At 52.3% G+C, this 70,086-nt stretch overlaps 2 protein-coding genes across 4 annotated transcripts; both read right to left on the reverse strand.

The window, feature by feature from the left end:
- Positions 1-8,419: 8,419 nt before the first annotated feature.
- On the reverse strand, positions 8,420-35,143 carry EIF4B (eukaryotic translation initiation factor 4B). 3 transcript variants are annotated; one of them, XM_065419576.1, is made up of 16 exons: positions 35,079-35,143; positions 33,543-33,624; positions 25,259-25,402; positions 24,236-24,444; positions 19,740-19,856; positions 19,480-19,534; positions 18,816-18,956; positions 17,160-17,282; positions 16,508-16,687; positions 16,089-16,326; positions 15,252-15,361; positions 14,480-14,696; positions 14,051-14,115; positions 12,210-12,309; positions 11,079-11,151; positions 8,420-10,634 (listed from the first exon to the last, which is right to left on the reverse strand). In XM_065419576.1, the coding sequence occupies exons 2-16, from the start codon at positions 33,592-33,594 to the stop codon at positions 10,554-10,556; spliced, it is 1,905 nt and encodes a 634-aa protein (XP_065275648.1). In that variant the 5' UTR covers positions 33,595-33,624; positions 35,079-35,143; the 3' UTR covers positions 8,420-10,553. The 3 variants fall into 3 exon arrangements, with proteins under 3 accessions (XP_065275648.1, XP_065275647.1, XP_065275649.1); XM_065419575.1 differs by having other exon boundaries at positions 14,051-14,118; XM_065419577.1 differs by lacking the exon at positions 33,543-33,624 and having other exon boundaries at positions 14,051-14,118.
- A 13,910-nt stretch (positions 35,144-49,053) lies between these two features.
- Positions 49,054-55,406, reverse strand: KRT18 (keratin 18). The gene is made up of 7 exons (XM_065419773.1): positions 55,002-55,406; positions 52,156-52,238; positions 51,441-51,597; positions 51,102-51,266; positions 50,636-50,761; positions 49,860-50,083; positions 49,054-49,183 (listed from the first exon to the last, which is right to left on the reverse strand). The coding sequence occupies exons 1-7, from the start codon at positions 55,404-55,406 to the stop codon at positions 49,054-49,056; spliced, it is 1,290 nt and encodes a 429-aa protein (XP_065275845.1).
- Positions 55,407-70,086: the final 14,680 nt, after the last annotated feature.

The following is a 70,086-nucleotide window of genomic DNA, read 5'->3' on the forward strand; positions in this document are numbered from 1 at the left end:
ATCTAAATAGGGACAGGCTAAGAGGGTAAACTGAGGCACAGAGTGACAAAGCACCTTGCCCACAGCTGACGCTGTGTTAACCAGCTCATTAGTTATTATTCAGATTACCATTGTGCCAGGGGCTGTACGAACAAGGCAGCCCGGAGGCGCTTACAAACTGGGGATAGGACAAGAGACAACACGCAGGAGGATCTAAGGTAACAATGAGATGAACATGGCCAGCAGGAGGATGCTCCCTTTGCTGGTGCTTTTTAGCCCATAGGCGCCTTTAGAGGCAGGGCCTGGCCCTTGCTCTGTGTCTGTGTCACGCCCGGCCCAAGAGGGTCCTGGTCTCACTTGGATGCTAATAGAACTGGGAGAAGGCAGGTGCATGTTTGCAAAGCAGGGGTCTGACGGAGGCAGCACTGCTCCCCATTCCCTCAGCAGCACCCTGTCTTCCCTCCCCGCTGCCCAGCGCCAGTCCAGGACCCCCAGCTGTTGCACAGAGACCAGCAGGAGCTTGGAGCCTACAGTGTGGGCAATGCTCTGTCTGCAAATCTCACCCCCCCCCAGCCTGGGTAAAGCACCATTATCACTCAGGTTCTGAAGTGCCAATAGAGATCGGGGCCCTGCACGGCACCGGATGAGAGACAGTCCCAGCCCTGGAGCTTGCAGGCTGACGGTGGGGAAGCCCAGGGTCACCAAGCAGGTCAGCAGCAAAGCCAGGAACAGAAGCCGGCTCATCCGGCTCTCCGTGCAATACCCTCTCCATGGCCACACACACACTACAGCTATCCAGACGGATTAGACATCCAGAGGCCATCCTGCCAATTCTGCTAGCGCCAGAGAGGCTGGGTTCCTACTGGACGGCGGCTCCTAATATAGGAAGACAAAGCCCACGGCTGACAAGAGGCTGGAGCTCTCAGGGGGACAGAGCCCTGCTGCGGCCCCTTGGGAGGTGTTAGACTAATGCCACCGGGGAAAGAACCCTGGGTCACCTTAACGTGCTTCCTGCACGGCCCTGAAAACTCCAGTTGGGCTCATGTTAGTTGTGGGAGGCTCAGCACCAAACTGAAACGGGCCCAGTTTGTCTAGTGGTTACAGCAGGGAGCAGAGTGGGCCATGCGACAGTCTTAGTGCCTCAGTTTCCCCATGGCGAAAGGGGAATTATACAGGATTTCCCCATACGGTAGTTGAGAAATGAATCGAATCAATGAGGGGGGAGGGGAAAAAATGGGTGTGGGGGTGGGGGAGAGTTTGCACCAATTCTACCCTTCAAGGATTTTTTTCCTGCAGATAGTTCAAACTTCCTTTCCGGCCTTCGATAGGAACCACCAGCAAAGGAATATTGGAAAGAATGTTTGCAACTCCACAGCACAGTGGTCCCACTCCTATTCACGAGCTCCTTCCGTTCACTTCCTGTTGCGAGAGAAGGTGATGCTTGCAGGAAAGGCGAGTATCCCAAGCACTCGTGCAAAGATGGATTTGCACGGCTGCCTCATGGCTTTGGAGGTGAGGGGCAGAACAATAAGATACCAGATGGTTCCGGGTGGTCTATGTAGCAAGTGACAAACAGCCAGTACTTGTAGCAAGGGGTGGTTCTACTCCCAGCTCAGTGCCTCAGTTTCCCCTCCCACCCTTGGTCCTGTCTCGTTTACTGACTTGTCTCTAAGGGGTCGTCCGGCTGAACAATCAACCACAGCAAGCTGGGGAGTGACTGTACCCCGCGCTAAGCTGCCGTTCTGTTTGCATACGCCCCCAGTTAGCCCGCAGCAGGCTAGTTGTGGTCTACTTGTTCCTGTAGACAAGCCCTCAGTGGATGGCTGTACAGCTCCAAGCACACTCAGGGACCTCTTGGTGCTACCGTAATACACATAATAGCAAAGCACCCTTACTGCTCCAAATACCTCCCACAAGTGCAGGACAGAGGTACCTGCTTTCCTCTCCTCCCACCCACTCCAGAGACCCCCTCATTCCTTGCAGACCCTCTGTGGATTTGCCATCACCTGTCTCTCTCCAGTCAACCCCCTGCTCCTGTAGCACCAGCCCCTGCCCGTTACTTCACACTTCTTCAGAGGTAGAAGGAGCGGTCATAGCAGCATTCCTTCATCTCAGCCTCGTTTTCAGATGGACAGTAACCCACCTGCCATTCTGGCTCAGTTGGTCCATTTCTCTGACCTCCTAGATCCTGGGAGAATTTTAATCTTTTACTTCCCCATGCACCTCACTGGCCAGCTGGCTGATGAAGCGCTAGAGAATTGTTTATTGGTCCCTGCTATTTCCTCACCAGATAAGTGCCCTGCCAGCTCTCAGAGCCAAGTGGGGCCCATCCTATATTCAAGGCCCCTTGTGCTCCATAGCAGCTGGATCACTCAATTTACTGGTATCCTGGGGTTGTTAATGGCAAAATTTGTAGTGGCTTCATTTAAAATCCCACAAGGGAGGTTTTTAATGAATTAAATATGGCAATGAGCAATGGGCAGAACAGCCCGTTTGAATCATTTTGCTATTCTATGTTCAGTTTCTAATGTGCCATAGATTTCAGATAGGAGTTGCCAGGGGATGGATGGGTGGGGAGTTAGAGGATTTGGCTACTGGGTAAGGGCCAACTGGGGCTATAAACACATTGGGGAGCAATCTCGGACAATAACATTTCCTGAGTATTTCTGCGAAAAGGAATAGCATTGGCAATTGGCCACCATTAGGTTTCAGAGTTAACAGCTCAATTACCTGAATCGGGCTGTCCAGCGCTATTGTTTCAGGCTGTGTGCAAACTCAAGCAGACATCACTGCGTCAGCATACACCCTGTTCACGTTTTCAAGGTTATGTTTACAACCGCAACAACTAGAATCTGTTAAGTCCCAAGCAGACTGCAAAGAGCTACAAAAGGATCTCACAAAGCTGGGTTACTGGGCAACAAAATGGCAGATCAAATTCAATGTTAATAAATGCAAAGTAATGCACACTGGAAAACAATACCAACTATACATATCAAATGATGGGGTCTAAATTAACTGTTACCACTCACGAAAGAGATCTTGGAGTCACTGTGGATAGTTCTCTGAAAACATCCACTCAATGTGCAGCGGCAGTCAAAAATCAAACAGAATGTTGGGAATCATTAAGAAAGGGATAGATAATGAAACAGAAAATATCATATTGCCTCTATATAAACCCATGATACGTCCACATCTTGAATACTACGTGCAGATGTGGTCGCCCCATCTCAAAAAAAGATATTGGAATTGGAAAAGGTTCAGAAAAGGGCAACAAAAATTATTAGGGGTATGGAACAGTTTCCATATGAGAAGCGATTAATAAGACTGGGACTTTTCAGCTTGGAAAAGAGATGACTAAGGGGGGGGGAATATGACAGAGGCCTATAAAATCATGACTGGTGTGGAGAATGTGAATAAGGAAGTGTTATTTACTCCTCCTCCTAACACAACAGCTAGGGGTCACCAAATGAAATTAATAGGCAGCAGGTTTAAAACAAACAAAAGGAAGTATTTTTTCACACAACACACAGCCAATCTGTGGAACTCCTTGCCAGAGGATGTTGTGAAGGCCAAGACTATAACAGCGTTCAAAAAAGAACTAGATAAGTTCATGGAGGATAGGTCCATCAATGGCTATTAGCCAGGATGGACAGGGATGGTGTCCCTAGCCTCTCTTTGCCAGAAGCTGGGAATGAGCGACAGGGGATGGATCACTTGATGATTACCTGTTCTGTTCATTCCCTTTGGGGCACCTAGCATTGGCCACTGTCAGGAGACAGGATACTGGGCTAGATGGACCTTTGGTCTGACCCAGTCTGGCCGTTCTTATGTTCTAATCAAACAACAAAAACTTAACTTTTGCAGCATAATTCTTCAGCGAAGGGGTGTATTTCTCAGCTATGCAACCCACATAGGACCCTGCTTAACCAAACAGTGCACCAGACTCCTCTTAAAAAGTACTATTTGGCTGCAAACAGGCTCAGTTATTTGCCATGCCCCTTCAGAGAGTTTTCAATCAGTTCCACACTGGGCCAGACCCTCAGCTGGTGCGTAAAACAGTCAATGGAGCTTTGCAAATTTAAACCAGTTGAATGTCTGGCCCTATTAGCTGAAGTGTCCCTAAGCCATGTTCTCTAACAACCAGAAACCCCAGAGACACAAGCTCTGAAGAGGAACTAGATAAACCCACATCTTGAGGACACCCAGATTTGGGCCATTCTCACGCTGATTTCCCCTCCCCCATTCCCAGCCAGCTCTGCTAGGTTTCCACAACTTCAGATCCCTTCCCCCGGGGAAGGGTGGGGTGCCGGGATGGCACAGGTTTGCCAGCTGCTGCACCAATACCTTTCCCGGGGAGCAGATCCACAATGCCAAGAGCGCTGCTCCTGCCCCGAGCCTGATTGTTATCTGGGGGCGGGCGATGGTGTGGAATTAAACTCGGCCAGAGTAACACAAAAGCCGTCCAAACCCAGGGATTGGACACAGAGCTCTGACTGTGCGAGATTGTGCTGGTTTCTCCAGCAAGATATGGAATGAAATCAGGCCCCAAGGTGATTAAAAATAATAATAATAAAAAAAAAGTAGACAAAGCCAAGCATGTTCTCAGCTCGGTGCAGTTAGGAAGCCACAAAGTCCCAGCGTTGCCAGTTCCAGCTTCCTGCGCAAATGTACGGGAGACAGCGCAGGGAGCAAACAGCCTGTTCCCGGCCTCAGGACCTCCGATGGCCTGCAAGGAGCTTGGGGTTTTGCAAGCGCCGAGCTTCACTGCCTATTGGCAGCCCCTGGTGCTCAAAGGCAAGGGAAGGCTGAGCCCCGTGGGTACGTCTACACACCCTTGCAGAGACTTCAGAAGGAAATGAACGGGAAGAGGTAAACTGTTCCTGTAGGAGGATAGACCCTACTTTCAGGTGAAGATCAAAGGTCTAACCTGCTATGCGTGGTGGTGCAGAGAGACACCCTAGGATCCTTCAGTCTGTGAAGCCAAGCTGACAATACGTTCAATCTTATCAAAGGGGAATTCTCCGTCATCCTGGTTGAAAACACTGGGGCAAAGGACTTGAGGTAAGCTAGCCTGTAGGAGATGGGGGAATGGCTGGTAAGTCAAGTTTAGGCTTCAGCAGGTGTGTTATGATTTTCTTTGCCATGTAACTATTTGTTTCCAATATTCGTACTTACTGTCTTTTGAATCTCTGGTTCTGCGATGATGAACTTCATTCTGCCTTTCACCACGTATACTTCCAAGTGCCGTGTGCTAAGCAGAGCGTGGGGATCCGGAGTTGAAGCTTGTCTTCCCGGGGAGTAGCGGATCTCAGAGCTCTGCATGCGCTCGGTGGCACAGGGCCTGGGCACTCCAGAGGGATGCTGGGAGGACTCCCGGGTGGGTGCGTGCCTGTGGCTAACCTGTAGAGAGAGCAAGGCCTGGAAGGCAGAGCTTGCATTGTCAGAGGCTGGGAGAGGGAGGGCGCTAATCTTCAGTAGGCACAGACAAGAAATCTTCGCACTAAGGGCAGGTGGTAGTGAGGGGGCTCACAAGTCCAGCTACCCCAGGAAACACCCTGGGAACCAGATTTTAAGAGAGATTTAGGCACCTAACAGATTGCCCAAAGCCCCTTACTCTCAGTGAGTTCCAGTGGGGCTTTTGAACAGCCCAGCAGGTACCCAAATGCCATTGAAAGACTGGCCGATCCTCCCATTATCAATGGACGTTAGGAGCCTAAACACCTTTGGAGATCGGGCCCTACGTGACTTGCCCAAGGTCACGCCAGCAGCGTGGGGGAGAGCGACAAACTGAACTTGAGGCTGAGTCCCAGATTAGCGGTCTAACCCCTGGCTAACCCTTTTCCCTGCTAACACAAGCATCACTCACCTTGGTTCCAGCACCTGCACATAGCGCGCCTGTAACACCGCTGGGATGGAGTGTCTGCCCGGACTAGATCATGGGGGAACAGCAAATGTCGAGCCTGGAGGACTGCGTTCATTTGCTCAGATGCTGTAATTAAACCACTTTATCTAAACAGATGCAAAACCCAACTGGAGATTGCTTTTCAGTCCATTAAAACCTGATGTTCAGCAGTTCAGCTGAAGCCAGTTCCTCACTGAATTGCACGGCACTGTTACAAACCTGGGTAAATGGTTTGGGCTTGTCTACACTAGAAATGCCGCAGTAGTGCAGCGTAGGGGGTTCTTCCGTCGGCAATGCATTTCCCCAAGAGGCGGTAGCTAGGTCGAGGGACCTAGCGCTGTCTACACGGAAACTTAGGTCACTAACTACGTTGCTCAGGGTTGTGGATTTTTCATGCCCCTGACGAACGTAGTTGAGTCCACCTAATTTTCTAGTATAGACCAGCCCTGAAGTCTAATTCAGTAAGGAATTGACTAACTATTTCAATCTGGTTGGTAAGAGTTTGGTGCAATTCAGGGATGGATTGATTTCAACTGAACGGCTCTAAGTCAGCTGCAGATCAATTGTTAACCATTGAATGATGGCTGCAGTATTTAAGTTGATTTAGAGACCTTCCTTGGTTGTCGGACAGGATGCTGGCCACATGGCTCCTTTGTGTACCCTTGGCTATGAAACGGATGCGTCTTAACTGTGTCAGCCCACTGAGCTGTTGGCTCGGGGGAACTTGGACTTTAGACAAATCCAGGCAACTGTGTGGGGAAAGCGTCAGTTGGGGCTGGTAAGGTGCCACCGTAACGCAAGGTTTATTGAAGCACCTAAATAAAAGTCGGCCGATGGCTAAAAGGTGCTGAGCTCCCCGCAGCTCCAACGAGCGGCAATGGGATTGGTGGATGCTCAGCACCTCTGAAATGAGCAGCAGGCTGCTTCGAGCTAGAGACTTTACAGTCCCAGGATGAAGTTTGCTGTAGCCAGCGGATACGAGAAGTGAAAGCCGTTGCTTTGGGGTCGGGAATGGCCTTTGACACATCTGTGAATGGTGCAGAACAGACATGGGAAGGCCAAGGGGATTGAGACCAGTCACTCGGCCTTCCTTTGGAAGCACATATGCAGGTAAACCAGGAGGCAGCATCTGGATAGACCTTTACCCTACAGTGCCTACCCCCAATTCAGCTGGCTGGGGGAGGAGCTGACACATACGAGGCTGGAGATTTGGCCCAAGGGGTTTGCATCTGCTGATCTCCCAAACAGTAGCCTAAGGAAGGGGGCGGGGGGGGGGGGGGGACAAAAAAAGGACCAAAGGCCAATGAGATCTTAAGAGATGGGAGCCAAACGCTGTCTACCAGGGTAGAGAGCCGTGTGTGAAGCCCTATCCCTAGCGAAGTGGGCCCTGGACCATTCTTGGGGTTTGAGAGCACATTTGCTGCAATAGTCCCTTGCATGCACTACACCAGCAACATGCCCAGAGGAACACCCACACAAACGCTGGGCCCTCGAGCAATTGAACTGTCTGCTGTAGCTCCAGCCCACTGGGGATAAAAGGGATCAAGAACTGTCTCCATTAGCACTGGGCAGTGGTGCCAGGACACAGAGGCCAGGCCTGAGTGAGAGAAAGGAGTGAAGTTCCATGCTCTTCCTCAAAAGCAGGTTTGGTTCCGGCACAGGAGGGTCTGCGCTGGAGAATGACTATGTAAAAGCAACAGAGAGTCCTGTGGCACCTTTAAGACTAACAGATGTATTGGAGCATAAGCTTTCGTGGGTGAATGCCCACTTCGTCGGATGCATCCAACGAAGTGGGCATTCACCCACGAAAGCTTATGCTCCAATACATCTGTTAGTCTTAAAGGTGCCACAGGACTCTCTGTTGCTTTTTACAGATCCAGACTAACACGGCTACCCCTCTGATACTATGTAAAAGTGGCATCTGCTCCGTGTGTATCCAGACTGAACTACTGGCTGGCTTAGATTACAATGGCCACTGGGTTTTGCCACTTGTGTTTGCCTTGCAGAACCAACACAGAAAGAACACGAACTGGATTCTGCGCCTTCATGAGCGTAATCCAAATTAGTTACGGAGTCCAGATTAGACTATGCCGACACACCCACTACAGGCAATGAAGCGGTATAGACCAAACCTGGCCTGCAAGGGCTGGAACCATCAGCAGCAAAGGCTTCACTCAGATGCACGCAGGACAATCTCTCGGAACAAGCCAAGAGCTCCTTAAGGAAACTGAGCAAAGACTGGCAAACGCCTCCCTCTTGTGGCTATGATTCAGAACAACAATTAGATAAGAGCGAGGTTGTAATGCAGAAAAAACACCCTTCTTATACCAAGCCAGGGAAGATTTCTGCTCTCCTTGCGCTGAGGAAGTTTTCCTTAGTTTGCAACAGAAGCTGGTGTGGATGTTTCCACAGGGAATATTCCAGGACTGTCCAGTCGGCTTTGGAAAGCTGGTGTGGTACCAATTAAAGAGTTCAGGACCACAGCCTCCAACTGCCAATGGTGGGAGTGAGAGACTTGCAAATGATTTGGGCCTTAGCGGGTATTTTAAAGATTAGCTTTATTTGGAGGAAACAAAAAAAAAAACAAAACAAAAAAACAAAAACCAAAAAGGGGATTTTACATAATAAAAGACATCTCCCAGGAAGTCCACTACAGATTACAAATCATTTTCATAGAAGATATTTTTGTACAAATTTTACATGTCTTCAGAATGTGTAAAACGCAACTCAATCAGTGTGACCCTGTCCCGACAGCAGAGGAGGGGGTGGGGAAGAGAATGCTTTTTTCAGATGCAATTTAGTGATAGTCACACCTCAAATACAGCCCCTGCGTTATCTAGACCTACGCAATACCGTGTTTGAAATTCAGCTCTGCTGTCCCGGCGGTGGTCCCCCTGTGGTACGTGTTGACCCCTCAGGTTTAAGGTTTTTTGAAACTAGCTAAAAAGTGACTGAAAACCAACCAACTGCAGCTTTACAATGCATCAAATCCAGCACCTGATAGAGAGAGCAGTGCTTTGTGAGTTTGCCCAGAAGAGAGAGATGGTCCTAAGTCACGAGCATTTGTGCAATTCTCCTCCCCCCAACTAAGGTAAAAAGGTGACAATTGCTGAATGGGTGCACACCTTGTCAATCAAAGAAGTATTGTCTGTTGTCTCGCAATCCAAATATGCTACACCATGAACGGGTTCTTTCTGAGAACCATATTATTTAGAAGGCGGTGAAACCCTCATACTGGCTTGACAATGCCATGAGATTACCACCACTCTGCCGTCAGCTCAGGAAACCTAGTGAGGGTGAATTAAAACGGCTAAAAAATTTAGAATCTGACTTTTAAGACCTTGCCAGTTTTAGGCCAGTGAATATTTAGGGACTGGAGAATCTCTCCTCAGTGGAAGTTTGGGTCAGGTATTCCCTGTACAAGGGCCTATGCCACCAATGCCGTCTGCCTGCTTGTCCAAGTGGAGTGAGTGAGTTGGACAAGCAGATGCAGAGGGGGCAGGAACACATTCTAGATGCACAGAGGTGCAGCCTGCTCCCTGCACCCAGAAACAGGCTTGAGGCCCATCTAGCCTGCCTTCCCGTGCATCTCGATAGCTCTACATGCCCAACCAGAAGAGGGAGCTCTCACTCAAGGAGAGGGGTGCTATTTAAAACGTGTGTGAAAGGGGTGACACCAGGTGATTAAAGAAGTGGGTAGAAGGTGGCTAAGGGGGGGAGAAGAGATTCCAAGAGAGACAGATACCAACCCATGGGAAGATGTCAGATCCTGAAAGTTTGTCAGTCCCAGCAGGGCTTGGAGGAGGGGAGCTGAGCGTTTGTGCCTCCAAAGGGAGGACTTTCACTACCTTGTTAGCATGCTTTGCTCTTTCCCAACTGACTGCTGTCTGAGGCTCTCCACTCCCCCAGGAGGCTGCCGCTGGTGTTCATCGGAAAGCCTGCCTGTTCTTTCCTGGATCAATTGGCCTGACATGGTACATCACTTTCAGAGACGAGTGTCAGGATTCGAAGCTCATTTCAGAGACGGGCACGGTTCAACACCCCCTCTCTACCTCAACGTCTCATCCCATCCTCCGCTGTTGGGACAGCAAGACAGTCTTCTCCTTCCCTAGTGCACTGGGTAATGCTTTGTATTGCACTGGGTTTTGGAAAGGAAGAGCTGGCCGCTTAAGGAAGGAAGCTAGAATAACCTCATGGACTAGATATCCTACCTTCAAAGTGATCATTTATTAAGGTAACATTGCAGAATTCATCCATTTAGGCTAGCAAGATGAGGGAGAAAAGCCAGTTCTTCCTTAATTAGCTGTCCTACTGCCCAATCTGCTCAGGCTTCTCCAAGACACCTGGCTGGCTAACATGTTAAGCGTCCACTCTAAGTGACAGGGCCTATGCTCAAGTCACACTGGAAACCACGCTGAGTCGCCCTTTTCTTTTTAAAACTTGCACTTCTCTCTCGCTACACTTTGCAGAGATTCTCCAGTTAGTTCAATACTTTAAAGGCTGCAGCAGCATGCAAGAGAAATGGTTTCCTTTTGTTTTTTAAAAAAAGTTTAAGAAAGGTCTCCAGGAGATGTTGAGTTTTACATTTTATTTCTGTCTCGTCTGGTTTGGTTTGCTTTTCCTATGTTCCTGGGTGGCGATCGGCTAGGAGACAGCGCAGGGTCTGGAGATTTTAATCAGTGTAATTGTCTTCCTCCACTTCATCTTCACCATCCACTGACAGAGCAGCGTACTTGCTAACGTAGCTGAACTTCTGCAAGAAATACAGCAGGTTAAACGGGGAATGAAACACCAGGTCAGCAACTCGGCAGCCTCTTTGTGACAGAGAGTTCAATAGCCTGACACTTCAGTTTGGATACATCATTTCATAGGAGAATCACACCCAGCTCCCACTACGTACCAAAGGGTTTTCGCTGTGGTTTTTAAATCAAGGTATTTATACCCCACGCCCCTTACCACAGTATGCGAGTACTTCCCAAACAATGAATTTACCTTCCCACATAAGAGGTAGAGGCAGAATAGCCTCATCTGACAGATGGGGAATAGAGAACAGGAGCAGTAGATGGCACTCGGGAAGTCCGTGATCGAACTGAGGTTTCTGAAGTCTCAGTCCAGCATCTTTAACTGCAAGGCCAGCCCTCCTCTCCCCACACGCTGCCCTGTGCTTCAAACAGCAGCTAGTAGATTAAATGCTTACAGAGGCTGTACTCTCGTCGGGCTTCTTTGGCTCAGATGCAGATTGCGAGTCATGATCGTTCTTGCTTTCTTTCCTGCAAGAGTCAGTTTCAGTTGAACAAGCGTTCATTTAGCTGGAGGAGTTGCCAATGGAGCCAGTGCGCCACTACCAGGCTACTGCTGTGCTCACAATAGGTGCACACTGGATTTGAAAGGGGTGCCAATCAAGGAGAAGAGAAAATGGCCAATTTCACGTCGAACGTACAGGCTAGCCATTGGAGTTTCACACAGCCTGGTTCTCAGCCCAGCGCTGACTGCTGACCAGACACAGCATGCATCAGTCCAGTCAAGGAGGGACACTAGCTTTATAGATCCTCTGCAGGGGAATTAAGTCTGCACGTGCCTACTTCTGGTGGCGAGGGAGGCTGTGTAGCTATTTTACTGACTACTGCTAGATGATTAGGAGCTTGGTAAGTGGACGAAGGAGGGAGTCCTGGCCCGTCCCTAAGGGCATGGCTAGTAACATGCTCAGCTCTCTGACGTCAGCCCTTTCACATAAAAGCCACCTGTATGAATGCTCTAGCAAAAACCCAGGGACTTAAATGAGAAGAGACGCATCATTGGGGCAGGGCAATGGGGGAGACGCTGACAAGGTGTCTAGGGAATGCAGGGGAAGACCTGAAGGGCTGGATTTTACCCTTCTGGTAAAGGCCCAAAATGAGCATTCTGAAGTTAGTGAGAACTAAAACCGAGGTCAGCTCAGGTGGTGCAGTGTTTTTAAAATACCTGGCACAGTCTATTGTAACAGACCACCCCGCCTCATGCCCAACTGGAGAACGAGGAGTCATGAGACCATTACACCAGCCAGTGCTTTGTGCTTCAGTTGGCAGTGGGTGCTGAACCAGGCAAAGCCGGCTCCCAGCATGGAAGCATCAGCATTAGCATTACCAACGAGGCAGTAACAGCTCAGTACACAGATTTAAGGCCTGACCCCAGCGCTGCAGACGGTCAGACACGCCACACCTGCCACTGGTTAGGTCAGAGGGGGCTGGTGCGGGACACTGGAATGCTGCTCAAATCTGAAGCAGTCGTTGAAATAGGCCTGGCGGGAGGAGAAGGGGAAGATGAGGCACCCCAAGACAGACAGACGTACCTATCTGAATCTTGCCAATGATCTCTACTGCCTCCGTCTCCTGGGCCACTTCGACCTTTTGGAACGCTCTCCTGCCCCTCCTCTGGTTTGTTCTCATCTCCTGAAGAAAAAAGGGGCCGATGAAACCTTCCCTCTCACTAACATCGCAAAATCTCAACCAACCACTTAAGGCCTGTGTATCTCAACAGTTCCAGTGCAGCGAGCTGGGGCGTACTAGCCTGCCGCGCACTAGATGTCGGGTGGACCCTACTGCTGCACACTCCAAGTTCTGTCGTGCGTTTTTAGCAAGCCCTTAGGCAGCCTGCGATACACATGGCACAACACTACCCCAAACAGCTTACAGACAAGGCCCAAAATCCATCTGAGCCTTCCTACTGCCTGTTACCTGCTCCTCCCTATTGGCTCCACAAGGGCTGGCTGTCCATGTTCGGAGGGATACCTATTCAGCTCAACTGGCCCCTTTGGCATTTCACTCTCCTAGTTTCTTTGCCTTCCTGCTTCCTCTTTTGTTTAGCGTGTCTTCTGTGACCCTCGGTTACTTAAGCAGCCTCCATGTCAAGTTAAGAATTTTAGGGTTCATCCATGACTTGCTTCTCCCTTTTACGAAAGCCTCTTTCTAGAACTCAGGGATCCCAAAGGCAGTTTTGAGTATCCCTTCCCCCATAAGTGGGGCCCTACCAAATTCATGGTCCATTTTAGTTAATTTCACAGTCATAGGATTTTAAAAATCGTAAATTTCATGCTGCTGCTGGCTGGGAGCCCAGCTCTGAAAGCAGAGCTGTGGCCGGCAGCAGTGTGGCACGGTACGGTATTGCCACCCTTACTTCTGCGCTGCTGCTGGCGGGGCGCTGCCTTCAGAGCTGAGCGCCTGCCCAACAGCAGCTGCTCTTTGGCCACCCAGCTCTGAAGGCAGCGCAGAAGTAAGGGTGGCCATACCACAACCCCCATAGAACAACCCTGTGATCCCCCCGAAACTCCCTTTTAGGGTCTGGACCCCCAATTTGAGAAACACTGGTCTCACCCATGAAATCTGTAGAGTATAGGGTAAAAGCACAAAAGACCAGATTTCACGGTCCATGACGTGTTTTTCATGGGTGTGAATTTGGTAGGGCCCTATCCAAGAGGATCTGAGGTCAATTACATTACTTGGAAGATGCTTCCTGAACCATCTCGCACATGCTACTTCAGACTAAGGCCTCTTTGTGCTTGCTCCAAAATGTGCTGTTTTCCAACAGCCTCCTACACAGGCCGTAGCCCGTGGCATTGTTACTGTCTCTACAGCAGGTAGAGGATCTGAATCTCTGTTCTCCTGGGCTGTTAATTCAGCACTTTTCAGGTTAATCCACCCCCAAACCAGTGAAGCCAGCATTGAGGCAGGAGGCTTTGGAGTCACAACAGCACGGGAAGTGAGGTTTCCCCAACCACAGAAACGCCAACAGAAATGCAGACTAGGGAGGGGTTACACTTTCAGACCCATGGCAGTTTTCCCTTTGCGGCTGGTCAAACATCTATGCGGACAAAGATGAGTGTTTGAATTCAGTCTGAAGGAACTGTCCATTTCTGCTCCCATCAATGCAGGGAGGAGACTGCTGCCCCCTACTGTCCAGCAGAGGAACAGCTTAAGGTCACTAGAACTTGAATCGAGTTTTTTACCCTTTGATCCTGCCGAGATCAATAAGCCATACGAACAATAGCAATTCCCAAACCTGGAACCACCCCTTAACTCCACAGTGCTAATGCCATAGAACTAAGGGCATCAAACCAGGGAGCAGCAGGGTTAGTCCACCTCAGTAATTCTCAACCCTTCTTGCCCTACAAGTGGAAACAAACCCTGACCGTACCTTTCCTGGGAGCACTCTTAGGTGGTGCTCTCTCCTCCGACAGCAGGGCTGGTGCTGCCTGGCTGCTGCTAGGAAAAAAAGAACAAAACGTGACCATCAGGGACGCTGCATCCTCTGACAGGTGCTTGGGATACTGCTGACTTTGAGAGCTATTTGCTTCTTGACGAACCTCAGCCTTGGGTTTTCAGCAGCCACATGTGGGTCATACAAGAACCAACCAGAAGCCCCAAAACCAGACTCAAACCTGAGGCCACTGCCTGAAGCTAAGCTCTACAAGGTGCATGCTGCATTCACCATTGTTTCAGTGGAGAACAGAACAGCAGCTTATCTCCACGGGAGTTTTAAGCTCCCTTCTGTAACTGGAGCTCCTTGCATGCATCTAGGGATGACAGATCAGACCCCGAGCAGGCACTCGGTACAAACACTCACCTTGTGGGAGAGTGCTGCTCCGTGTCAGAGCTCAGGGAGCGGGCAGGGGGGTTGCTGCTGCGTTTAACCCAGGCGTTCTCCTTCGGCGGTGGTGCTGGCATCACTTTCAGAGGGAGCTTCTCTTCCTTGGGGGTCTTGGAGGTGGGAGACGGGGCATCGTCCTCTTTGCTGAAGGTTTCATTTTCCAAGGACTTCTCGCTCTCCCTCCTTCGGGTGGCTGTAAAGACAGGAGATGGCAGTGAGCACAATGGACGTGGACAGGCAAGACTTCCCCCAAATGTATCTAGCCCAAGGGAGGTGGTCTGGACAGGTCCCCAATTATTCCAATCTGGGAAGCCCGGGTCATCGACCTTGACAGCCCCTTAACTATCACCTTAGGACTCTTGCCTGTCTGAGGCCAGCAGGTTTGACCTAAGATTGCCCACGAGTAACCTGACGAGAGGCTCTTGTGTAGCACATGACCAATAAAACCTGATTGCTAGAGCAGCCAGGACGCTAGGCCTCACATAGCACCTGCTCTGTTGCGGGACAGGATGAGGGTATGTTGATGATGGAGGCTGCACCAGAGGAGTCTGGTGAACAAGCGTTTGAGCATCACAGATGTTCTTGGTCCCGTGCAACCATCCACCGAATCTTGCTAGCGATCCTTCCCCACACGCAGCCTACACACGTGACGGGGCTTTCAACAGAAGTGGGGCTAAGCAGCCGACTTGGGAAACGAGTTGACAAAGACAGGCTTGCTCCAGGCTGACTCATCCCGTCCCTGACTTACTTCTTCCCGTTGGGCCAGTTCCCACGGACGGGCCTGTGCTCCCAGTCTGTGAGGACTCGCTCCCTGTCCGTGAGCGCTCCTGGTTCTCTTCACTACGCCAGCTGGGGTGTCTACAATAGAGAGGGGGAAGAAAGTCTGATCAAACCGTAATGTCCAGTAAGAACTGGGTGTGGGGCTGGAGGAGAGAGTGGGCAAAGGGCCCCTCTGCACCCCAAAGCTGGGGAAGGCAGTACAATTGCTTGGCGCTTCCCATCTGCTGATCTCAAGAGAGACAGCAAAGGAGGGCTATCACCACTACCTTTCTTTGACAGATGGGCAACGTGAAGCACAGAGAGTAAGATTTGCCCAAGGCGAAACTAGAACTCGTGTCTCAACTCCCAGGCCCATGCCCTACCCACTGGACAAGGCTGCCTCTCTTCAAAAGTCAGCCAAGAGAGAATCAAGCCCATCTTCTGACAATACAAGTCAAGAAGGTACAGCTGCCTCGGTGACTAGGACATAGCAGGAGCCCACTGCTAGGGCCGACCACTCCTTTTAGGTGTATGGAGCCGCCTGGAATTCTAACGAACGTATGGACTTTGACAACATTATTCCAAAGGATGAAAACCACCAGACATTGCAATATTACACAGGGGAACAGTCACATCTCCAGCACCCTTTATCAGAGGGGTACACAGCTTTGCAGGCGTGTTGAGGCTCAGCAACCTGGTATGTACAATTTAGAAGAAGGATGTGGTGAGAGGGGCAGTGTGCACACCACACAACCACCAGGTGCAGTCAGGCAGCTCACGTAGAGAGCTGCTCCCGATGGTGTTCCAGCCCCCTCCTGCCACCCACCTCTCTCGGGGCCGCCTTTCTAGCCTTGGTTTATCATCCTCCAGTTGACGCTGCAGCTTCTCCTGCTCCTTCTGTAGCCGCTCTTCCACTTCCCGCTCCCTTGCGGCCGTATCCACAGGCTTGGCACCCCCGAAGATAGAGGCTGCACGGCTGGACTGAGTGGCAGGGGCCACCGAGGAGTCTTCCTCCTTGGGGGCGCTGCGCGGTTTCAGGTTCAGTTTTGGCCTCTGAGTGGGACCTACATTGGATGAAGTGGACAGCGACTGAGGGCAAACGCCATGGGATCTGCTCAGAACAGGACCCCAGGAAGACCCAGCTGGGAAGAGAGAGGAGCACTGGGTGCACTGGCTACCAACCCTCCAAGCTCAGCTTCCTTCCAGCTGTTGAGCCCACCCCCTGAGAACAAGCAGAGCCTTTACCTCTATCATCGCGACGAACTTCATCCCGGGCGTAGTCATCCCGGGAGCTCCACCTGTCCACCCTGTCGTCCCTCCTTTCATAGCGATCTTCGTAACGGTCACCTCCCCCTCTGAAGTCATCGTCCCGACGGTACCCAGTGCCAAAGGCTCTCCGGCCACTGCCCACCCTGGAATCGTAGCCTACAGGAGGAGGAGAGGGAAAGCAGCGCTGGTCACGCCTGAGCAATGGAGCATTACACCAGAGGATGGTTGATGAAGTGCAGGAGAGGGAGGCCCCTCTAAGTTTACGCAACATTCCCCAAACAGGAAGACAAGAACAGGGCAATGGTGACCTGTACATGCGGCAGCCAACCCAACCTCTCTGGATCTGCTCAGCCAGTGGGCACTATGAAATGTAAGTATCAGGGCAGGTCGGTGCACATCATCTAGCACCAAGAGGATTAAGTGGACTGCAGCTCAGAGGCATACAATGAATGGCCTACCTTCCACCCCCCACTTCTAGAATGGGGAATAACAATAGACCTGGGAGCTGCACAACTGAAGTGGTTTGTCAATGGTTAGTGCAAGCTCTGGACAGAAACAGACTCCAATTGACGTGCAGTTTGATACCCTGATCCATCAGATCATAGGAAAGCCTCTGAAGCCATACTACCTCCTCTATCGTAGTCTCTACTACGGTCATCGTAACGATCTCTGCCCCCAAAGCGATCCATATCCCTGCGAGGGGCATCGCGATACCGGTCCGAATCGTTGTAACGATCGCGGTCCCGATACCCTATAGAGAGAAAGGAAGGTTACAGTACAAGGCAGGCAGTATTGAAGGACTATGCACTATTCCCAAAACACTGTGGCTTAGTCTACACTACAAAGTTAGGCTGATGTAAGGCAGTTTACATTGACCTAATGTTGCCCCTGCCAATGCAAGTCACCCACCACACCGATTTAATTCAACGTCCGCGAAAGGTGTTAACGCTTAAGCCAATGTAGTTAGGTCAACGCAGTGTCCATGTAGATAAATGTGTTGCTTACATCACCTGTTGCCTCCCGGGGCTAACAGCCGGAGCCCAAGCCCGGGGCTGATAGCTGCTGAGGGATTGAGGGGGTTGGGGAGAGGAGAGCCTGAGCTGTGGTCACCTCCTGGTAAGGGGATGTGGGGAGGGTGCAGCAGGGCTCCAGCTGTCAGCCTCAGGGGGGCAGGATTCCAGCTGTCAGAGCCCCACAATGTCAGTTAAATTGGTGCAAGTGCACCTGGTGAGAACGTGCACTGCCGACAGAAGGAGCACAGTGTGGACATTAAAAACGAATTAAACTACTGCGGTGGCTGTATGTCGTCTTAATTTTGTAGTGTAGACACGCCCTAAATTGACACACCGTCCCAAGGAGCTCAGTTGGCAAAGACTATACACAGTTCAATTCATTCCTCCCACCTTTGATCACTTGTTGAATCACATATTTCAGCAGACTGTCTACGGCACTTGGCCAATGGTACTGAAATGTCACCTACATTACCCTCAACGCCCCGGTACAGCAGGGAAGCATTATTACTCATTCTGCAGATGGGAAACAGAGGCACCGAGACGAACTTGCCCAGGGTCATATAACAAACATGTTGCAGAGCTGAGAGCAGGCCTCAGATCTCCTGGTCCCAGTCAAACACCTGAGCCTACCTACATAGAATGTGTCTGGCCTCCACCCAGTAACTGAATTGGTCACCATGTGCAGAGCTGAAAAGAAGCACGCTAGGATACCACGGTGATGCAGTTTTCCAGCAGACACCATCCGAAAAGGAAGGGTATCACTAGAGTATGAGGGGGACACAGGATCTGACTCCTCAAATCTGGGGATCTGCAGATCCACCTTAGGAAACCAATAAATTGCCACCCTCAGCAAATCCCAGAAGAAACCCAAGAGGAGGCGTGGAACTAACATTTCACAGGTAGTGTTTAGATCAGGGGTAGGCAACCTATGGCACGTGTGCCGAAGTCGGCACGCGAGCTGATTTTCAGTGGCACTCACGCTGCCCGGGTCCTGGCCACCGGTCCGGGGGGCTCTGCATTTTAATTTAATTTTAAATGAAGCTTCTTAAACATTTTAAAATCCTTATTTACTTTACATACAACAATAGTTTAGTTCTATATTATAGACTTATAGAAAGAGACCTTCTAAAAACGTTAAAACGTATTACTGGCACGCAAAACCTTAAATTAGAGTGAATAAATTAAGACTCGGCACACCACTTCTGAAAGGTTGCCGACCCCTGGTTTAAATACTATGATGGGCATAGAGGGAGGGTTCTCAGCCAACTCACGGTCTCCAAAGCTATCCTCGCTCCTGCGTGGAGGGTAATCATCAAAGCTATCAGTAGCAGGACGAGCCCTCCAGTCAGTCTCAAATCTCTCCGAGTCCCGGTTGCGATCACGATCTCTGCCAAAGGAGCGATCGTCCCTGTCTGCAGGAGGAAGGGAACCAGACAGTCGAGTCAGGCCTGCAAGGTCAAGTCTTCAAATGCCCAAGGGCTGAGCACCAAAGGGGAAATCCATGGATTTGAAATGCACTGAGACTAATACGACATCTCTGCGTTCGGCATGTTGCCTTGCAGTTAATACATCAATGGCAACAAGAACCTCTGACTGATGCTTTAGAAGGATGACAGGCCCAGCCAGATTCAAGGACAGTACGTGGGCGGTGGGGCAGAGGAGGGCTACCCCTTTAGCAAAGCGTGCAGGTGTGCAGAAGCCTGGGCCCTGCAGTGAGTCTGAGAACAGCACACATGAACAAGAAGGACTTGTATGCTGCCTTTGAACTATTTAGGTCAGAGGGAGGTAAGGCTGCCAGCCAGCTCTTCAGGAGCTCCAGTCCTAAGGCAGATTCAGTCATGAGGACAGTTGCCTTGCGGTGTGGTGCCTAATTTGTCAGCATTCAGTTTATCTGATCAGAGAAGAAAATTGCTACCTATTCCAGGCAGTTCTCACCTTTATCCTGAGCTTGATCAGCAACATCCACTCGTATCCTTCTGTTCCCTAGAGACTGAACACACAATACCAGATTCATTAGCCTTTCAGCCTGAGGATGTGGGGGTGCCTAGACAGTTTGTTCTAGGGAGATCTTTGAACACTTCGAGGCACAGTGTCCGTTAACCGGGCCCCAGAACACCCTGTGAAGCCACCTGGGGTCTGGAAGCAAGAGTTTTGGGAATTGCTTTGATCCCATTTCTTTGCAGGTTTCAACTCACCTCTTCATTGAGGCTCAGAGCCCGGAGCAAGGAGTCCAAGTCTTCAAACTCGGCATAACCAAAACCTTTCAACCTCTCCGGGTTAGTAGGTTCCCGGGGCAAACGCACAGCACTTATCTGCAGTCAATTGGGAACAGAAAGGAAGATTCTCATTAGAAGGGTCAGGATCCCTTGATGAGCGATGTAGAGGAAGACTGAATAGGATTGGGTTTAACTACACATTCATCTGGCAGTTCAAATCCATTGGAGAAGGCATGTGGTCTCCAAATATGAGATACTGAGTTATCCAAAGTCATGTGACTCAAATAAGATTTATGAATTAAGCAAGCCAGACAGCATAGTTCACTTGCAGGCAAATAAGAGGATTAGTATATCAGAAACAAATGGGCCTGGTTCCTGTTTAAAGTGCTATTGTCTGAGAACCCAGATAGTAGTTTGGAATGAAGAATTTGGCACTGGTAAATGGTGTCTGACCGTCAGCCCTGGAGACTGAAGGTCTTTATCCACAGAACAGGGAAAACACAGGCAGTGGTAGAGCAAGCTTTCTTGGCATTCCTGGTGAAAACAAGGTCTGCGAGTCTTTCAATCTTTAACCTCTGCTGAGAGCTACCAGCAGCAGAGACAACGGCTGCCCCTTCCTCCCCATTTCGCATAGGCCAAAGAAGAGCACTGATCAGAATTGACCTAGGCTGGGGTTAGAACTGGCAGCACAGGTCAGAACGCTTCACACTTACACAATCTGCAAAAGGATCTTTGCACAGGATAGCTCAGTGGTTTGCGCATTGGCCTGCTAAACCCAGGGTGGTGAGTTCAATCCTTGAGGGGGCCACTTAGGGATCTGGGGCAAAATTAGTACTTGGTCCTGCTAGTGAACGCAGGGGGCTGACTTGATGACCTTTCAAGGTCCCTTCCAGTTCTAGGAGATAGGATATATGCGCTCTCCCCACCCTGCAATGAATGCGCCCTATGAACCCCACCCATTTCCACAGCTTACTTAATCTTACCGGATAAGGTCCTCATCTAAGGCCAATTTCTGACCTGCTTCAATGGAAAGACCCTTCAAGCTAGATTATGGAAAACAGGAACAGCAGTTTTATTGCCAGCTGCACAATTAACTACAGATGACATCCCACTGCCAGGAAGTGCAGCTAACACAACGCTTACCATTAGGTTTGGGATGCAGAACTTAAACGAATATCACCGCTTACAGCACAGTTTGCTTCAAGTGGTAAATGTCACTTCAAAGGCTAAACCAAATTCTATCACATTAATGATTTCCACTTGATTAACCACTTCATCAGCACAGTTGCTCCCAGTTGTGCTTCCTGCTTAGAGAGAAACAGCACACAGCTCAAAGCCACAGCGTATTATCACAGTGGTTTGTGGAGGTTACACTTAAACAAGGAGCTCAAATTGTGTTCAGATAAGCCACATGTGACAAGCCATAGGCTTGATAAAGAATTACAGAAGCTGTTGGGCAGTGGTTAAGAGTGAATGATACGGGCAACGCTGCAGCTCAGCAAAGGAGGAAGGAAAAATTCTCACGATGGTCATTAAACTGACATCCCATATTTATTACGCGCGCACACACAACCCATTAATATTTCCCTATCGAATTTGCTCAGTTTGACTCCGTCAGAACAAGAGGTTTTTGCTGCTGGAAGAAAAAACATCACCTTGCCAGCTAGGGCAGCTCAGTGTTGTCTTTCGGAAGCATGGCCCACCACCACCAAAAGTACCTAGTCATTTGCTAATGCACCTAGGGTGTAAGTAAAGGATGGGGGCAAGTATTGGATGATTATAAGCAACAGAATGCCACGGAGATTGGTTGGCAGGAAATTAACAAGGCAGTCCCTTACTCTGAGGAGTAAAGATACCAATGAGTTCACCAACTGGTTACGTAAGGCTGTCACCTGTACCGCTACAGCTGTGCTGCTGTGTAAGGTCTCCCACGTAGACATTTTGCTGGCAGGAGAGAGCTCTCCTGTTGGCATAAACAAACCACCCCCAACAAGTGGCATTAGCTATGTCGGCAGGAGAGCCTCTCCTGCTGACACAGCGCTGTCCACATCATCACTTCCGCCGATTAAACTTATGTCAACTGACACGTTTTACCGACAAAAGTGGTAGTGTAGACAAAGCCTGATACAGTACATCGGTCACCTCTCAGAGGTACATTCACCATTGCCAGCCACCTAAAGCTACCGCGGCCTCTATAGATGGCGACACTGAAGCACAGCAAAGTCCTTCCCAAGACTGCCCAGCAAGACAGTGGCAGAACTGGGCCTGGGACTCCTGGGTTCTACTCCCAGCTCTGCCACAGATTAAGCCCCCATCCAGGAAGTGGTGAAGCACAGGAATGGGTTACCTAGGGAGGTGGTGGAATCTCCTTCCTTAGAGGTTTTTAAGGTCAGGCTTGACAAAGCCCTGGCTGGGATGATTTAGTTGGGGATTGGTCCTGCTTTGAGCAGGGGGTTGGACTAGATGACCTCCTGAGGTCCCTTCCAACCCTGATATTCTATGATATGTCTATGATATGTCTCACTCTTAGCCACTTACTAGACCTCATCTCTTCCTTATTCTTCCCATTTATTTTTCAGCTATGTGGAACTTGAGCATATGAGATGAGAAATGGCTTCTTCTCTGCATGCTAAGTATTCTAGGTCTTCGGCACAGCCCTAGGCTACTATATGCAGCAAGTGCTATGAAGTCTCTTGCAATGGCCAGGACACTGTGATGGACCCCCTGTTGTACTGTCATAGGCACCTTGCTCATGCAATGCCCTATCCTGCTCCCTCTGCCGAACAGGCTGGAGAGCAAGTTTGACTAGGGAGTGGAAGAGATCCCATCCCAGGGGCTGCCTAACCCTCAGCTGTTCTCACTCGGGCTCCCATCCGACTCATGGCTTGCTGCAGGAGTTTCACCCATCCTATTACTTCCAAGAAGGAGGGGATGCTGCATCAGTAGGCAGAACAAATGAGTTATAGATGCAAGCTGAAATGGACAAGAAATGCAAGCAATGTCATTTTGACCATAACAATCTGCTGTGAGCAGCGGAGCTCATCATCATGTGGGCAACATTCAGTTCAACACCCAACGGGATATCAAGTAATATTTCACATTGACCTTCAGCACCACTGTGATGCGTTATCATTTCAGGAAGGGGAAAGAATTTCCTACCTGTAATTCTCTCCCCTCCACCACCACTCCCCTCTATTCCAGGCCTTCCAAAAGAAGACCGTTTGAGCCTCCTGCTTGATTAGGACTGAATTAATAGTTCATAGCAATCTGCACTCCTCTTTAAAGCTGTTTCCTTCCTCAGTCAAGTTGCCACCCAGTCTAGCAAGTGCCACCGGTGAAACCCAGAAGAAACTCTCCTTCAGGCTGAACCTGTGGGACCCCGTCTGGCCTCTGGCTGTTCAGACTTTATGGGCATCTGAAGACTGGATTCCCAGAGTCCCACAGACCTTATGTAGTCCTGCTGGCAGCTAAGGGTTCATAGAGGAAGACAATCCCAAATTTGTACCCTAATGCCAAGGAGAAGATCCTCAGAAAGAGACTGACACAAACTGTTTCTGCCTTTGCTACCAGAACCAGGAGCTGCTTCCTTTATGTAAACAAGCTTGCTAAATCAACCACAGAAGCAGAAATCTCCTTGCTTGGTCTACAGACAGGAGGGGGACAGACTATCCATGGTGCGCAAGATAAAAGGCTTTCAAGAGTGGCTCTCCTGCTCAGTGGCCCTTGTTATGGAGAAGCCTGGGGCTCAGGCAACAAACCTTCTAAAAGATACTTGTCTTGTTAGAAGTCAACTTGTTCTTCTAGCTTCTGCGAGCGGCCTCAGCGGCTCTTAGCAGCGAATGGCTTGCAATGAATGCTTTTATGCTCTTGGGTGGGCCCCAGAAGACAATACTATTATGGGTATGTCTATGCTTTGCGCTGGGGTGCAATTCCCAGCTCAGGGAGACATACCCACGTTAGCTCTGATCAAGTTAGTGTGCTAAAAACAGCAGTCTAGCTGCAGCAGTGGAAGGGGCTAGCCGTCCCGAGTTCAGAGTCTGATAGAAAGCACATACTTGGGGTGGCTAGCTCCTCCCGCTGCATACATCTCCACTCTTTTTTAGCATGCTAGCTCAATCATGGGTGTATCTCCTTGTGCTGGAACTTATATCCCAGCTTGAAGTGTAGACACAGCCTCAGAATGTAACAGGACTGAGCGCCAAGGGCACAAACCATGCAGAAGTGGGATCCATACAGGCAATTCTGCCAGGAAAATTCTGGGCTTTACTCCTAACTCCATTCACTGTTTGGGTGATGTTGGACAAGTCATTTCAGTCTGTAGAACTGGTATAATATCACGAGCCTCTACAGGGTGCTGAGAGCTCAATAGATGAGAGCATTCCACAAGCCATAAATTACGTCCCACCTGCCTTCTGCTGCCACATGGCCCCTGTATGTGTCACACAAACTTAAAATTCTGCATAACAGATACTCACGTTGAGTCCTCTGAAGAAGTCCTTGATGGACTCTTCTGACACATCATAGGGCAAGTTTCCCAGAAAGGCAGTGTACGGGGGCGACTTTGGGAGACGGCTTCTGTCTATATTGGGTTCCCGAGCAGCCCGAGGTGCGGTGGGCAGGATGGACCGGTCAATTGGTGCGGCTCGGTACATATCATCATCATTACTATGCCAAGTGGTGGAAACTAGAAGAGAAATTTTGCACATGGTCAAGACATACTGAGCTAGTCCCCCAGAGAGTTTATAGATGTTGATGCCTCTCAGATCCCCTCTTCATTGGGATTGTTTGAATTTACTTGCAGCTCCCTCAGCTGTAAAATAAAGGTATTAAAGATGGTCAAGAAAAATGTTCAGCGCTATTATAAACAATCCCACAATTAAATTAAACTGTGTCATGTATTTTAGGGCACCTTTCCCCCAACATATCATAGCACATACGCTGCACAAAAACATGAGATCCAGCTAATGAACAAAACTGGATGAAGAAAAAAACCCAAGAGTCCAAGCTGGTGATAAAACGGGGACAAAATGGTCAAATACAGCAGACAGAAAAGTTTTCAGTGAGCTCTGAGTACAGCCAGTAAGGGACAGAGTCAGGGAATGAGCTACCTAGATGGAATCCCTGAATCAGGACATCTCTGCTGCGAGCCCCAGACCAAGCCTCAGATAAAGAAGAGAACTCAGCTGGTCTCTCAAAGGAGTTAGGTGTTACTAGTAGTGCCAAATACTAAGTGTCACTGAAAATTTTCGTTCTTTCCCCGTTGATGTACAAGACTCTCACAAATGCAGGGAAACTATATACAAAACGTGACAGTGAAACTGACCAAAGTACTGTCAAGTGCATTGTGAACAAGCTAAAAAAAAATTAAGGCACTTTTCCTGTAATCTTTTAGCTTCAAGATGTATTAACATCAGTAGGTTTCACTGACACACAAGCTATTCAGGGACAGTACCTAGAGACAGAATGCTAATAGTACGGAAACTTGGGAACGAACGTACCATCTCCTTCCAGGTCATCTGTTTCATCGGCCCAGCTGACTGGTTTTGGAATAAAGGTGGTTCCACCGCCACCACCGCTGCCACCATCCTCTGCCAGAAAGTCCGTCAGAGTAAGGGTTTTCCCCTTCTTGTTCTTCTTCTTAGCTGTTAAAGGGGAGAAGGGGACAGATGTGAGTAACATCTGGGCACAATTAATTCCATTAAGCAAGACAGGGAATGGAGGAGTTACTGCCCATCACGATGCCTACGGAGGCAAGTATCCTACATGCTCAGGAGGAGCAGGCAAAAATAACATATCACCTCTAGGCCAAACCTCATCAGCACAAAACCACACCCCACTATTCCCACAGACTGGGAGAACAAAAGCCATCCACTTGTTATATAGCATTAGACTGCCAGACTAGTCTATGGAGTTGAAAGACTTTTTATTCATGGGTCTCCACCATAACTTTTGTTGGGCATTTGACTCCTGCTATTTTAATTGGCATCTCTATGAACCGACACCAGAGGAATTCTCACTAGCACTTAGCATCTCTGGCTGTGGCTTGTGGCCTAAGGATTCAGGCCTATACTCAGTGGGAATGGGACAGAGAAAAGACCCGTTTTGCTGTTCTCTTCAGGACCCTTCTGATAGATTGGATTTAAATTAAAAATCTCACTTTGAATCTTCCCCACTTTTTTCCTAGCCCTTGTTAGGACAGATGGACCTCTCTACTTTCATTCCTTTGTCCCAGAGCATCCCTTAGCTACACGAATTACAGCGACACCCACAACCTCTACTTAGAATGGACAATTATTCGAAGGCCTCTGTGACCCTCCTGTGAAAAGTCTACAGCCCCACGCATTCTACTTGTGCTGGGAGTTCCTGGCTTCTAAGTGAGTAATATACTATTGCCAACAAGGTGGCTGAAATGCTATTGTGAGAGAAGCATGCAGGTCACCTGAACTATGAGAGCGACTGGACGCTCTGGTAGGACTGTATCCCATTTGAACCCTTTCACGGTCTATTTTACGGAGGAAGGATGGTCTAGTGGTCAGTGCTAACCAATTCCCTGATCTGCTACAGGCTTCACATGACAAGTTACTGAGGTCTGGTCTAATTTTTGTGTAGATTGACCTAGCTACATCACTCAGGGCTGTGAAAAATGTCAGTGTAAACATGGCTAGGTCAACTGGAGAATTCTTCCATTGACCTCGCTAAACCACTTTTCCAAGAGGCAGTAGTACATCGACAGAAAAAACCTTCCGTTGATGTAGGAAGTGTCTATGCTACAGTTGGCACAGCTTGCAGTGCCGACATGGGAACCGAAGCACAGAGATTCAGGCCATCTGTAAAACAGGATAACAGCAATGCTCTGCCTCACACAGAGGTTGTGAGGAGAAATGCATTTAAGACTGAGATGCTCAGATACTATGGTGACGGTGGCAAGAAAGTTCCTTAGATAGGTTTAAGTGCACTCAAATATGCAATGAGTCTGGTATTCTATACATGCAACGAGGGAGATCAGCTATTCTGAAAGCCTGACAGCTACATTTCTTGTGTTTTAAAACTAACTTTAATTGTACACCTGGGCAACTTCTATTTTGTTTACATTAACAAAAAGACTAACACACTAATCAGGTACTTGCACAGGCATAGACAGAACTATGCAACTGAACAATGAAATGACAGCACAAAACCACCCCGTGGTAACACCGAGATCACGTTTGTTATTTGGTAACCAGCACAGCATCGCACATTTAGTGGAAATCTGTGCCGTGCATGTGCAAAGCAAGAGCATAATTCCTTACTGATCCCCTATACATAATTCCTTACTGATCCCCTATACACACACTCACAAAATAACCCACCTTGAAAGATTCAGCTTTTCAACTGCAGCATGTGAATTATGTATGTACAAGACAACTCAATATGGGTTTCTGTGGTGGCAAAAGACCAAAGCAAAAAAACAAAAGAGATTTTCACCTGCATATAACTCAAAACTAGTAAGCAATTTCCTTAAACTTTCAAAACGCCACCTTAAGGCCAAAAACAAGCAAGGATGAGAGTTAATGGAAACTGGACATTTTAAAATGGGGAAGTTGATGGAATTCTAATAAACTTGGCTTGAGTTTTCAAAAACAACGAGTGATTTTGGGTTCTCAACTTGAGACATTTTACAGGTGCTCAATTTTCTGTGGACAGATGCTCAACACCTCTGAGAGTCAGGCCCTTCCAAAGTATCTCAAGTTGAGCATCCAAAACCACTGATAAATGTAGGCCTCTCTCTTTAGTAGTTGCTACAATAAACTTTAGTAGAAGCATTGCTGCATTTCGTACAGATCTCTTACCAACCTTCTGGCAGGGGAATGAAAAACTGATCTCTGTATTGTGACAATTAGTACCTTTCAATAAATGCATTTTATGAAAAATAGCTCTTACTAGCTTTCAAATACGTTCTGCAACTGCCAATATACCAGCCCTTGTCTACCATTCTCTTGGGTACAAGCAGGGAACTGCTCACTGACAGCACAGAAAATGTTTCTTCTTCAGGTGGATGAGGATCAATATTATGACTGCAAATTGGCTACAAGCATGTAGCTGTATAGCCCCTAGCACTAAGTTGTGGCTGCACAATGAATATCCGATAATACCTTCCCTATTCCCCAACCCTATTCCCCACCTTTCAGCACACCGGATTTACTTTGTAACCCCATATTCCCCTTTGGTCTCAATCCAGATTGTAGCATAGCAAGCAGCCTCACCCCTGCAATTTTAGCTCTCTGCTGCAACTCCTGGGACACTGTGCCCTACAGAACACCTAAACTCCCTGGGCATCCAAGAATATCTACAGAAAAGTCACTGCCCAGAATGGCCACAGACATTTTAAGCCATGCTCTCCACAGGGTCTTCATCCCGAGTGTCTTCTACCAACACCCAGGGAGGGGCACAGAATAGGCACACTCTTTTTGCTCAGCAGTTTTGTTGTTTGCTCTGAATCTAATTTGACATTCCTGGAAACCTTCCCTTTATTTTAAGCTTCAGCAAACAACCTGGAAGACTTTCTGCTATGGGCTGTCAGAGCAGTGTAACCACATGCGTCCAAAGGAGCCCTATCAGCTGCTTCTCTTTAACCACCTGAGGAAAAAAAAAAAAAAAGAGACAAGCTTGGAAAGCCTGCCAGTCTGCAGTGAAATGCTGCCATCATAAGTAGACGGATATCAATATTTTTGCTCCTACAGGCCAATAACCTGGCAGCAACCAATTTTACAGCCTCCCATCCATGTTGCCAGTTGTGCACAAGAACGTAGACTCTGAACATGGGCAGGTTCCACAGATTACTGCCAGATGATAACAGGGCATGCCACGGCCCAGACCATCAGGCTTCTCTCATCCACCCAGTCAGTAAGTCACCCAGTGAAATACTGTGTGATAAGATTAGCCAGGTCCTAGGAGGCTCTTTAGAATTCCCCTTAGGCTGGTCAGAGCAGGTATTACTTGTAGCACTTCCTACACTGATGCAAAGCTTTCCAAATCACCAATGGCTTTCATGGGGGCGGTAAAGAAGTCATATGAGCAAGCTTACCCATCACCAGCGTTCATTCAGTGTCTTAAAGAATGTGTCTTTAAAATGGAGTTTCCAGATCACGCGCTGGTTTAAACCTACACACTAGGCAGAGGATGTGTTCAGCATTAATAAGTTTAGCAATGTGGAATGACACAGAACCCATACTGGGATTGTAGGATGCAGGTCTGCTCTCTCCTTTGGCTTCTACTAGCTCCTTGAGGACGTTCCAGCTTTGAGCTTCAGCCTTTAGTGCCCCCTGTGCATGCCTTATGGAGCCTGGACCTCAAGGATTTCACTGTGCCCATCTTCACAGGCAGGCTCACATCCAAGTATTTTCATTAGCTGGGCCAGATTATTCCTCCACCCAAATGATAGGAAGGAATGCCATTGAAGCCAGAATGGTATAAAATTGGTGAGAGGGGAATCAGACCGCTAAGCTAGGGCCATCTGGTCCCAGGGACATCAGTGGGACTTCTGCAGAAGATCAAGGGTAGGCCACTGCATTCAGCATCACACAAAGGACACCTTTAGGGGTACCTGCTGTGTTTCTATTCGTTCCCCTTCTTTCTGCTCCCACCTCCCTACCTCCTCCTGCCTCTGTTCCGCCCAGGCTTGGAGACTGCTTGATATTTTCTATTGGGAGGGAGGGTCTTTGCATGACTATTTCTCCTCCAGCAGCTCCCAAGAAATCTATTTCTCTGCAACCTGCCCAGCTTTCCCTACCAGCATACCGAGGGAGTCCAGCACCACCTAATTTTTCTTCCCTCTCTCAAGCAGTGGCTCGCTCGACTGCTCACAACATTAAACAACTACACTGCTTACAGCTGCATATAATCTTCTCAAGTAAGTTTGACTACAGGGCACTTCCCATGCCCTACCGGGCAGCTCAATATATGAAATGAATTGGTTCAGACGTAGCAGCTTTAAGTAAGTTTACTTACTTTCCTCTGCTGCCTGCATGGTAACTGGGCAGATCCTGAACAAAGATACATGGCATTTGCTTGAACTGCTCGTCCTTCTCACTTTCCTCCCCCCCCCCCAGCCCACTCTAGAGTCTAAATCCTGCAGCAAAGCCACATGGTCCTTTTTTTATTAAACCACCTCATTTTGTTGCCATGGAAGCAACTGTGAAATCACAGATTCAGCATTATGACTTCATGGCTAGGCCAAGAGGAGGAGGGGGAAAAACCCTGAGGCACAGGCAGTTTTGACCTCAAGCAAGATGGGAAATGGGCTTGGAGCCTTAAAACTCCTCCAGCCTTGCAGGTTGAGTTCCAAGGAGTAACAGTGAGCTCCAGTTAATAAGACATTCAGTTCCTATGGCCAGGAGGAATTTTGAGGTGCCAGGACGATAAACATATAGGGTAGATTCTCCTATCCCATTTTGCTAGCCCCTATTTTAATCCATCACCTATGAAGCCCACCCTGCAGTTACTATCCTCCTAGCAGAGATCTTACCCAGTGCTTTCTTATCAGTAGATCTCAAAGCACTTTACAAAGGAAGTATCATTATCCAAATTTTACAGGTGAGGAAACTGAGGCAGGGAGCGAGGAAGCTACTTACCCAAGGCCACAGCCAGCAATGAAACTCAGGCCCCAAATCCCAATCCAATGCACTATTCACTAAGCCATACTGCCTTTTCCAGAGCCCCTCAACAGCACTCAGGGCTGGCCTACACCACAAAGTTCGGTTGGCTTAACTACATCGCTCAGGGCTGCGAAGTTTCATTCCTTGTGCAATGTAATTAAGCCAGCCTCAGTTGCAGTGTAGATACCACTAGGTTGACAGAGGAATTCTTCCTCTGGGAGAGGTGGATTTACTACTGCAATGAATAGGGTTTTTCCATTGCTGCAGTTAAGTGTCTGCTTTCCAGCATGGCCGCCTCACTGCTGTAGCATTTCTAGTGTAGATGTACCCTCAGTCATCCAGACGAGTCAGAGGCATCTACACAGAGTCCATGCTGACTATGGAAGTATCACTCTTACATAGCAGCAGTGATTAATATTTGATCACAGGGCCAGCCCACTTTGCACTCTACCTAGAATAATGCCCTATACCCAAAATCTGTCAGAAGTAAGTGATTAATGGAGAGTCTATATAATTTACTGGAACTATTTGAGTACAGAGGCACAGGTTTATTGCTTCCTCCCTCCCCCATCACTCAAATGATATCGCCGGCATCCCCCTACTTCACTGCAAACATCTCTTTTCTTTCAGGTTGCCTTCTGCTCTACCTTCTCAATTCCTGTCACACACCTAATTCAGCGACCAGACTTCCAGACACTGCGCAGAACATGGCCTCACCAGTGACTAAAACAGCACTATAGATAATTAGATCTAAATGAGAAATGTCTACCCTGGGGTGAGCTTTAGAAGTTCATAGCCACTGTATTAGCCGCTCAGTTTACAAAATGTAGTTATTTTAAAGGTGGTCACTCAAAATCCACATGCTGCTACCTATGCAGCTTTGGAGTCTTCCAGAAAACCTCAGGGGTAAAGGTTGCATGATGTTTAAGGTGACCCTCTTGATGCAGCAGAAGAAATTGAAAAGACTCCAAAGTGCCCCCCCTTCCTGCAAAATGCTCTAGTCTGATGTCTATCGTATAGTCCGGGAATGCTATTGCTGAGTATGGCAAGCAGGGGTTGCAAGAGCTCTTGCAAATGAGGATGACAGGGGAATCTAGCTAACCTTTAAGAACTATCAATTGTTAAAGCACTGGAGTCTACAAGGACTGAGAATTAAAATTGGGTTAGTCCTCTAGGACGGTTAAAGTTCAGTTTGTCAGGGGTAAACTCATGGAATTAGGACATGGGCCAAGAACTGGCAGCTCAGCAGTAGCGACATACTGCAGTGACTGTCTTGGAAAATGAGGCTGAAGTGCCCTCCTGCTGTAGGCGAGTATTGCTCAGAAAGAAAGTAGCTGAAGGTGTGTTTCATGCATGTTCCCACCCCCCAAGGACGTCTACTTGGTGTCAATGATTGGTTGCTAAATGACAGCAAATGCACTGCTAACTAGAGCAGACGCTGCATTCATAAAACCTGCAGGCTGGCTGTTTGCTCAATTTGCATCAAATGGCTGACACGTCACAGGCAGGAATGAACAGTATGAAGCAACTTCTGTTGCTGAACGCAGCGCTGCTTATGCATCAATGAACCTGTCAAAACCTCATATGGCTCAGGAAGAACAATGCAGGGAACGCCACCTGGACAAAAGAAGCCCTTTCTTGCCAGTTGTGGATTTCCAATAAGGCCAGTATTTGCCTCCTTGATATGAGCAGAAGCTGCTATCTCCAAACTAGGCACCAGTTATACCTGGGAGCACCAAGCCCTCCAAGAGTGTTTTCTTAACATCTTGCTGTTGGAACTGGAATCAGAATTTACCCAGCTGCTATATACAAACAAAAATCATGCTACTGCTCTACTCAAACTTAGCTTATTGAAACATTACCATTATTAAGAGATGTACAGGCACTTGTACAGAGATCTATGTTTTATTAATGCAGCTTTGTAAAACTGTTGGGAAATTTGATCAGCCTAGGCACAAAGCCTATTTGCTTATCCTTTGATACAATGTTGAAAATGCTAGGTTTTTTTTTTTTTTTAAACTTATCCCAGCAAATGTGAAAATAAAAATTCAAGGCAGAATTAGTATATTGTAAGTATTATATTTAATGTTGCTCTAAATGAGTGACTTAAGAGATTTTGTGTGTTTCATCACTTTCCCTTATCCTTAAGCTCAAAGCAATATTTTGCTTTTTGGGGTGCACCAATGCATAAGCACATCATGGGCTCAGGTTGTAGTCAGCTACAGACCTGTTTGTGCAAACACCTAGGGGAGAGGCAGGTATTTCTGCCTCAAACTGCTTGCTATGAAATATGGGACCTTACAGTTCTGCTGGTGGAACTCCAAATGGCATCTGCAAATTCAGAGTGTTTCAGTTTTGCTTAACTATCCTTATCCATGCCCCCTGACATTTCAGTCATACAGAGAGCAATGTTATTGCAGTTCAGATGGGATGTAGTTGGTTGTGTACTTAACTCAGAAAGATGAAATATTACTCATTTTAGATGAAAAGTGAGTGAAGTGAAGAAAATTGCCCGAACAGTTATACTCATGCCTTGACCTTTCCTACATGTCAAACACTGCACTTACCATCCTATGAAAAATAAATGCAACAAAACACACACATTCTGCTGCCTTTTCTCTAGGGAACTGAATGGGACACAGCCGACCGAATTAGTACCAATGGACTCCTAGTAACAGCTAAGGCTTTTTTGGTTACTGTCATCGGAAGTGTAACCAGTGAGATAAGAGACAGAAGCCAGTTTATTTTAAAAGCTCTCCGCCTAGTTAACTGCAGAACCTCCGTATAACCCTAAAACAAAGGCATCCTGACTCAATAGCTACAGACCCCTCAGTTCCTAATGGAGCAATACTGGCTGAGTGCCAGGAAGAGTCCAACAGAGTAAAGCCAATCTTTCACATAAATTAATGGGAGACCCATTGTTCCAGACAGGGTAAGACTATATTTAAATCATGGAGCTTCCCCCACCCCCAAACAAACAGGCCTTTAGCTCCAGAGAGGTTTTCTAAATGAATAGCAGCATTTGTTGAAGGAATATTCCAAAGGGATAACTTGCAATAAGGGGTGTGTGATTAAACTCTTCAGCATGGGGTCTTGGGTTCAGAGGGTTAGAAAGAAGAGCCCTGCTAGGAGATTCAAGGGTACGTACCTTCCAGCTTATTTTGGATAATACCTGCAGATAATGGTGCAGTCTGGTGCATTTCAAAGGCATATAAAAGTCACTCTTCAGACTAAGACAGTAATAGAAATTCAAGTTCAACATCAGCCAGGGAGGTAAATGAATCTCAACAGCAGAGAAAGCCCTTCCAGTTTAGAACTGCCAAATCTTTCACCTTTTATTCTGAAGGGAAGGTAAATACTGCAATGCTTTTTCCCACCCCTCCTGGATTCTGTCCTGACCCTATGCACCATATTAGAAATACAAGGCAGACAAACCCCATTTCCTGCAGTAGAAGGGGCACTGAATCCCTACCACCCAGGACACAGGGCCGGGACAGCAGCAGATCCTGCCTGGGGGAGGGAGAACTCTACAGAGCAAGAGGAAGGGTGTTGCAACAGGGCCAGGCAAAATGGCGTGGGGCAAAGATGTGTTCAAGAGGGGGGTGCAACCTCCCAGGAGAGGGTCTGCCCAACTCGCTGAGGACAGAGATAAGAGATGCAAACTAGTGAGGATCTGATCTGTGGCGAGTGCACAGCCTGGGCTGGGCTGTCCTTTTCTCCCCTGAGAAAGGGACCATGTGGGCAAACTGCACCCTCTGGTCCCTGGGGTGTGCGTGGAGCTTCACATTCCCCTCATCAGGGCAGGGGGTGAGGCAGGAGCGACACCCAGCACTGGGGGCAGGCCGCAGCCCCCCCCCAAGGCGTTCTATGCAGAGTGGTCAGGCCACACCCCTTAGTTTTGGGGTGGGGGAGAAATCAGGGGTACCCTGCACCCCCTGCCCTGTCCTGGGGGAGATGCTGCAGCACTGAGGGAACTCGGGGGCAGCCCCCCCCCCCCCCCCGCTGTCTGGGGGGCCCCCACGTGGCGGTGGGGAACTTCTGGTCTGTCCGGGGTGGGGGGACTGGGCAGCGGAGCGGGGAAGGGGTGCGCACACTGACAGGGCCTGGTACCCCGCCCTCTCCCAGGAGAGATGGGCCCGCGCACGCACCCAGGCTGGGCACCGCCCGCAGCCAGTGGCTGTTCCACCCCCCACCCCCCCCCGATCACCAGCGCACCCACGTGGGTGCCGCCCAGTCTCCTTCTTCCTCTCTCCGTGTCCGCTCCCGCCCCCCAAGCTAGCCAATCCCTGCGCTTGCGCAGTCACGCGACCGAAGGTTCCATCTGGCTCCCCCGTCAATCACCGGCGGCGCGAGCCGCCCCTCCCCCAGCTGCCCCCCCCTTACGGTAGGATGGCGCGCGCCGCGGCTCCGAACGTTTCGGGATGGAACGTTCCGAGCCGCGGCGCGCTCGCCCCGGCTGACTGGGGAGGGGGACAGTGCGCGCGCACGCCGGCGAGGCCTGAGGGGAGGGGCGCGCGCGGGCGATCCCTGCGTGGAGGAGAAGACAGACAGGATTCGCCTCGGTCGGGCCGGGAAGGGCGAGGGTCGGGCCGGGGCGAGGAAGCGGGTAGAGTCCTCGGGCCGGAGGATGGACCCGGGCCCGGCTCAGGTCTCAAGGGCCCGGAGGCCGCCGAGCACCACTCACCTGAAGCCGCCATGTTGGGCAGAGGGAGAGAAGGCAAAGGACCCGGATGGCGCCGTCACGTGACTATAGCGAGGCAAAAGCCCTCCTCCCGAAGGGGCGGGGCTCCAGGGGGGAAAGGGGAGGGAGCGCGGTTGATTCTGCGATTCCGGGCGATGCAGATCAAATCCCAGGGCAGCGCAGCGGGCGGGCGAAGGCACGAAAATAACGAGGGGGGGGGGGGAATTCTTCGTTTAGCATCGCCGCACGCTCTCGATTTTCTGACGCCAAGATGGGGAGCTGGAATTGCCACGGTTGTGGGGCTGTCAGTAGTGCTCGCCCCCCACCCGGGGCCAACCACAGCCCCCCAGTGCAGCTCCCGCGGGGGCCCCACCCTCCCTTTGAGGATGTCTCTGGTTGGCTGTGGGGGCAGTGAGGGGGCTGGGGATGTTTTGGGGGACAAGTTGGGGGGCAGTTAGTGGGGCTGGGGTAGTTCAGGGGGCAGTTAATGGGGCTGGGGTAGTTCAGAGGGGCAGTTAATGGGGTTGGGGTATTTTGCGGGCAGTTAGTGGGGTTGGGGTATTTGGGGGCAGTTAATGGGGCTGGGGTAGTTCAGGGGCAGTTAATGGGGCTGGGGTAGTTCAGAGGGGCAGTTAGTGGGGTTGGGGTAGTTTGGCGGGCAGTTAGTGGGGCTGGGGTAGTTCAGAGGGGCAGTTGGTGGGGTTGGGAATGTCTCAGGGGACAATTAGTAGGGTTGTGGGTGACTCAGGGCAGTTAGTGGGGTTTTGGGTGACTCAGAGGGGCAGTTAGTGGGGTTGGTGGGGTGTGAGGGGCAGCTGGCGGAGGCGAGAGCATGTCTGTGACGGGAATTTTGTTCAGGGTGTTGGGTCCTCTCGAAAGACCACAGCGGGATGATAATCAACATCTCCCTGACACTGCAAGGCAGCCACCTCTGGGGTCATGGCTGTTTATGGAGACAGTGTGGTCAGGGCTGACCATGAGCAGCAAGGAATAGGTTTATTTTCAGCTGTACACCAGTGCTGTGTAACCAACCCACAGCCCAGCGGGCTTTTGTCTACACAGGAAAGTTTTACCTGTTATAATCATACTGCTCTGACACCACCTCCTCCTATGTGGACACTCTTATTCTGGTATGAATGGCCTTTTCGGTTTAACTTATGCCACTTGGGATAGGATTTAAGCTAAACCAAAGAAAGCCACACTTACATCAGGATAAGAGACGTCTACGCTATGGAGTCGGTGCCGCATAGTCCCACGGTGTCGCCACAGCCTGCCTGATAGAAGGTTTTTTCTGTCACTGTAGGAACATCGCGAAGTTACAGCCCTGGAATCCCACTTCCGTCAATATAGCTGCGTCTCCACTGGGCGTCATGACGGCATAGCTACATGACTCAGGTGTTTGGGTTTTCATGGTGATATACATTTTGAGGCTATATCTACCCTCGAAATGCTACAGTCGCCCAGCTACAGTGCAGATGCCTACCCCAGTGATGAAAGCGGTTCACCCCAGCTATTGGCACCCTGCCATAGGGTCAAAATCTTGGGTTTTACAGCTCATCTGAAATACGGCTACTGCTGCAGCACAATTCTTTCCTCCCTTCGCCATGCTGGAGTCTGTACTGACTTGAGGGGAAAGCCACACCCCCAAGGACAATACTGGGGTATCCCTGCAGACTTGGAAGAAAGTGCGTCCTTAGCACCACTTACTGCAGCACCCTAGTACTGACCTGGGACACCTCTGCTTAACCTATGATCTGTGGTAGGCTCATCATCCCGGCTAACACTCCCAGAGGCCCTTTCACTCCCAGAGATGATTGGTCCCAACTCCTTAGACAGGCCTAGGGTCCCCAGACTGCCAATGAAACCACCTTTCTTTGACCCCACAAAATCCTCCAATTTATTGTTTGAAAAAAGGAAACAAAAATAATCTCTAAATTCCCATTTCTCTCTCTCAGACAAACTCTCTGCATTATTAATGCTGCTGGAAACATGAGCTGATGATTCCTCCACACCCCCCTGTGGCGTAGGTGAATATGGTAGATGGGGAAACTGAGGCACAGCGCAGCATAGTGACTTACATAAGAACGGCCATACTGGGTCAGACCAAAGGTCCATCTAGCCCAGTATCCTGTCTACCGACAGTGGCCAATGCCAGGTGCCCCAGAGGGTGTGAACCTAACAGCTAATGATCAAGTGATCTCTCTCCTGCCATCCATCTCCACCCTCTGACAAACAGAGGCTAGGGACACCATTCCTTACCCATCCTGGCTAATAGCCAATAATGGACTTAACCTCCATGAATTTATCCAGTTCTCTTTTAAACGCTGTTATAGTCCTAGCCTTCACAACCTCCTCAGGCAAGGAGTTCCACAAGTTGACTTGCTTGAGTCCGCACAGCAAGGTAGTTGCCAGGGCTGGGGTTAGAACCTAGGAGTCCTAAAGTGAAGCAACCATCCGATATCATGCTCCTTGTTCCAATTAGCCTATACCTAAATCCCCATACCTTTGTGGAGCTGATGGGAAAACCACAGGATCGCTGGTTCTCTGGTCCCCAGTTTCTGGTCAGGTCCCCGATTTCTGGAAGCCTTTTGGGTCTTGCTAAGAGAAAGCCCCATTTTGCAGCTTGTTCCTCCGCTTCTCTGCCCAACCGACTCAGAACTTGGTATGCTCAAAGTTCTCTCTGTCTCTCTTAAAGGGGCCATCGCTTTAAAAGACTGTAATCCATTCCTGGACTGTAGTTTTATCCAGTCTGGCTCCAGGAAAGATAGTGATACAATAGTGACAATGTGGCGTATTGGTCAAAGTAGGGGACTGGAACGTAGGGCTCCTTGGTTCTCTTCCTAATCCTATTAGTAACCCCCTGTGTGACCTTGGTCAACTCACTGCACAGCCCTGTAAAATGCCAGGGTTAATAATTTTGGCCTACCTGAGAGGAAAGCTAATAATCATCATAATAACTAATAATTATAATAAGTACACTGGTTTAATTCACACACGTAAGGTGCTTTGAAATCTTCACTTGAAAGGAGTTTGGTACGTGTAAACTATTAATAAAGGAATGTCGCTTTGAATCCCAACTCTCACAGTCAGTAGTGGAAGTAGGAATATTATTTACTACGCAGATGATTGCCCATTGTGGCTGCATTAACCAGCGTACTTCACTATATTTCATTTCAGGCAGGGTCAACAGCTGGGGGTGAGGAAGGGGAGAAATTGCCCAGAAAAGGCATTTACAAAACAAGACCCATCCCAGTGAGATCTGACAGAAAATCTTCATTAAATAACAATACGTAGCTCTGATCTAGAGCTGGTCATCAGTAGGTCTCAAAATGCTTTACAGAGGAAGTTAGTATCATTACCCCCATTTTACATAGAGAGGGAAACTGAGGCACGGAGCAGGGAAGAAACTTGCCCAAGGTCACCCAGCAGGCCAGGTGGCAGGGTTCAGGTCTCTTAAATCCCAGTCCAGTCCATTATCCACTAGGTCACACTGCCTAAGGATTACAGCAGCCAAGCTGCAGTGTTATCAAGACAGTGGTTCGGGCACTGAACTGGGTGTTAGGAGACCTGGGTTCTATTCCTGACTCTGCTGCATGGCCTTGAGTAAGTCATGTCCCTGCTTCGTGCCTCAGTTTCCCCTCCCAAATCATTGTTTGTGTTGTTTTGCGGGCAAAATCTTCAGGGCAGGAGCTCTCTCTCTCTGTTCGTACAGCACCTGGCATCATGATACCCTGCTGTTAGGAGACGAATACTAACAATAAGCTCTGGTCACGCTGCCTGACTTGGTTCGTCTCAGTGCATTCTGGGAGAATCTGGGACGCTCTCCCTTTTTGCACACGAGATGAGGCAAGGGCGTGGAAGGGAGAACCACAGGGCAGATCCAAACCCTTCAGTGCAGAGCCAAGAGAATCCAGGGACCTGCAGGATGGACCAATGGCTCCTTCCTTTACTCTGCTGCGATCGCGTGAAGCTGCTGTGGACTCACCAGATCCATCGCTTACCCGGAGACTTAGCTGATGCCTTTGCAGTGGCCTAGCAAGTCCCTGCCTTCATTAGCTGGGGGGGGGGGGGGGGCTTATGCATTAGCCCTTTGCTAGTGAGCTGGTTCTTGCTAGAAGGGTGTTAACGCAGTTTCCCGGGCTGGTGTGAAATGGTCCTTGACATTATTATGTGGCTACTACTCTGCCAAAGGGGTCTGGGACTTCTGTGAGATGGCACGGGCAGGGTTTCCAACATGTGAGTTGCAGGGTGGCGCACACCAGCTTGTTACTGTAGGGTCACTCGAGTGAGGGGTCATGCAGACTGGTGTGTTCATTGTAGGGTCGTTCCTGAGTGCTGGGCTGTGGGCACTGGTCTGTTATTGTAGGGTCTCTCCTGAGTGCTGGGCTGTGGGCACTGGTTTGTTATTGTAGGGTCTCTCCTGAGTGCTGGGCTGTGGGCACTGGTTTGTTATTGTAGGGTCTCTCCTGAGTGCTGGGCTGTGGGCACTGGTTTGTTATTGTAGGGTCTCTCCTGAGTGCTGGGCTGTGGGCACTGGTTTGTTATTGTAGGGTCTCTCCTGAGTGCTGGGCTATGGGCACTGGTTTGTTATTGTAGGGTCGTTCCTGAGTGAGGGGCTATGCAGACTGGTTTGTTATTGTAGAGTTGCATCTCAGTGCCAGGCTCTGCAGACTGGTCTGTTATTGTAGGGTCACTCCTGAGTGCTGGGCTATGGGCACTGGTTTGTTATTGTAGGTCTTTCCTGAGTGGGGGGCTATGCAGGCTAGTATTGTGGGGTTGCTCCTGAGTGCTGGGTTGAACACACTAGTTTGTTATCGTAGGGTTGCTCCTGAGCGCTGGAGTGACTGCGAACTCATTTGTTTTTACAGGGTTGCTTGTGAGGGCTAGTTTGCACCTGCTGGTTTGTTATCATGGGGCCCCCCACGAAGGCTCCCCACACTGGATTGTTACTGGAGGGTTACTCATGGGCCCTGACCAATCAAAGCAGAGCTCAGCAAGATGGCAAAAAAACAGAGGGGGGGCTATAAACCCAATTTTATGAATGGAGTGGGGAGAGACAAGGTGGGCGAGCTCAGATCTTTTATTGGACCGACTTCAGTTGGGAAAGAGACACGCTTCCGAGCTCCACAGAGCTCCTCTTGTCTCTTTCCCCAAGAGAAGCTGCTCCAAATAATGATATGGCCTCGCCCACCTTGACACTCAGAGCCTGGGGCCGGCATGGCTGCGCCAACACTGCAAACAAAAATATTGGGTGTTCTCAAGGAGTAAAACAAGAACGGCCACATGATGGCGCTGCAACCTCAGCATCAGGAAAGAGGGTTTGTGGGCTGCCTTCCCTGTAACCCCCACCTCCCCCCGCGCCCCAGTGAATGCACCCTGGTGAGTGAGTGAGTTTTCAATGCTGCTGGCCCCTGCTCCCCGGTGACTCACCTCCTGATATCTCCATTCACCCAGGCCGGACCGGGTATTTCTAGCATCCACAGCTACAGGGCCAGCATGGACTGGGCTAGGAACCTCTCCCCAAATACCTGCATGGACTCCGCCCTCTGCCAGCCAGGGACCTATGGTTCCACCTTGTAGGATGTAAGAAACTCCCGTTGACTTTAATGCACCCAGGACCTGCGGCCAGATTCAGCCTGGTGCTGTGGCTGCAAAAAGGGGCCTTAGGGCGGGTATAATGCTCCCTTGGGGAGTGGCACAGAGAGCCCCTATGCCATGCCCAGAGCTGATGGATAGAGCTGCGGACTGCCTCTGCAGTGGCCCTGGTGGGAAGGAGGCCCAGAGGAGTTTGGGCCGGGGCAGATGTGTGCCCCAGCAATTCTGAGCGCCCACAAGGGGCCATTGTCACGGTGGTGCTCAGGGCTGTACCAGCCTCCACAACCCCTGGATAGGAGGAAGGCAAGATGCCCCCCCTTCTGCCCCTGCCCTGGTGCTGAGTCTGCCCCCTGAAGCGTGAGTTGAGCGGCACCATCCCCTTTGCACGGCACCGTGTTTTCCAGGGATGTTGAGTGATCCCGGCTCCCACGCGGACATGGATTCATGCCCAAGCAGAGTCCAGAGTATGAATCGGCGTGTGAATAGATCGAGTGCTGGGCTCATCCCTAGACAGCCTGGCACGGATGTCAGCGAACTGTGGGGCAGAGCATGCCTTGCCTGACCCTAAAGGAAGCAATGATCCACTCTTGGTCAGTTTCCTAACTCCCCATCCCCCCCCTTGTCCATTTCACGCTGAATGTGGATGAAAAGGGTTAGCTGGCTGGATTCTTCCAGGACCAAATTCTCCTTTAAGATCCCCCCCTGTCAGTGCAAAGCTCGTGTGGCGAACTGAAATCCTGCCTGCAGCTCCACAAGGGAAACGTGAGCATGCAATGATTTGTTTTTATATAGTCACGCCTACGTTCTGGGCTGTGCAGACTGGTTCGTTATTGTAGGGTTGTCTGTGAGTGCTTGGCTGCACATGCCGGTTTGTTATGGTAGGGTTGTTCTTGCACGCTGGCCTGTGCACACTGGTTTTACTATCCTCTGCCCTGGGACAGACCCCAGCGGAGGTGAGACAGAGCCCAGAGTGTTTGCTGCAGGAGCTGGGGACGCTTCCTGGGTTGGGTGCAGCGAAGCGAAACCTAACGCTGGCGTATTATTTGTTTCTCGACAAAGCTAGCTTTGTTGGGACGCTAGCTCTGTCCCTGGCAGTCCCTCCATGCTACAGCCGCCTCCTCTGCTTGATCAGCGCACAACACGGAGCCATGCAGCGGGGAGAGCTTAACTTGAACCCTGCCTCTCCAGGGGCTGCCGGGGCTGGAGCCCAGGGACCCCAGTGGGCCGGCAGAGACGTTTGCACAATAAACACGTGTGGACCCCACACCCGCAGGGAGTTCTCTTGTTCCTGGCAGCTGGGTAGACATTCCTGCTTGGCTGAATGAGGAGAAAGGGCCAAAACCAGCTGACCCAGCCCAGCCCTGAAATTCCAGGGGAATCGAAATACTCAGGCACTTCCCTATGAGAACAACACGCAGGCGCTGGCTAGGGAGGCCTGTGGGAGGCTAGAACCTAGCTCCTTCACTGGAGCATCATGGCCTCGGGTCGGGTGGTCCTCCTGCAGTCATCAGTCGGTGTGGAGGGGACTAGGGAGGTCAGGGGAAAGGTGTGGACAGCCCTGCTGCTGGTGGTGTGGGGATAAATGGAGGATTTGGAGCCTCTGCCAGTCCACCTGTGCCAGGCACACTGTGGATTCTCCTTAGCGCGTGACAGCGGCAGTGGAAAGACAACGAGGAGGGGAGGGGCAATTCTGTCGCACAGCTGCATCCCCGGGGCTGGCGGAAGGCCCCCGTTTTCTCTGCCAGCCCTGGGGATGCAGCACACCCAGGCAGCCGGTGATGTGAAGCGTTCCCAGACAAGGCCTGGAAAGCCCCAGGCTTCCCTCCGTGCCAGGCAAGGAGGGAGGCAGGGGAGCAGAGGTAGGACTCCAGCTCATAACAGCCTTCTCGTGGGTGTGGCTTGTTTTGATCCCTGCGACGCTGGTGTGTCCGCACTGGGCGTGGGACCCTGGTGAAGGACTATGGGAGGCCAGACTACCGCAGGGTGGCTCTCAGTGTGGCTGGACCGCACATGGAGGTGTCCAAGCGGGACAGATTCTGAAGGAGAGAGAAGGGCTGGTGGGTGTTGTGTGACCAGGCCGAGCCTGGGGATGCAGTGATCAAAGGCACGGAGGAGGTGTGAGTACCCAGCTCCGCGTTAATCTCCTCCCAGGTTCCTCGTCTTTCCCTGGGGTTGGTCTAGACTAGTGAATTTCGCAACTGCACTGGTGCAAAAACACTACACTGGTGCAGAGACACGACAACGGGGCCGTCCCAGTGCAATTCACAATGGGGTGAGCTGTCCTGGTGCAAAGCACTATCTTGTACTTCTCCACTGGGGCAAAAGGCTTACACTGATGCACCCCCCCAACCCCTCCCTCTGCTGTAGGTTATCACTATAGGCTGAGCAGGATGATAATCCCAGGGGATTTTCCTGCAGACAGGCAAGGTCGTTAGGAGCCCTACCCTACCCAGAGGCTGTTATCAGCACGCAGGGCGGGTGGGTGAAATGAGCAGCAGTGGGAGGCCATCAAGAGGAGAGATTAGAGCTAGCTCCTGTAATTGCTCCCAGACATTGTGTTGGTATCGTGCTCATTAAGAGTGGGACTTTCCAGCCTTGGGGAGGGGCTGGGGCCTGCTCCGACAATCCCCAGAATGCCTGGCAGCCCCACTCCCGTCTGCCCAGATACGGGCCTGCAGGGGACGTCCCGTCCCCCCCACTCCTCTGATGGTGCCACTCCAGCCACGCAGCAAAGGCTTACCCCTCCAGCAAGAACACACTGCCTGCCCTGCTGTGCTGGGGCACTGCCCGCCTCCTGGAATACAGACCGGCCTGGCAAGGGGGCAAAGGGTTCCCCTGGACATTAGTGACAACCCCCCGGTCAATATACAGTCCTCCCATGGGCACAGCAGACCCCAAAGAAAGCTACATGAGTATAGGGCCCTGAACAGATAGATAAATACCCAGTAACATCTATCTATCTATCTATCTATCTATCTATCTAGTCATGTGCAATCACATTTTCCAAAGTGGCCTCTAATTCTGGATGCCTCGTTTTGGGGCACCCAGTTTGAGACCCCTAGGATATCCAGGCGACAGCCTTTGGCCCTGCCACCTAAGGCTGAAGTTTGTTGGGAACCGGGGGCCCCTCTGCACCCTGGAAGTTTCAATCCATCCGTGAGCCTTGTTCCCACCCACCGGGGCTTTGCTGGCTGAGTTGTCATTAACCCGGCGGTGGGGGGTACGCGCAGAGGGGGCCGTGAAAGCCCCTGCCACCCTGCAAACACCCCCAGAGTTCTGTTCTGCAGGCCGTCTCAATCAGCTGCTGATATGAGAGAGGAAGCTGTTTAAAGTTTAACTGCAGATTATTCTCCTGAATGCCTGCTAGCCGGGGAACCTCTGGGGTAGGAGCTTGTGGCAACTTTTGCTTTCTGGGCAGTGCCATGAGAACTGAATTGCTGTGGGGAAGCTGCTGCAATGGAGTCCCAGCTGGGCACTGCTGTGGGGAAGCTCCCAACACTGGGGGTCCCTGCAGGGCACAGTCTGCACTAGACAAGCCAAGAGGAGGATGCGCAGGGCTCCCAGGCTGGGGTGAATGCATTTCTCAGCTTGCCTTCCTCTTATTTCTGTGTGGCGTGTCTGACCCTCATTCCAAGCGGCTGCATCAAAGGGTTTAGTGTCTGGAGATAAGGTGGCAACACAAGGGGCTTTTGTTTGTGTGTTTTCCCCAAGGCAACGGAGTTACTGATCAAGGTTATCTCAGCAGTGACTCACCCTTGTGCGGTCACACACACAAACACACACTCACCTGTGCTCCTGAGCTCTCCTCTGCCAAGCCGGTTGCATGGTCTCTGGGTTCACACTGGTGTGCCTCTCCTTTCACAGTCACCGATTCTGCGTTTGGGGAGAGTCTGCCGGGGCTTTGCACATCCCGCTGCAGCTAGGCACCCTGCTCAGGGCAGGGAGCCCCCCTTACCCTGTCCTGACAGAAAGGGGGAGCAAAGTCCCCCATTTCTGTGGCGGAGCGGGGTCTCTGCCGGTGAGTCATGCCAGAGCGGCGTGAGAAGTAGGTGTCCTTGAGAATGACTCAGGCAGCCGTGGGGCACGGCAAGGAATTCTGGATAACTGACTCATCCAGGACACGCTGACCCCAGAGCGGGGGATCCAGGGTCTGAACCCCACACAGAGGGAAGGACCTATCAGAGCTTCCTGCCTTTGCCATCCGTTCCTTGGCTAAATAGGGAATTCTCCACTGGGCAGGTGCCCCTAGACTGAGCCCTGACTGCTCCACGCCCAGGGCCAGGACCAGAACCCCAGTGTCCTGGTGCCCAACCCTGTGCTCTAACCTCTAGATGCTGCTTCCCATCCGGAGGGGTTCCATGCTACATGGCCAATTCCATGGGATCACAAATCATGAGTCAGGTGTGTGTCCCCCCCCGCAAAATCATGATTGGCTCAACAGTCATGCCATTAAAAACATCATCCTGGGATCTTTTTCTTGCCCAGCTGTTTTTTGAGCCTGCGAGAGTCATGTTTCCAATGTCTCTGCACCCCGGGACTCCAGAAGCTGGGGCTTTGAAGCACCAACTGGCACGAGACTTGGCCCTTCCGTGCCTAGCAGGAGGGGAAGCCCAGGTCTCCTCACTGCAAACAGCCTGGTTCCCAAGCACAGGGGGACGGTATCAGTGAGAATTCCCTGGTTGGCACCTGATCACCAGTCCACAGGGCCCCTTCCTAGCACAAGTTCCAACAGGAAAAGGCCATCTTTCCCCAGAAACAAATATTTGTCTTCAAGGGTGTTGTACCCACCTATCAGCTGTGCCCAGCCAGAGCTATTCCAGCTGCTATCTCAGGGCCAGTGAGTTATCTCAGCTCCTCCAGAGAGCTTGGCTGCTCCTGCTGAGCCAGAGGGAAAGAGAGTGATCGAGGGCTAGGGGAATGGGCGAGGTCCAGCTGGCATGAAGATGGGGCATCTGGCTGGGATGGGGCAGCTCTGGGCACGGCGTGTGATGACCGGCAGCACAAGAAGCTGCAAGGGTAGTGGAGAGAAGTAACACAAACAGTTGCACTCCCCTCCCCACATACCTGTGAGTCTGCAGCCTCCCATGCCCCCCATGTCTACCTGTCTAGTACTGACCTGCCCCTCCCTCCCTCCCTCCCTCCCACCATTGTAGCACCAGAAGGCCCCAGAAATACGCCTATCTACGGTGGCTTGGAAGGATTTGATTTTGATCGGTAAATGCTGGTGAACGTCGATTTCACGGCCCAAGAAGCGACGACAAAAACCTGCGTGCGCACACACCCGCCCACCCACACCCACACCGAAGCTGAACACACACATGAAATACACAGCTGAGCCTGTGCGCACACACAAATACACACACACACACCCCTTAGCTTTCACACACCCCTTAGCCCGCACACCCACCCATGTACACACACACACACCCTGAGGCTGAACACACACATGAAATGCACAGCTGAGCCTATGCGCACACACAAATACACACACACACACACCCCTTAGCTTTCACACACCCCTTAGCTCGCACACCCACCCATGTACACACACAAATACACACATACACACCCTGAACTGAACACACACACACACCCACACACACCCTGAGGCTGAACACACACGAAATGCACAGCTGAGCCATACATTGGGGGAGGGATAGCTCAGTGGTTTGAGCGTTGGCCTGCTAAACCCAGGGTTGTGAGTTCAATCCTTGAGGGGGCCACTTAGGGATCTGGGGCAAAATCAGTACTTGGTCCTGCTAGTGAAGGCAGGGGGCTGGACTCGATGACCTTTCAAGGTCCCTTCCAGTTCTAGGAGATGGGATATCTCCATTAATTTACACACACACCCCTTAGCTTTCACACACCCCTTAGCTCGCACACCCACCCATGTACACACACAAATACACACATACATATCCTGAGGCAGAACACACACAAATACACACCCACACCCCCTGAGCCTGCACACACACCCAGCCACACCTGCTACTCCAAAGCCTGCGGTTTGAAGCACATGCCTAGAGAGGACAAAGGTCCAGCTTCTCAGAGGTGCTGAGGTGCTCGACTCCCATTGAAATCAGTGGGCGTTTAAGGCTGTGGGGTTCTGGTTGCTCTAATCAGTTGATCTGGTTTCAGTGCAAATGGGCGCTGGATGCAAACCTGGCTCCTCTCCCTGCGAGTGGGAAGCCAGGGCCCCAACCTGCAAGGGCGGGAGCTGCTGAAAGGGTTATTACCCCAAGGTTACCTGGAGCGCCGGCTCCCAGGGGTTACCCCTAGCGGGGCAAATCGGGAGGAACAGCACCAAAATCAGTGGGGTTGCTTGGTGTTTACACAGATGTGGCTGAGAGCAGCGGGGTTGCTTGGACACAGCAGAAGAGAGCGGAGTAGCACCTGCCAAATTCCCTTCCCTCTGAACCGTCATTAGGAGCGGGAAAGGGAGTAGCTGACACTTGTGCCTGCTTTACACTGGGAGAGGCTGGGGCTGGAGTAGCTGGGAGCTCCCGCCACGGCCAGCGCTCCTGCCCTGCTCCCTACAGCGCCCCCTGCTGGGAGAGGCCAGGACTGAACCATCTGAGCAGTGTCTCATACTTGGCAGGAGGCATGGGTGGAGCTTATGTCATGGGTGGAGCTTGGAAGAACACCACACCCCTTCTCCATTCCCAAGTGCTAAATTTTGGGATTCCTTCCATGGCTGCCGCCCATTCGCCAGCCTGCCTGGGGGTCCTTCATTCTGCCACTGCCCCAAGACTGCGCCCCATAGCACCCAGGGGCCCTGCGACATGGGGACTCACCTGTGGCCATGCCACCATGGAACTAAGGAGCCAAATGGGGTGCAACCAATTTAACCCCCTTTGGGGGAAGGGGCTGATAGATGGAGACAAGTCAGGGGAAAGCCCTAGAAAGACCCTCAGATTCCTGGCAGGACGGGCCAGACTGGCAGGGTTCAGCTGCCAGCAGAAGGGGCGCGGTGCATGGCATATACGACCAGCACTCTGCCTTATGGAAGGCTACTGGGGCCACTAACTAGCCAGCCCAGCCTTGGAGAGCCATGGATTACTGCACTGGGCAGAACAGCTCCGCCCCCCCAATCCAGTGCTAAGGGTGATGTGCAGGATGCCTGTGACCCCGACTTGTTCGTTCCAGTTGCAACAGGCCTGGAGAGTGGGGTTATTGAGTGCCATGGCGCCATTAGGGGGTTGGACGTGGGCAGCCCCCCGTGGAATAAGGCGTTGTGGAGTGGCCCCAGGACTAGCAGAAGAGGCGTGAAATTCGTGAGCCCCACTGCGGACCGAGCCCCACAGTGGCAATGGGCCATTCGGAGAGACACAGCCGGGGTCTGTGCTATTGGGGGGCAGGACGGGAACCCCGAAGGAGGGAAATGGAAGGGTGAGTGCTTAGAACTGGGGAGGCTAGTTAAAGCAGGAGATTGGGGATCAGGACCCTTAGGTTCTATTCCTGACTATGAGAGGGAGTGCGGTCTAATGGTTAAAGTGGGGGAGAGGGGAAGTTGCTGGGAATCAGGACACCTGGGTTCTTTTCCTGACTATAGGAAGGGAGTGCAGGCTAGTGATTAGGGTGGCGGGGGAGGGAGTGGGAGTCAGGACTTCTGGATTCTATCTTTGGCTCTGGGAAGGAATGTGGTTTAATGGTTAGAGCGGGCTGGGGCTGGGAATCAGGACTCCTGGGTTCTATTCCTGATTATGGGAGGGAAGTGCAGTCTAATGGTTGGGGGAGGAGGGGGTGGCGTGGGAGTCAGGACTCCTGGGTTCTATCCCCAGCTCTGGGAGGGAGTGCTGTCAAATGATTAGAGGGGGCGGAGGCTGGGAATCTGGACTCCTGGGTTCTGGGTGGGGAGTGCAATCTGATGGTTAGAACAGGGATGGGGAGTGGCTGGGATTCAGGACTCCTGGGTTCTCCTCCTTGCTAGGGAAAGTTGTGGGGGTGGGGGTGGTTAGACCAGGGACTGGACATCTATCCCAGCTCTGCCAGTGACTGGCTCTGTGACTTTGGGCAAGTTGTTTTAGCCGCCGCGTGCCTCGGTTTTCCCATCTGTATAAATGGAGATATAGGGCTATGTCCCTACATGACCAGGGTGCCATGTGGCAGCATGGGAAGAGCTCCGAGCACCTTGGGCAGGGGGCCACTTTACAACCTCATTAGCAGGGAACTCCGGGTTCAGCGAGGATCCCCCGCCCCTCCCCCAAAGGCCACCAGACACCCAAGAGAACCAGCCCACTCTGAGGTCAATTGCGTTTTTTATTGAGCTCCGCTGACCAAGCAAGCGGGTGGTGGGAGGCAAAGCCAGTTGCCCGCAGCCCTCTCTGGGCACTGCAACGCCAGATGCTAAGGGAAGGGAGCAGGGACCACGGGGTGCATCTTCTCAGCGCCTGAACAATTGGGATTCGCTGGTGTCCGACACCACTTTGCCGTCCACCGTCTTCTTGGTCATGGTGACGACCTTGTGGGTGGTCTGTGTGATGCTGCCGGTGTCCACCAGGGCGTCGTTCAGGCTGCAGAGGGGGAGAGAGGGAGCGTGAACGCTCAAGGGGCCATCCCAGAGTCCCTGGTCCACTGCATGCAACCAGGGATGGGGACCTGGGGGCTGGACCGCACACCACTTGGGAGGGAGGTCATCAGGGAGCAGTCCACGCGGGATCAGTAGCCCGGAGTGGCATTATGCCCTGGTAAGCATTAGCCCCTCCCTGTCCCCACTCAAGGGGCACCCACTTTCCCCGCCACCGGCTTCCTGCCAGAGCCACGAATCCAGGGAACATGGGGTTCTAGGGATGAGGCTCCCCTGGGAGACAGCCCCAGACGTGTGGTTGGTCCTAAGAGGGACAGAGCCCATTCCTGGTGGGGATCTGGGACTGCCTGCCCCTTCCCATCCCTGGGGGAGCCTCAGGGGCCCCGTGGCCCAGCAACTGGGGCCAAACACTGGGGGGGACATTCCCCTCTCTCTGGCCTGGGTCAAATCACAATAGCTTCCCGGCCCCTCAGCTAACCCAGCTGGGAATTGCTATAACAGGGAGTGAGGGGCAAGATGAGTTATCCTGGAGCCAGGTTTCCTAGGGGCCCCAGGGTTAAATCCTCCCTATCCCACCACTCCCACCAATGGGAAGCGTGACGGGGCACCTGGAAAGCAGCAGGGCTGTGGGAGGAACCAACGCCCCGGCCCAAGGCACTCACTTGAACTCCTCTCCGCCCTCCAACAGCCGCCTATAGGTAGCGATTTCTGCCTCCAGCTTGTCCTTGATGTTCAGCAGGGCCTGGTAGTCCTCAGACTGGCGCTGGATGTCGTTGCGTACCTGAGCCAGCTCCGCCTCGGCCCGCAGGAGCTGCCCATTCAGATGCTCCATCTGCATGGCGTAGCGCTGCTCCACGTCCTGCAGGTTTGCTTCCAGGCTGGCTTTCTGCGAGGGGAGGAGAGGTCAGTGCCATGCCTCCGTGGGCACCAGCCACACCTCTGGGGAGGATGCCACGCCCCAGAGGCACTAGCTCCTCCCCTTTGGGGGGCAGCATTGGACAAGGTGAAACCAGGATGTGGCCTGGCTGAGGGCGATGGGCCAACGTTAGCTCCCTCACCGCCCACGGAGGGTATCCCCGGCACGCTGGGATGCCGTCCACCTCTAACGTGGTTGCCAGCCTGAGCGCCGGGGCTGGATCAGGGCTCTGGGGCAGGACAGGGAGAAAGCCCTCCCTGTGCACGGATGGGGAGAGGCTCAACGGGGTGCAGGAGACCCTGGATGTGATGCTGGAGAGCCCAGATGTGGTATTGCGGGGGGAGTAGGACAGGGAGAACCTGACCTGGTGCTGGGGAGGGGAAAGCAGCACTGGGGATGGGGGAGTGAGGGAGGAGCCCAGCTGCAGTGGTGGTGGGGAAGCAGGGGGACCCCGGCCCTGGCGGTGGGGGGGGAGCAGGGGGACCCCGGCTCTGGCACGGGAGAGGGGGAGGGGGAGCGTACCAGGTTGCGCAGGGACTCCAGCTCGATCTCCAGCGTCTGGTAGGTGCGGCGCAGCTCGGAGACGCTGCTGCGGGCCACCTCGATCTCCTTTGTGTTCTGGGTGATCTCCACGGTGCTCTGGGTGATCTGGAGGGGGACAGGGCAAGTCAGTTACTTGGGGGTGGGGGGAGTCTCTTCTTTGCCAGCCAGAGCTAGCCTGGGCCAAACCTCCCAGACCCCGACACCCCAGGGGATGTAGCTCCGGCAGCCCTGTCTCCATCACGGGCCAAACCAGAGCCCCAGATCAGAACCGCCCCTGATTCTGGGCTTGGCGATGTGAACTCGTCCTGAACATGGAGCCACACTGAGGGGCAGGGGGGTGCCCAAAGGGGTCCCCTTAAGTGGTCTGGTTCTTGAAGGTGGCAGGAAGTGGGGGACCCCCCGGGGACAGGCCGTGGCAGCGCCCCACCCCCCCTCCCCGGCTCACCATCTGGTTCCATTGCTGGTCCAGGTCCGCCATGTTCTTCTGCGCCAGAATGTCGTACTGAGCTCGAATCTCCGCCATGACCTTGCCCAGGTCCTGAGGCTGAGCGGCGTCCACTTCCACCGTCAGCCCCGAGCTGGTGATCTGGGCCTGCAGGCTGTCCACCTCCTGCAGGGATACGCCCGGACTGGTGAGACGTCCGCCCTTTGGGAGACGGGACCCTCCCCACCCCATCCTGGGCCCTTCTGGGGGCTACCTCCCACCCCCCAACGGTGAGCCCAGGGCTGAGCCACGCAGGACGGTCCTGCCCCATGTGGGCACAGTCCCCCCTCCCCAGCTTACATCTTGATGGTTCTTCTTCATGAAGATCAGCTCCTCCTTGAGGGACTCGATCTCTCCCTCCAGCTGCAGCCGGCTCATGTTGGTGTCGTCGAGGACTTTCCGCAGCCCGTTGATGTCGCTCTCCACCGACTGGCGGATGGCCAGCTCCGACTCGAACCTGCGTCGGGGAGGGGCTCAGTGCTTGGGGACGGAGCTCCAGCCCTGCAGGGGGGCTGGAGCCCCTCTGCCGTCTGTGGGGGTGAGGAGAGGGCATGGGGGGGGCAAGCCCCTCCCCCATGTGTGGGGTGCTGCAGGGTGTTCATTTGGGGGGCAGAGCCCCTCCCCCGTGTGTGGGGTGCTGCAGGGTGTTCATTTGGGGGGCAAAGCCCCTCCCCCAGTTTTGGGAGTGCATTTGGGGGGGGAAGAGCCCCTATGTGTGGTGGTGGGGCATGCATTTGTGGGGCACAGCCCCTCCCCCACGTGTGTGAGTAGGGCGGGGATGTATGTTTGGAGGTTGAGACTCCTGCACCATGAGTCTGTGTGTTTGGGGGGGGAGCACCCTGAGTGCCAGACCTCTCCACCCTCTGTGTGCCAATGTCCTCCCATATACCTGGGGGGGGGGGGCTTCCCCTCTGGGTCGTGCCCCTCCCCGCTGGCCTCCCACCCCACCAGGGGATCTCCACCCCGGCCAGGGCGAGAGGACAGTGACTGCGTGTCTGCTCGGCGGGACGCTCACTTGACCCGGAAGTCATCGGCGGCCAGGCGGGCGTTGTCAATCTGCAGGACGATGCGGGCGTTGTCCACAGCGCTGTCCAAGATCTGGGCAGGGGGAAGACGCATGGGGGGGGTGGTCAGTGGGTGCAGAGAGCAGCGCTGGGGCTGGCTGGGTAGGGGGGGACCCGGATAAGGGGCTCAGTTCTGAGCTCTCCCAGCGGGGCGCGCATGCCCCCAGGATGGCAGCAGGGTCCCACCTCCCCAATGCCCCACGAGAGCCAGAGGGCGCTGCACCCAGCCTCTGATCCAGGAATCGCTCTCCTGTGCCAGCCTCCGCCGGGAACCTGTAACCTGAATCCGCTGGGCTCCTGCCAACCCACTGCATTGTTTGCCTAGCTCAGCACAGGTGCAAGGCAGGTGCGGTTCCCACAGCAACGGGAGACGAAGGTGCTTAAAGAGACACCGCCCGGTCTATTCGCGGGTGCCCGTCACCCTGAGATCTGAGCCCTAAAAATGGGACTAACAGGTGCCGAGCACAGGAGAGCCAGGAGGCCTGGGTTTTATTCACCAGGAGGATCGCCTGTAGGACCCAGGCCTCCTGGCTCCCAGCCCCAGCGCTGGGTGACCTTGGGCAGCAGTTAGGCCCAAAGTGGCCTAAAATTTGGGGTACCCCACTTTTGGGGTGCCTGATTGGAGACCGGTTGGAAAGCAACCCAGAGTGCCGATGGAAGCCTCCATGTTTGCTCAGCCCCTCTGAAAAGCAGGCCACGGTGGCTGGATTTCCCCGTGGGCTCAGCTCCGGTTACTCCCTAAATAACAGCCAGTTTTCCAGGCCTGCACCCCCAAGTGCTCAGCTCTTGCTGAAAACCCAGCACCGGCGGGGGGTGCCGAGCGCTTCGAAAATCTGTGAGATCCCAGTCTTGGAGATGGGGAAACCGAGGCACGGGGCGACGACGTGACTTGCCCAAGGTCGCCCAATCAGCCAGTGGGAGAGCCGGGAATAGAGCCCACGTTTCCAGTCCAGTGTGCTGCCTACTCAGCCACGCTGCCTCCCCTCTAGGGCACCTTTCTACCAGCCTCCACCCCAGGGGACCTCACACCACTAGCCAACACAGTGAAACTATGTGGGGTTAGACCAGGCCTTTCTCTTTGAACTTCCAGGAGGGAAAGACATGTTATGGGAAGGAGTTGAGTCTAATGGTTGGAGCAGAGCGGGGCTGGGAGTCAGGACTCCTGGGTTCTGTTTGCAGGCTTGGGAAGGGGCGTGGGACTTGTCAAGTGGGCTAAAGTAGGACAGGCTGGGAGTCAGGACTCCTGGGTTCTTTCCCAGCTCTTAGTGGGGAGTGGTGTCTAGTGGTTAGAGCAGAGGCGTCAGGACTCCTGGGTTCTCTTCCCAGCTCTGGGAGAAGAGAGATTTGCTGTGGATCACAGGGTGGTCATGCCCCCAGGTATAAATAACCCTGAGGGGCCAAATTCTCCTCTTCCTTTCCCCCAGGGGAGTCAGGGGCGTTGCCTGGCGGGGTTTTCAGGCGGGGGTTGGTGCTTTCCATCTCTCTCTCTGCCCCCTGCACCTGCGCCCCCACCCTTCCAGATGGGACTTTCTCCTGTCGCCCTGCACACCTGTTCCCACCGCGCCTTTCCAAACGGTCTCACTCTGTCTTTGTTCTGTTTGCCAAGAGAGGGAACAAACATCCGTCTTGTCCCCCACCCACCCCAGCTACACCCCACCGTGCCTGTTTTACCCTGATCCACCCCACCCTGCATGGGAAGAGAGTTTTCAGTCAACCGGTGCAAACAGGCAAATGCCCCTGAGATCGCCCTGGGGGGCTGGTTCAGGAAACAGACATGTAACAAATATTAAGGAGACTAAGCCAGCCCTAACAGCGGCAGTGCGGCCAAGTGGATAGAGCGCTGAACTGGGACTTGTGAGACCTGGGTTCGGGCCCTCGCTCGACCACTGACCTTGGGCAAGTCACTTTGCTGCTCCGTGCCTCAGTTTCCCTTCTGCCTATTTAGAAGGGGAGCTCATGTCAGGGCAGGGGCTGCCTTCCCCTGGTGTGTGTGCAGCGCCTGGCGCAACGGGGCCGCTACTAGAATAATCGTCTGCTTTGAGGGAGGGGCCGAGACCCCCTCAGCCCCCCCGCGGAGTGGGTGGGAATTACCCCCCCGCCCCAACAGGCTGTAGCTGGAGGAGCCGGGGAAATCTGGGATTCCGCCCTGCCACACCCTGCTTCTGCTCCTTGGCTACAGCTCCTCTGAGCTGTGCTGAAGGTCAGGCCTCTGTGCAGGGGAGGTTAATGAGTAACTCCCCCAGGCTGCAGCAAAGTGCCTGCCCTCAAGCTGGCTGAGTTTACCAGCTTCCCGCCTGGGGATACAGGCCCCCCGCACAGGGGGCTGGGTTGGGCCCCTCACCTCGGCCTCCAGCCCAACCAGACCCGGCATGCCCAGACGCAGCACCACAGCGAGCTGACTGCAGAGGGACCTCCTGGGGGTTTGGGGGGGAGCCCAGGTGGGTGAATGCATGGGGCTGTGCTTGGGACAGGGTGCAAGTCTAGTAACCTTGCAACATTCCCCAAAGGGGGGGCTTGTTCCTAGGCTTTCCTTTGCTGCACAGACCCCTGCATAGGTAGCAAACCCACGCTACCCCCTGCCCCTTGGGGGGGGGGCACAGAGGGCTGATCCCAGATATGGGGATGCCAACAGGGGCATGATCCTCCCCTCACCCATTGGGTTCCTGCTTGGTCCCAGGCAGAGGTGGTGCTAGAGTGCCACCTCCACCCTGATCCAGTGGGGTTGGGGGCTGCAGATCTGAGTGTGATCCAGGTGGCCAAGGCTAGGCGGGGGAGGCAGGAGCAGGGAGCACCTCACCTGCTTCCTCAGGTCCTCGATGATGTCGAAGTAGTGGCTCCAGTCCCGGGAACTGGGGCCCTTCTTGTCCATGAACTCCCGGATCTGGGTCTCCAGTTTGTGATTGTCGGTTTCCAGTCTGCGCACCTTGTCCAGGTAGGAGGCCAGGCGTTCGTTCAGATCCTGCATGGTTTCCTTCTCGTTCTGCACCACCCCGGAGCCGGACAGGGCGATGCTATAACTGCTTCCGGCGCTGCTGCCGGGGAAGCTGGAGCCCAGGCCGGTGGTCCTGGCCATGGAGATCCTCGAGCCAGAGCCCCCTGCCCCGGCGTAGACGCTGGCAGCACTGTTTGGGGCGTACCTCCTGCCCATGATGTTCGGGCCTCTCACACCGCTGGAGTAGGTGGTGGATCTGGAGTAATTCATGGTGCTAGCAGCAGGTGGGGAACGGACAGAGAGAAGAGTTTGCAGCAGTAGTGAGATCTCAGCCTGTGCAGGGTTGGACTAGATGCAGACTGGGATTTATAGCCAGGAGCAGAGGAGGGGCCGGGTAGGGCTTAGCCACCCCCACCTCTACCAGCTTCCCTCTGCTCCAGGAAGGTGGGGCTAGGCGAAGGCCTGGTCCTGGCCTTTGTTTGCACAGCCGGCTCACCTGAACCCTTGCCAAGGGCCCAGGCCAGCCCCGGCTCCATGGAACCGGATACCACCCGGAGCCACCCACGCCTGTTCCCGAGCTGTGCCTGGCTGAGGAAGCCGGACAGGGGGGTTCTGGGCAGAGTTAGCAGAGGGATCTGTCCAGCCATGGGGGAGCTGGGGCTTTTCTGTCAGGCCAGGGGGTCGAGCAAGAGATTTGGGCCTGTGAGTCGGTGGCCCGGGAAGCCTGCCCTCGTAGTTCCCAGAGGGCGTTTCAGCAGGAGCGGCGCCAGGGTTTTTGCTGCCCTAGGTGGCAGCGCTCCTCCTCTGAGCATTCGGCGGCGGAGGTCCTTTCGACCCACCGCCGAATTTCTGCCGAAGACCCGGAGCGGAAGGACCCCCTGCCGCCGAATTTCCGCTGAGGATGGCAAAATGCCGCCCCCCAAATCCTGCTGCCCTAGGCGACCGCCTAGGGTCGCCTAGTGGAAGCGCCGGCCCTGGGTTTCAGAGCCATTTGGTGACCTCGCTTGCCTTTTGCAATCACTGCATCCAGCGCTTGCCCCCTCCTTCTAGCTGCCACATTGCTGACACCCCAGCCTGCCGGGTTTTCCCAGCACCCTCCTGGGGGGGAGGGCTGTTCTGCTGGTGCTGTGCGCACTCCCCTTGCACCAAATTCCGAAGATGCAGAGGCAGGGGGGTCATAGGGGGTGTAGGGGCAAAGTGGATAGGGTGCACCAGCAGAGAACAGACTGCAATCACTCCCTAAACAGTATCTATCTCCATGGTCGCTTAGCTGGGATCTCTGCTTGCTAACCCAGCGTGCAAATGTGGTTCTCTCTGCATGCTAACCCAGCATGCAAACATGGTTCTCTCTGCATGCTAACCTGGCGTGCAAATGTGGCTCTTTCTGCATGCTAACCTGGCATGCAGACATGGTTGTCTCTGCATGCTAACCTGGCATGCAGACATGGTCCTCTCTGCATGCTCACTCAGCGTGCAAATGTGGTTCTCTCTGCATGCTAACCCGGCGTGCAAATATGGTTCTCTCTGCATACTAACATGGCATGCAGACATGGTTCTCTATGCTTGCTAATCCAGTCCTTCATTCATGCTTCAAGTGGTTCTTCATGCATGCAAGTCCTGATTTCAAAACCCGCAAACCCCAATTTCTGTGCACGCAAACCCAGATCTTTGGGCATGCAAGCCCTGATTTTTATACACACTCCCCTGGATTTTGTATACTCATTATCCCAGTGTGCAGGCATATTTCTGTCTGCAATGCATGCTAGCCCAGTGCTTTGGGCATGCTGCTTCAAGTGCGCTGTCCTGGCTCTCCTTGCTTGCTAATCCCAGCATGCTACAGCTAGAATGAAAGCTGAGCAAGCCCATTAATATCTCTGCATGGAGCCAGTACTGCAAAGCCCAGCTCTGCTCATTTCTCAGGAGACAGGTTGTGGGTTAAATTCTGTTCTGGGATGTCAGTGGAGTGACTCCAGATTGACATGGATTTAACTCAAACCAGGATTTGCTTGTGTATGTATTCAGGAAGTGCTCCCCACTGTGCCTCTGAAATGCAGCCTCCTCTGGGGTGGAGCGAGGAGCTCACACAGACAAGGAAAACAGCAGGCTGCGGGAAATGCTGGCCAAGGACTCTGGGCCAAGCCCTTGTTCTTATGTCCATGCAGGAAGAGCAGTGAGTTGGATATTAAGATCCAAAGACCCACCTACTGTAGGGAATTGCTCCTCCCAGCTGGGAATAGAACCCAGGAGTCCTGACTCCCAGCTGCAATCTGCTCTAACCACTAAACACCGCTTCCTTCCCAGAGCTGAGAATAGAATTCAGGAATGTTGACCGCCACTTCCACCCTGCTCAAACCACTAGACCCTCCTGCCCCCCGAGCTGCAGCTAGAACCCAGGAATCCTGACTCCCAGCCCCCTGCCACTAGACCCCACTCCCTGCCAGAACCATGGCTAGAACCCAGGAGTCCAAACCCCCCCGCCCCGGGGCCACCCCTGCTCTAACCACTAGACTCCACTGCCCTTGCAGAGCTGGTAGCTGAGCGGAGCCTGCCAGCGATTCAGGTTGTGGATTCAGAGTGTAGCTGTTGCAACACCAGGCCAGCGCAGTGGAGTGAGGGGCAATCAGGCCCGACCCTGAGAGCTGTAGCCTGGTGCGGGAGACTTGTGCACACACAACAGTTTTGATCCAGCCAGCCTAAGTCAAGCAGTAAAGATCGCCACCTCATAGCAGAGGGAGACCTGTTTTATCCTTCACAGCCCTGCCACATTCCTGGTTATCAGGGCAAGGGTGAGGTGTGGGCAGCAACACAGACACACACACACAAAAACACTCTGCAGCTTTACATCTCCTCTCCTTTCACGTCTTCCTCCAGCGCAGGCTGGTCCCCCTACTCTCCAAACCGCACTATCATCATCTCCCCTTTGAGCAGGGGGTTGGACATAGATGATCTCCTGAGGTCCCTTCCAACCCTGATATTCTATGAGCCTATGATCTAGCTTGCCTGTTGCCCACAGAAATACCCGCCGTAGACTGAACCAAGCCGGCCGGCCCACCCCCAGCTCCATTTGCGGCGAGGGTAGGGGGTTGGAAATGTCAACCCAGGCTCACTTCTGAATATCACTGAGTTTTTGCCCCCATAGATGGGATAAATCAAAACCCAGGATCCAACCCCCCCCCCGTGGGCCCCTCCGTGGTTCTCAACCAGTACCCCTGATGGTACGCAGAGGTCTTCCAGGGGGCACATCAACTCATCTAGATATTTGCCTAGATTTACAACAGGCGACACAAAAAGCACTAGCCAAGTCAGTACAAACTACAATCACAGTGACTCGTTTGTATTACTCTCTATGCTATACACTGAAATGTAAGTACAAGATTTCCATTCCAATCGATTTATTTTCTAATTAGATGGTAAAAAAGGAGAAAAGACGCCGTTGGTGCGCTGGGACACTTTTGTGGTTTTATGTCTGATTTTGTAAGAAGTCGTTTTTAAGTGAGATGAAACTCGGGGCTCGCAAGACAAACCAGACTCCTGAAAGGGGGACAGTCGTCTGGAAATGTTGAGAACCCCTGGACTATAGGTGGGGTGACCAGATGTCCCATTTTTAAAGGGACAGTCCCGTTTTTGGGGACTTTTTCTTATATAGGCGCCTATTACCCCCCACTCCCTGTGCTGTTTTTTCACAGTTGCTATCTGGTCACCCTAACTGTAGGGGCTGTGCAGTTTGGAGCAGTGTCTAGTCATGGGAAACAGAGCAATAGAGCCTCGTTAGGTATGGAACAGGCTTGGATACTTCGCTAATCCCACGCCCATCCTGTGTTTACACTCCTCACATATTTGCAGCCAGCTCTCCTGTCTCCTAGGGGCCAGTCTCTTAGCCAAACTAGACAGATTTAGCTCTTGATCTTTGACCTGAATCCTCCCTTAACAATTTTCCTTCCCTGCGTCTCTTTGAGCCCCCTCCAGTTTGTCAGTATCCCCCGGCACCGAGTTGCCCAGCATTTCTCGGGCCAGGTCATAGCAGATTGGGGTCCAGCCCCTCTCTTCCGCGCCAGACCTTTGCACTCAGGAGTGCTCGGAATTAAAGGCAACCATCCAGGTGCCAGCTAAAAAGGGGGATGATGCCTTAGGGCTTCTCCCACTGCCTGGCACAAGGGGGCACGGCTGGTGGTTGGCTGGAGCCACTGGGTGCTTCTGCCACACAGATAATACTTCTTGAGGTCCCACCCCACCCTGCATGTCTGTGATTTGCAGGGAAATCTGGAGCCTCTCCCTGCTGCAGCAGCCGCGGGAGACTCGAAGGGTAGTGTTGACTAGTGAGAAGGTCCCTTGGGGGGGGGGGCGCTCAGAAGAGCTGGCTTCTAACCCTAACTCTTCCTTTGATGTGCTGAGCAACCTTCAGTAAGTCACTTCCCCTCCCCCCATTATCTAGGCTATTGAGACTGTGAGCGCTGGGAGGCGGAGACTGTCTCACTCTACAGCTATGCAGCGCCTGGCACACAAGGTCTGGGGCTCCAGGTGTTACGGTGGGGTGACCAGATGTCCCGATTTTATAGGGACAGTCCTGATTTTTGGAGCTTTTTCTTACATAGGCACCTATTACCCCCCCACCCCCATCCCGATTTTTCACACTTGCTATCTGGTCACCCTAGAGTCCAAGCCATCACAGTTCTTAGGTGCGCTGACGGGCCCGCCATGCAGGCCCCATTCAAAGCAACCTGTGCGTCCCGGGCATGGCTGTCGTCCGACTGCACTGCACACACAGGCAAACCCCGCCTGCCTTCGTACAGAGCAGCGCCCCATGGCCTGCCTGAAACCCATCAGCCTCTCCCAGCCTTGCCCAACTGGCTGATGAATGAGTTGCTTTGAAGCTCTGTGTTCTCTCACTCCGGCCTGAAGGAATGGCACATTCCAGAGGTTTATCAGTGAGGGGATCTGCCCTGAGAGCAGATTCTCCACCCTGGAAGCCCCAGGACTCAGGCTTGTATGTTCTCACTGGGATGGACAGTCGGATGCAGGCTGCAGTGTTTGCCCTGCATGGGGGAGAACTTAGAGCAGGGCCTGGAAGTAATGAATAGAAGAAGGGCTCTCGGATGCACACAGAGACCCTGGGGTGGCCTCTGGACCTCTAGCTCCCAGGCTGATCTGTGCAGCCTCTCTGATCCACACAACCTGCGCTGCCTACCCCCGTCTCACAGGGTCTCCCGACGTCCTGCCAGGCGGATGGAAACGTTTCCATCAAAACTTCTCAATGGAAAACTGGGTTTTCAACAAAGCGAAAGTTTTTGTGGAAGGCGGCTGCTTTCCTGGGAACATTTCCAGTGATCTTGTCAGAAACCCCCCCCCAGCCTTTATCAATTCTCGGATGAAAATGTTCATTTTCTGCTGACATTTCGGGCTTTTCTTTTTGACAAGTCCGAATTTTTCTGCTGAAAAGTGATGTGGGGTGGGTTTTTTTTTCCTCATTGACATTGAAAATTTCCCACGGAACTGCCCCCTTCCCGATACTCATTTTCCAGCCGTCTCTACTAGACAGTCATGAAACATGCTGCTGACTACGCGACATGGCTGTGAATCGCCCTGTGTCCTGGGCGAGGAGCCTAGGCGTGGGACGGAATCTCTCTCGTCCGTGGATAATAGGACTGCCTCTTCTGACACGGCAAGGCGTGAGTTTGGAGCCCCATCGGGCAGGGTGCTGCCTGGATGGGATTGTAAGGTTTTGGGGGCAGGGACTGTCTTTTTGTTCTGTGTTTGTACAGCGCCTGGCACAATGAGGTCGTGGGCCATGACTGGGGCTCCGAGGTGCTACCGTAAAACACCTAGCAAATGATGTCTCGCCTGGCACAATGGAGTCTGGTCCATAGCAGGAAGAGACAGTCCTGGCTTCAAAGAGCTTACGGTCAAAACAGACAAGGGTGGGAGAGAGGAAGAGAAATTGTCCCCGGGTTACAGAACTGAAGTGGAAATGGTGGGGGTTTCGAAAGCTCCCAAGTGATTTAGGAGCACGATCACAGGGCCCTCTCTGCTCCTCGATCACTTAGGTCTTGTTGCAAATTCCACCCCAAGAGATTCAGTGACTTGCCCCGGCTCATGCAGGGAGGCTGTTGCAGCGGCGGGAGTTGTACCTAGATCTCCAGAGGCCCAGCCCAGTGCCTTGACCATGTGACCAGCCTCTCTCCCGCCCAGCCCACCATCCATCCAATCACACGCTCTAGCTGGAGGTTTTTGTCACACCCTATCACCATGGCACCCGAGGACCTTGTACCGTCCCATCCTCTCCCTGCAGGCTCCTGCTCTCTATAATTCATCAACTTAATTTCAGGCCCAGCTGGTGCCCGCTGTCACCTCAGGCTTGTCTGAGGGCAGCGCCGGGCTCTCTGGCAGCAGAAAAAGTTCCAAACCTACCCAGGATGGCAGCCACAGCCCGGGTGGGCCGGGGGGGCCATGGCCCCTTCACTTTTTACCTGCCTTAAGGGCGAGCGACGGGGGAGGGGGCGGAGAGGAGTGAGTGGGGGCGGGGCCTCAGGGGAAGAAGCGGAGTGGGGGTGGGACCTCGGGGAAGGGACGGAGTAGGGGCGGGGCCACGGTTCACCTGCCGGTGGCCCCCCACTTTTAGGGAGCGTCTGGTGCTCCTGCCACAGCCCATGCTGACCCCATTCGCCCCCATGCCACCCGCTCCCATTGCCAGTCGTATTAAACTGACCTCTCTGGTGACTCTCCTGTTCCACCCCCCTGAACTCCGCCCGTCCTTTTAACAGCCTGAATCTTTAACCAGCTGGGACTGACCCTGGGACCCCTCTAGAATGGAAAGCAGGAGCTGGCGCTTAAAACCCACTCGCTCTCTGGCTCCGGGACATCTTGGGTTACAGCTCCAGACAGCCAGCTGTCACATGAGCTGAACAATACACCTCTCCCCCCCACCCCATCCTCCTTATTCCGGGAGGAGTTGTTGACTTTAATGTATATTTCACCTCCCCAGGCTAATTTGCTAATGCTGAGCATAATGCAACGGGGCCGGAGGGGGGTGTGGGCTTCTGGTGCTCTCCGAACAAGGTGTGATGGAAAACGAACCCTGCCTAGCATTGCAGCTGGGACAGATGTGCTGGCTAAGCCCGGGGGCCACCTAGGGTGGGGCTGTTTGCATCCTGCCTGGCTTGTGCGGTGCCAGATCAGGCAGAGAAAGGATGGGGAGGTGGAAGTCTGTATGACAGGGTATGGTAGCCGTCCAACACCGTAGCCTCCCCTCAGATGGCAGGCTCCGTGCCGGGGCTTGTTACCACGAAATTCCATTACTTGCATCTGAAGAAGTGAGGTTCTTACCCACGAAAGCTTATGCTCCCAATACTTCTTAAAGGTTAGTCTTAAAGGTGCCACAGGACCCTCTGTTACTTTTTAGTAGGAATTAAGTGGTTCCAAGTAGTAACAGACAGAACAAAGTAAGTCACCAAGCAAAGTAAAATAAAATGCGCAAATCTATGTCTAATCAAACTAAATACAGATGATTTCCTCACCAATTCCAGAGCACTCCCTTTTACAGGCTAATCTCCTTTTAGCCTGGGTCCAGCAATCACTCACACCCCCTGTAGTTACTGTCCTTTGTTTTAGTCTCCTTCAAGTATCCTCGGGGGGTGGGGGGGGTGGAGAGGTTCCTTCTTTAGCCAGCTGAAGACAATGGGAGTCATCAAGATTCCAAACCATCATTAATGGCCCACACTTTACATAATTACAATAGGCCCTCAGAGTTACATTTTATATTTCTAGTTTTAGATACAAGAGTGGTACATTTATACAAATCAGATGATCATACTCAGTAGATTATAAGCTTTGTAATGATACCTTACAAGAGACCTTTTTCATGAAGCATATCCCAGTTACGTTACATTCACTTATTACCGTATTTTCTCTAAAACTATCCCAGTTACATTATATTGACTTATTATCAAGTTTTTATAAAACCATATAGACTGCACAACGTCACAGCGAGGATAGCTCTCGTTTATGGCTACAATTCCGTAGACGTGATTGAACGGATCCTGGGTCATTTCCTGGGCGTGCAAAGCCTATTTGGTCCAGCCATAGAGCGATGAGTCAGGATCCTGGTCTGGGGACTAGTGGCTAGAAAAGGTGGGGTGCTGAGAGTCAGGTTCAATGCCTGGCTCTGGGAGTAGAGCGTAAGGGGTGGAGCGGTGAGCCAGCACTGCTGGGCTCCAATCCCAGTTTTACCAAAGAGAGTGTTGTCTAGTGGTTAGACAGACAGGCGGGAATCAGGACTTTGGGGCTCTATTCCTGGCTCTGCAACTGAAGGCAGCAGGGCCTTGGGAAGTTACTTAACCTCTCAGTGTATGTGTTTCTTCCTCTGACTAAGAGGATGATAACTAGACCTGGGCAGGAATTTTTCAATGAAACATTTTTTTCGTTGATAAATATCGGTTCATTGAAACCGAACCCTTTTGTAGGATCGGGTCTTTTTCAGTGAACTTCTCAACGCAAAAGACCTTTTGGGGGGGGAGAAACCCTTTTGAAATGGTGAAAATATGATAAAAATCCCACTTTTCTGGTCTGAAATGACTTCTTATTTCAAAATTTAAGCTAATTATAGTAATTATTAAAAAAGGGTCAAAATCCAAACGAACCATTTAAAAGTTATCGAATCAAAACAGTTCATTTGATTTGAACTGGATTTTTCCCCTGATCTTCAGTTCTCAAAAATTATGGATATTTTCCACTTTTCAACCTGATTCGGGATGAGAAAATTTTTAAAAATCTCATGGGATGGGAAAACCATTTCCCACCTAGCTGTCATAACAGTCCCCTCCCTCTCAGGGTAGGCTGTGAGAATTCGTCAGTTACGATCTGTGACATGCCAAGTAATTGAAGGATCTTGATGACATTCTAACATTGCCCAGAGATGAAACCCACTCTCTGAGCGGCCACCCTCGGCAGCTAACACCCAGCTACTAAATAGCTCATCCCAAGGCTACGAAACAGGTTGCAATAAGCGAGAGGCAGCAAGCAATGGATAGCATGGGACCAAGATGCTCTATTCTCTCCCAGAAACCCAGCCTCCAGTGGATGTGTAGTGAAAACCCCACTGCTGGCCGCTTTCTCTCCCAAAAGCTCAAGACAGAGCCAGGCCCCGATCTCCGTTACGCTGGTGCAAACCCAGAGTGATCCCAGCGGAACTCCAGATTTACTCTGGTGTATTCGAGGCCAGAGCCAGCAAGGAATTTCTGCAGCATAGGCACTGGGAGTGTGGTCCTGTGGTCTGTAGATCCAGCTTCACCCGCCTGCTTTGAACAATTTCCTGGTGCAAGTGCTGGAGGAACCAACTAGGGGCAGAGCTTTTCTTGACCTGCTGCTCACAAACAGGGAAGAATTAGTAGGGGAAGCAAAAGTGGATGGGAACCTGGGAGGCAGTGACCATGAGATGGTCGAGTTCAGGATCCTGACACAAGGAAGAAAGGAGAGCAGCAGAATACGGACCCTGGACTTCAGAAAAGCAGACTTTGACTCCCTCAGGGAACAGATGGGCAGGATCCCCTGGGAGAATAACATGAAGGGCAAAGGGGTCCAGGAGAGCTGGCTGTATTTTAAAGAATCCTTATTGCGGTTGCAGGAACAAACCATCCCGATGTGTAGAAAGAATAGTAAATATGGCAGGCGACCAGCTTGGCTAAACAGTGAAATCCTTGCTGAACTTAAACGCAAAAAAGAAGCTTACAAGAAGTGGAAGATTGGACAAATGACCAGGGAGGAGTATAAAACTATTGCTCAGGCATGCAGGAATGAAATCAGGAAGGCCAAATCACACTTGGAGTTGCAGCTAGCAAGAGATGTTAAGAGTAACAAGAAAGGTTTCTTCAGGTATGTTAGCAACAAGAAGAAAGTCAAGGAAAGTGTGGGCCCCTTACTGAATGTGGGAGGCAACCTAGTGACCGAGGATGTGGAAAAAGCTAATGTACTCAATGCTTTTTTTGCCTCTGTCTTCACGAACAAGGTCAGCTCCCAGACTGCTGCACTGGGCAGCACAATATGGGGAGAAGGTGACCAGCCCTATGTGGAGAAAGAAGTGGTTCGGGACTATTTAGAAAAACTGGATGTGCACAAGTCCATGGGGCCGGATGCGCTGCATCCGAGGGTGCTAAAGGAGTTGGCGGATGAGATTGCAGAGCCATTAGCCATTATTTTTGAAAACTCATGGCGATCGGGGGAGGTCCCGGATGACTGGAAAAAGGCTAATGTAGTGCCCATCTTTAAAAAAGGGAAGAAGGAGGATCCGGGGAACTACAGGCCAGTCAGCCTCACCTCAGTCCCTGGAAAAATCATGGAACAGGTCCTCAAGGAATCAATTATGAAACACTTAGAGGAGAGGAAAGTGATCAGGAACAGTCAGCATGGATTCACCAAAGGGAAGTCGTGCCTGACTAACCTAATTGCCTTCTATGATGAGATAACTGGCTCTGTGGATGAGGGGAAAGCAGTGGATGTGTTATTCCTTGACTTTAGCAAAGCTTTTGATACAGTCTCCCACAGTATTCTTGCCGCCAAGTTAAAGAAATATGGGCTGGATGAATGGACTGTAAGGTGGATAGAAAGCTGGCTAGATCGTCGGGCTCAACGGGTAGTGATCAATGGCTCCATGTCTAGTTGGCAGCCGGTTTCAAGCGGAGTGCCCCAAGGGTCGGTCCTGGGGCCAGTTTTGTTTAATATCTTTATTAATGATCTGGAGGATGGTGTGGACTGCACACTCAGCAAGTTTGCAGATGACACTAAACTAGGAGGCGTGGTAGATACACTAGAGGGTAGGGATCGGATACAGAGGGACCTAGACAAATTAGAGGATTGGGCCAAAAAAAACCTGATGAGGTTCAACAAGGATAAGTGCAGAGTCCTGCACTTAGGACGGAAGAATCCCATGCACTGCTACAGACTAGGGACCGAATGGCTAGGTAGCAGTTCTGCAGAAAAGGACCTAGGGGTCACAGTGGACGAGAAGCTGGATATGAGTCAACAGTGTGCTCTTGTTGCCAAGAAGGCTAACGGCATTTTGGGCTGTATAAGTAGGGGCATTGCCAGCAGATCGAGGAACGTGATCGTTCCCCTTTATTCGACATTGGTGAGGCCTCATCTGGAATACTGTGTCCAATTTTGGGCCCCACACTACAAGAAGGATGTGGAAAAATTGGAAAGAGTCCAGCGGAGGGCAACAAAAATGATTAGGGGTCTGGAGCACATGACTTATGAGGAGAGGCTGAGGGAACTGGGATTGTTTAGTCTCCAGAAGAGAAGAATGAGGGGGGATTTGATAGCAGCCTTCAACTACCTGAAGGGGGGTTCCAAAGAGGATGGAGCTCGGCTGTTCTCAGTGGTGGCAGATGACAGAACAAGGAGCAATGGTCTCAAGTTGCAGTGGGGGAGGTCCAGGTTGGATATTAGGAAACACTATTTCACTAGGAGGGTGGTGAAGCACTGGAATGGGTTACCTAGGGAGGTGGTGGAGTCTCCTTCCTTGGAGGTTTTTAAGGCCCGGCTTGACAAAGCCCTGGCTGGGATGATTTAGTTGGGAATTGGTCCTGCTTTGAGCAGGGGGTTGGACTAGATGACCTCTTGAGGTCCCTTCCAACCCTGATATTCTATGATTCTATGATTCTATAGCGCCTGCTCAGTGCATCAGTCTCAGTCCTTCTGATCTCCATTCTTGCATGGCTCCTTCTGCCCTGCACAAGATTTAGCTGCTTCTACTTCTTCACTGCAGACAGTAGCTGTTTCAGAAGCATCTCTGTCGAGTTTCCTTTGATCTTTGGTCTGTGTGGGTGGGAGCTGGGAACAAAGCATTCCCGGTGGAGGGGATCCATGTACGGAATGAAATCCAGAGATCAGGGAAAGCAAGAATCTGAGCACCTGTAGGAAGCATTGAATCCTCCGAAAAAGCTTTTGTTCCCACTTCTTCGGCTGTAGCCCACAAAAGCTTATGCTCAACTGAATTTGTTAGTCTCTAAGGTGCCACAAGTCCTCCTGGTTTTTTTCCGGATACAGACTAACACGGCTGCTACTCTGAAACCTTTAAAAAAAGTGAATGGCACAGAGTTTAAGCATAGAAATTTCTGGTTATCAGGCAATAACGTCCAGATTATCAAGGGGTGCGATGTTCGGTTTAAGATCAGGTGGTGTAAGGAATACATGATCTGCATTGACGGGTCAAAGTATGGACATTGAGAGATGGGGGGAAGGTTGTTCATAGAATGGCTATGTTCAGGTGTGGCGTATAATGAGTGGACACGATGATGAGGATGGATTGACCCTCATTTGGTGAGATTTAACGTTAATGAGTTTATGGTTCCAGTTCATATCGTCCAATGGACAAAGTCTCTCAGTCCCTTTCTCGTAGTTGATGCACGATGTCGCTCCGGCTCATGCCTCCTAGTACTGTCGGTGGCCGGTGACGTGTTCGGTGGAGATGTCCCTGGACCATCGGATGGTGTCTGAGACCATGAGGTGCCGCAGAAGCCGTATGTAGCGTCCACTGATGCCGCAGGTCCGCAGCACACGCTTGTTGCAGGGGTCCCAGGCGCCCAGGGTTCCGACGATCAGGGCGTCTGTCTGCACCTCACTCTCAGGGTGTCGGCCAGGGGGGCGTACTTTTCCAGCTTACGAGCTCGGGCTTCGCGAAAGGCCGGGGTCCTGTTCTCAAAGGAGACCGTGACGGCGACGAGGATGATCTTTTTCAGGGCCTCGTCGGTGACGACGATGTCAGGTCGCCACTGGCTGTCGGTACCGGGGACGTCCCCCAGGCGCAGTGCGATGGCTTTCACCAGGCGGTTCTGGACAGCGTTGTGGTGCAGCTGCCAGGCTCTGGAGTGGGGCTGGCAGCTGCACAGGACGTGGGGCAGGGTCTCGTTGGAGTAGCCGCACTTCCTGCAACGCTTGTCTCGGTTCCTGTGGCGGGCGGCTCCGTTGAGCGGGAATCAGTTGAGCCGGGCACAGTGGACGAACCGCCAGTCGGCGAAATGGGTGAAGCCGCCCCTGGCAAGGAAGTGGTTGCTGGCGTCCCACTTGCTGGTCAACTCGAAGGTTTTACCCTGGTCCAGTTTACGCTTCAGGGTTTCCACGTACAGCAAGTGGACGGCGGCCTTCGGCGGCCTCTCCAGCATGCCCCTGGCGCTCGGGGTGACGATGGTGTTGTCGTCGGACCTGATCTGCGGCACCAGGACTCCCAGCTCCTAGCGCTCCTCGCACCCAGGCGACGCGTGGCGTTGTGAGCGCGGGACCACAGTGAAGCGATGTCGCGCCCGTCCCGTCCGAATTCGCCATCCAGGAAGTTGGCGATGCTTTGGCTGGAGGGGGCTCTGCCGATCCGCTTCACAATACTCACAATACTACAGCCTCCTCTGTCCCTCAAACCCCCACAATAAATAAATGAGAAAACCTTCTCCAAGCAGAGTTTTGACCCCCCGAAAGGGAGAAGAACCAGCCTATCCACTTGACTATTGCTATTGATTTTAAGGCCTTGTACTACGCAATTATGTACTATGGCAGGGGTGGGCAAACTATGGCCCAGGGACTGCATCTGGCCCTGCAGACATTTTAATCCAGCCCTCGAGCTCCAGCCGGGCAACGGGGTCTGGGGCTTGCACTGCTCCGGTGCTCCAGCCGGGGAGCGGGATTGGGGGCCTGCCCCGCTCCGTGCAGCTCCCAAAAGCAGTAGAATGTTCCCCCTCGGGCTCCTACGTGTAGGGGCAGCCAAAGGGCTCCACACACTGCCCCCGCAGCTCCCATTGGCCAGGAACCACGGCCAATGGGATCTGCAGGGGCGGCGCCTGCGGACAGGGCAGCGCGCAGAGCCGCCTGGCCACACCTCCTCGTAGGAGCCGGAATGGGGACATGCCGCTGCTTCTGGGAGCTGCTTGAGGTAAGCGCCGCCTGGAGCCTGCACCCCAACCCCCTCCTGCACCCCAACCATCTGCCCCAGCCCTGATCCCCCTCCTGCCCTCCGAACCTCTTGGTCCCAGCTTGGAGCACCCTCCTGCATCCCCAATCCCTCATCCCCAGCCCCACCCCAGAGCCCACACCCCGAGCTGGAGTCCTCACCCGCACCCCAACCCCCTGCCCCAGCCAGAAGCCCCCTCCCGCACCCTGAACTCCTCACTTTTGGTCCCACTCCAGAGCCTGCACCCCCAGCCGCAGCCCACACCCCCTCCTGGACCCCAACCCCCAATTTCGTGAGCATTCATGGCCCACCAAGCCAGCTCAGAACAGGGGTTCATCCAGTGGAGTCGCCTTTCCCCACGGTGGCCAGAAGAAGGTACAAAAAAAGTGTCAGTTGTCTCCAGGGGAAATCTGTTCCTAGTCCCAGGCCTTGGCCCATGTCCCGAATCATGAACGTTTATGAGCCTTATAAATGTTTATTGTCAGAATGACAGTAACAACAACCCGCCCTGACTGAGATCAAGGCCCCATCCCGCCGGGCGCTGTGCAGACACAGAGTGAGAGACAGACTTTGCCCTGAAGATCTCACATGTTAAACAGACAAACGGTGGGAGGGGAAACCGAGGCACGGGGAGGGGAAGTGACTGGTCTGTGGTCGCACAGGAGCCCCTGGTAGGATTAGACCCCAGATGTCCCAAGTCTCAACCCGGTGCTACCTTACCACACTGCCTCACTGATCTAGCTTAGCTAATGCAATGGGAGGACGTTCGCATTTTTCCCTGTGAATGCCTGACCCTATTTTGAATTGCACTAAATAGGAGTCAGAGCTTTCTCTGGGGCCAGCCCAGGCTGTGGCAAGAGCTCCCCCCCGGGGAAGTAAGGACCGTCCCAAATCTCCCCACTTTCTGCTCCAAGTGGAAGGCAGGTTCCTTTGACCTGCCTTCTGTAACACAAACACAGAGCGATGTGTGTGTGTGTGTATTCCACAACAAGACACTCCACTGCTTCCACTCCCCCTCCCCGT

The sequence above is a fragment of the Emys orbicularis genome, chromosome 19 (genome assembly GCF_028017835.1).
Source record: "Emys orbicularis isolate rEmyOrb1 chromosome 19, rEmyOrb1.hap1, whole genome shotgun sequence".
Lineage (NCBI taxonomy): Eukaryota > Metazoa > Chordata > Testudines > Emydidae > Emys > Emys orbicularis.

What these genes read in the sequence shown, in the direction of transcription:
- EIF4B (XM_065419575.1), bottom strand. Translation starts at nt 33,594, where the DNA reads ATGCACCAGACTGCACCATTATCTGCAGGTATTATCCAAAATAAGCTG. An exon ending in TGATCAAGCTCAGGATAAAG is followed by an intron (nt 18,957 to 19,479) that starts GTGAGAACTGCC and finishes TTCCTCCTGCAG; the next exon opens with ACAGGGACGATCGCTCCTTT. An exon ending in TAGAGACTACGATAGAGGAG is followed by an intron (nt 16,688 to 17,159) that starts GTAGTATGGCTT and finishes CTCCTCCTGTAG; the next exon opens with GCTACGATTCCAGGGTGGGC.
- KRT18 (XM_065419773.1), bottom strand. Translation starts at nt 55,406, where the DNA reads ATGAATTACTCCAGATCCACCACCTACTCCAGCGGTGTGAGAGGCCCG. An exon ending in TCGAGGACCTGAGGAAGCAG is followed by an intron (nt 52,239 to 55,001) that starts GTGAGGTGCTCC and finishes CCCCCTGCCCAG; the next exon opens with ATCTTGGACAGCGCTGTGGA. An exon ending in GCCGATGACTTCCGGGTCAA is followed by an intron (nt 51,598 to 52,155) that starts GTGAGCGTCCCG and finishes TCCCCGACGCAG; the next exon opens with GTTCGAGTCGGAGCTGGCCA.